General features: G+C 31.6%; 5 protein-coding genes and 1 long non-coding RNA gene across 8 annotated transcripts; 4 read left to right on the top strand and 2 right to left on the bottom strand.

Moving 5' to 3' along the window:
- The first annotated feature begins 346 nt into the window (after positions 1 to 346).
- On the top strand, positions 347 to 1,875 carry LOC114258974 (putative F-box protein At1g32420). Its single transcript, XM_028198970.2, has one exon. It carries the CDS (start codon positions 410 to 412, stop codon positions 1,613 to 1,615), a length of 1,206 nt encoding a protein of 401 aa, XP_028054771.2. The 5' UTR covers positions 347 to 409; the 3' UTR covers positions 1,616 to 1,875.
- Positions 1,876 to 3,037: 1,162 nt separating this feature from the next.
- Positions 3,038 to 11,565, top strand: LOC114258973 (uncharacterized). The gene is made up of 8 exons (XM_028198969.2): positions 3,038 to 3,498; positions 4,443 to 4,567; positions 7,687 to 7,724; positions 8,576 to 8,686; positions 8,776 to 8,855; positions 9,551 to 9,587; positions 9,864 to 9,905; positions 11,096 to 11,565. Exons 1-8 carry the CDS (start codon positions 3,235 to 3,237, stop codon positions 11,179 to 11,181), a joined length of 783 nt encoding a protein of 260 aa, XP_028054770.2. The 5' UTR covers positions 3,038 to 3,234; the 3' UTR covers positions 11,182 to 11,565.
- A 17,939-nt stretch (positions 11,566 to 29,504) lies between these two features.
- On the top strand, positions 29,505 to 38,228 carry LOC114258972 (proline-rich receptor-like protein kinase PERK9). 2 transcript variants are annotated; one of them, XM_082892669.1, is made up of 9 exons: positions 29,730 to 29,988; positions 30,076 to 31,854; positions 32,174 to 32,587; positions 32,667 to 32,753; positions 34,368 to 34,438; positions 34,576 to 34,652; positions 34,742 to 34,889; positions 37,279 to 37,440; positions 37,776 to 38,228. In XM_082892669.1, exons 2-9 carry the CDS (start codon positions 30,591 to 30,593, stop codon positions 37,953 to 37,955), a joined length of 2,403 nt encoding a protein of 800 aa, XP_082748795.1. In that variant the 5' UTR covers positions 29,730 to 29,988; positions 30,076 to 30,590; the 3' UTR covers positions 37,956 to 38,228. The 2 variants fall into 2 exon arrangements, with proteins under 2 accessions (XP_028054769.2, XP_082748795.1); XM_028198968.2 differs by having other exon boundaries at positions 29,505 to 31,854.
- Positions 38,229 to 40,459: 2,231 nt separating this feature from the next.
- On the top strand, positions 40,460 to 50,276 carry LOC114258971 (protein serine/threonine kinase). Of its 2 annotated transcripts, XM_082892666.1 has the most exons (14): positions 40,460 to 40,653; positions 41,036 to 41,246; positions 41,450 to 41,496; positions 41,743 to 41,813; positions 41,923 to 42,036; positions 42,133 to 42,308; positions 42,407 to 42,495; positions 45,662 to 45,779; positions 45,995 to 46,068; positions 46,224 to 46,271; positions 47,132 to 47,297; positions 47,937 to 48,062; positions 48,971 to 49,069; positions 49,725 to 50,276. In XM_082892666.1, exons 2-14 carry the CDS (start codon positions 41,163 to 41,165, stop codon positions 49,917 to 49,919), a joined length of 1,407 nt encoding a protein of 468 aa, XP_082748792.1. In that variant the 5' UTR covers positions 40,460 to 40,653; positions 41,036 to 41,162; the 3' UTR covers positions 49,920 to 50,276. The 2 variants fall into 2 exon arrangements, with proteins under 2 accessions (XP_082748792.1, XP_082748793.1); XM_082892667.1 differs by lacking the exon at positions 41,036 to 41,246 and having other exon boundaries at positions 40,542 to 40,653.
- A 1,041-nt stretch (positions 50,277 to 51,317) lies between these two features.
- On the bottom strand, positions 51,318 to 52,253 carry LOC114258987 (putative calcium-binding protein CML16). The gene has a single exon (XM_028198988.2). It carries the CDS (start codon positions 52,148 to 52,150, stop codon positions 51,668 to 51,670), a length of 483 nt encoding a protein of 160 aa, XP_028054789.1. The 5' UTR covers positions 52,151 to 52,253; the 3' UTR covers positions 51,318 to 51,667.
- Positions 52,254 to 64,650: 12,397 nt separating this feature from the next.
- Positions 64,651 to 65,341, bottom strand: LOC114320331 (uncharacterized). The gene is made up of 2 exons (XR_003649799.2): positions 65,119 to 65,341; positions 64,651 to 65,010 (listed from the first exon to the last, which is right to left on the bottom strand). It is a non-coding gene; the product is annotated as an uncharacterized LOC114320331 (long non-coding RNA).
- Positions 65,342 to 72,089: the final 6,748 nt, after the last annotated feature.

The raw sequence follows: 72,089 nt of genomic DNA, 5'->3' as shown, positions 1-72,089 counted from the left end.
ATTTTAGTCACAAAAAACAAAATAGGCTATTTTAGTCATAACAAACAAAACATCACATCCAATCCATAATCATTACATTCTTCTCTCACAAAAAAATCCAAAAAAGCTAAAAAGCCCTTCCCAAATTAAGCTTTTAAGCCCAGGCTAAAATAGTCAAAAAAATCAAAAAGTCAAAAAGTCAACCCACTTTCCAAACAGAGGCTATGTTTAAATTAAATATTTTAAGAATAGTTTAGAGATAAAAAGTGTAATAAAACCTTAAAAAAAATGAAACCATGCCGCTAGGCTTTTCTCATACAAACCCTAGCAGTATATATACTACTATTTCCCAATCCAAAAAACAAAAAAAACAAAAAAAACTCTAAACTCCAAAGATTCAAAGAAGAAGAAGAAGAAGAAGAAGAAGAAGATGATGGAGGAGAGTACAGAAGAAACAAAGAATTCAATCCCTCAAGATATTATCTTCCAAGTACTGAAAGAACTTCCTGCGAAATCCTTACTCAGATTCAGGTGCGTTTCAAAGCTATGGTGCTCCATCGTGGACAGCCCACTGTTCATCAACTCCCACCGTGGTCGATCCCATACTCGACAAGGCGGTATCACAATCCTTATGCTTGCACAGCCTTATCCTTATGGTCCTGATGGTGAGCATGTCACTCACTTTTTTTCAATAAACCCACAGGGAATAGAACCGCCTTGTCCGGTTCAAACACTGCCCTTCGCCGATAATTTCAGTCTCATACAGTTCGTTAATGGCTTAGTCTGTTACGGCAACAATGTGTGGAACCCTAGCACAAGAGAGATCTTAACCCTTCCACCTGTACCTTGCGAACTAGTTTCCAATTACACCAAATGGACTTTTTTTAGTTATTGCTTTTTAGGGTTTGCTCCCAATAGTAATGAATACAAAGTAGTCAACATATGTCAAAAATATAGAAAAGGACTTAACGGAGACAAGGAAACTGGAGCATCGCAGTGTAAGATTTTGACTCTGGGTCTCGGCACTGGAAGCATGTGGAGAGATATTGATTCTGATTCTGATGATTGTCTCGCAAGTCAGTTGAGCAATTTTTATATGTCAAGAGTGTGTTGTGTTAATGGAACTATATATTGCTGGGGGACGAGTCAGGGTAAGATTTTGGCTTTCGATGTTGAACAAGAGAAGTTCAGATATATTTGTCATCCAGATGATGCAAATTTTTCAATAAAGCTCATACAAGTCAGAGATTGTTTGGCATTGATAAATACCAAACTTGACAAGATTTGGATGTTAGATGAAAGTTTGGGGGTAAATTGGAAGACGGAGAGTTTGCTCATTCCACATATTTACAAGACTCATGGTCCTTGGCGAATGTTGATTCCTGTTGGTTCAATTCATAGAGGTGATGAGATTTTACTACATTGGCGGAGAGAGAGTGATGAAATTTTACATCTACCGGAGGGACGAGTACAAAGGAAGGAATTCTTAGAATTATTTTACTACGAGTTGCAAGGCAAAAGTTTGAGGAAGATTTGTTTTATTAGTCATCTACCGGGTCTACCCAACTCATTTGTCGACACAACATCTCAAATCTCTTTCGCCAAACAAGTGGAATGCTTGTTCCGGTTCAAGTGATGCAGTGTATCTAGTCAAAAATAAAATAAAAAAACATGGTTAGGTAATTTTTCTACAATTTAGCATTTCAGCCTCTTTGTTATTTTAAAGGTTTATTTTCATTTAAAGGCATATTTAGAAGTTTTATGGTAGCGACAATAAGATTTGGTTGTAAATGAACCATTTTATAATAAAAAATGAGAGTACATGTAATTCTACAAAAAGATACATCAAGGAACAGAGCATTTTAATGGAAAAAATCATCGAGTTTTCTGGTTGTATGTTATGATGTCAATGGGGCTTTATTTATGTTCCTTTACTTTTAAGTGACTTTTGTGTAAAGTGCAACTATCTAAAGTCCAAGAAGTGTGTTCCCAACAAGAGTGAGTGACTCTGCAATGGAGACCTCTAGAGTTGGATTTTGTTATCAAACTCGTCTATTCGGTGAATCAACTTTGGATATTTGAAATAAATTTGTATTCAATAGCGCTCAACCAAATTCAAATTGGGAAGAGTTGATTGAGTTAATCAAGTACATTGTTAGCAGAGGTGTTTTTTTTTTTTTTTGTCGAAGACTAATCACCCTGCTTGGTTATTGATTGAGTTTTTAGAGCCGAGGTACTAGTTTCAGTAGTTTTTCATGTCCTCAGGAGATTCAATGATTGGATCTTGGTGTTGTTTTGCTTTAAGTCATTCGCTGAATTTTATAGGTGGTAGTTCTGGTATGTTATTTGGATCTCTGTTTTGGGTTCCGTTCTTATTTTGTTTTTGTTTTTGTTTTGTTTTTTTTGGTTACTGATCTTCTATTTCAAGAAGACAGCAAAGTGTTATTTTGGTAGCCAATAATATTTTGTTATATGATAAAGCGAAATGTTACAATCAAGCAAAGAAAAAAATATTACGATTTACGTTAATTTTAATAGTATTTTTTAAAAAAAATTTATAATCAACTTGAATCTTATTTGATAAATCTTAATAAGATTATTTTAAAAATATTAATTTTATTAAAAAAATTCAAATCTAAAATTATATTATTTTAAAATTTATAATATTAAATTAGTCACTAAAAATATTTTGTTAATAGTAATATGTGATGGATTTGTCAAAAATAATTTTTTGTGTTTATCCTTTTTTTTTTTTTTGAAATTGAGAAAAAGATATTCATTGTAAAATCAATAGTATCATAAGATCTTAAAAGGAGATGACAAATTCCATAAAAGTGAGAATCCAAATAGATTAAGATAAGATGTCAAAAAGTAATGAACAACTTTCATAGAACGCAAAAATAGATAAAGAAAAAATACTTCCACAAAAAAGAGAAAAACATACCTTTACACAAAATAAATTAAAAAAATATTATAAATTTTAAATAATTTATTAAATTTTTTATCAAACCTACACAAACTCAGGCTGTCCATATAAAAATTTAATAAAAAAATTGATAAATTATTTAGAATCCTTGCGTCATTCAAAACGCAACTGTTATGTAACTATCAACTTGAAATCTGAATACTCCACTCCGACTACTTGAAATCTGAATACCCCATCCCTGCAACCAGATGAGCAATTTGATAAAAATTTTGGTTATCTAGCATTTTTGTTTCTCTTAAAAATCAGTCTTAGAAGATGATTGTACAGCAATGGCAGCAGCGAAGCCCTCTTCTCTCTCTTCATCGTCTCAGTGTTCCCTCTCACTGAACCGTTGTGTCCCTGACCGATTTCATCGAACCTCGCTTAACCTTGCCTTCTTCAACGACCCTCTGACTCGCAGGCTCGTCTCAGTTTCTGCCACTGGAAACTTCTCGCCTGTCTCGAGCGTAGATGGCTTTGAATCTGGTTCTGATACACAAGCTTCGTCCTCTTCCTTGGCCATCGATTTCCTCACATTGTGCCATAGCCTTAAGGTACTGTTTATATAAAATATGGAAAATTGTTTTGATTGTATTGAGTGTGTTTTCATGATGGCTTTGGATACTTGATCTATGATTGAGAATTAGTTTTTTTTTTTTTTTTTAAATAGCTTTAGAAAAATTTTATTTTCCCCACAAAAAAAAAAAAAAAAACCACTTTTAAGTTTATATTGTTCTTAGTTCATTGTTAGTTCATTGCTCATTGTTCTTGATTAATTGTAATTCTTTTAAGTTTATATTGCTCAAAATTATCATATAAAAAATTAATTAATAGGTAATATGGAAACACCCCCAATTTTTAATTTCAAAGATTAACCACTTAATCATTTTCAAAAAAAAAAATTGCATTCCATGCATAATCCTAATCAGTTCGCTGCTCATTATTAATTTATATATCATATATTGTACATACATGTGCTTATGTATATGGTTAAAAAACATTATTCACCTTTTGAGCCCTTTGATGACAAAATCATGGTTCCATCGAATTTATTTCTCTTAAGTTTATATTGCTCAAAATTGTCATATAAAAAATAATCAATAGTTATAATTAAGTGCACACTGTGCGTGCGCCACCCTTCTAGTGTTGTATGGTGTTCACTGTTCACTTGAGTGTCCATGTTGTGATAATTGAGAGATTTAATGAGGGGGGTTTCCAGTACTTGCCAAATTTGAGGCACAAAATTGAGCATGTGTGATATGATGAAAAAAGAATTTTGGCTGGTTTTGTGTTTGTATTGAACAATCAAGTCAATGTTGGTTAGGGGATGTTGAGAAAAATATTTAGCACAAACAAAAAAATTTGGCTGAGCTTTGTTTGTGTTAAATGTACTGCCTCCAAAACTGCTATGATTTTTTCCATGAAGCATTTGTTGTTTGGAAGATTTTATTGTTTCTTTTATGGTATTGTTTGATCTCTCTCTTCCCCCATTTTGTAGACCACAAAGCGGAAGGGATGGATCAATCATGGGATAAAGGGTCCTGAGTCTATTGCTGATCATATGTATCGCATGGCATTGATGGCTTTGATTGCTCGTGACCTTCCTGGTGTGAACAGGGAAAGGTTAGCCTTGTAAATTAATCTGAACTTTTGCTTTATTTGGATACTCCTAGCTAGTTACCATAACATTTATATTGGTTTACATGTCAAGTAATTTATTTTTATTTATTTATTTTTTTTTAAAATGTTTTTGACAACTTATCTTGTGAGTTTGTCTGTATTAAAAAAGTGAACAAACATGCTTTATCGTTATTTGTGTGTTAAGGTAAATATTTATTTGCCTAATCAAATTGATGTTTAATTTTACCCCTAAAAGCCTTATCAATGTTGTACAAAAAAGGGAAGATATCTTTCTACTTTTGTCTGACTAAACACCCCCTGTCTCCCCTCTTTTTTACTGATGATATCCACGTCTCTTCTTAATCAAACCCACACCAAAATTTTGAGCTTTATCAAAATCATTACTTTTCTTCCCAAGGACCCCTTTGTTTAACAGTACATGCACATGGGTTATAACATCTTCCTGTATTATTATTTTGAGTAAGAATGTGATTGTGGAAGTTCCATAATCAAGGTTTTGATATTGGTGGATCAGGAGAACTTGCTTTCAAAGAGGAATATAACTTCCTTTGGCTGTTTTAAAAGGTGGGATTACAAAATGTGGTTGTGTACATGAGGGTCCAAGAGTGTCGCCGGAAAAGTTGAAGACTGCCGGAAAAGTCACTGGAATCTTCAAAGGCTTGCCGGGAACTTCGAACGTCCTAGATATGAGTGGTGAGGTTAAGATTCTTCAATGGCCACAACAAATGGAAGTTTGCATAGAGAAGAGATGATGGGAGGAAGAGGTTGGGTGAAGAAGAAGGTAAAGAAGCTAGAGATAGATAATCATTGCATGCTCCCATAGATCCCACTTTCACTCTTAAGGAAGGAAGATGATAACTCTAAAGGCTCTCTCTCTCTCTCTCTACAATCCTCCTCCTTAAGGCTATGGGGAGTGCTCTATTTATAGGCAACTCAAGTGGTGCCTTGCACATGGGGGAATATTCTCTCTAACTATTTTGTCCGAGGATGAGAAAAGTCTCAAAGATGAGATCAATCCCTCGGCAAACTCCTCTTCTTAGCCACACCGAACCAATGCTCCCCAACCATCCCAAAGGGTCGGGGTAGTCCTAGAGGACCCCTCGCTGCTAATATTGTCGAGTCTCATGGACCCCCCAAGGTTGTGCCACCTCGACCCGAGTATAGGCTAAATTAACCAATGAGTGAATTCATCTCCACCCACCGTCCTTGGGATTCAGGCCCTTTGTTCAACCTCTAACCTCACTCGTGTTTTTGGTGGGTTGATCCCGGAATGCTCTAAGTCCGCAAATGTTATGGGATTTATCAATGAAGCAACTTCTAGATTGCGATCGAATCCATTCGAAGCCCGAGTGTCTCAGATCTCTAGGCTTGCTCAATGCCCTTTCGAGTCTGAGCTCGAATGAGTCTCTAGGTTTGTGGATCTGAACCCTCTCGAGACTTAGAGCGATCCAGTCCTGTTTGATGACTATAAATCCGGGCCTACCAATCTTGGACTTTCCGATTGGGCCAAATTAATTTTAATGGGCTCAAATTGACCCCTTCTACAGGTTGTTGATGGAATAGATTATTGGTAGATTAGCAGCAATATTCCTTCTATACTAAGGCTGCCAACATTTTGGATTTGTGGCTGTGTAGCCAGACCCTTACCAGACATTGTACCCTGATTTGGGCTTTGACTGACCTGCCGCAAATATACATCGTGGCCAGTGTTAATTCTATATGCCTCACCCTGTGCCAGTAGACCTTAATTAAACTACGTAAATGTATTCCTAGGCATGCTAAGAAGTATGGATGAGATACGATGCGGACATTCCGATACAGCAAGTTTTAAGGACATGACATCTGGAGGGCACATGCAAAATATATTGTATGTCATATATATGAATATTCCATTCAAAGATAATAAAAGAAATGCAACATAACACTAATTTCTAAAAGTTAAAGGATGTGGTATTAATAGGTAAAAACTACGTTATTTCTCTTTTATCATTGTATCTTATAAGTTAATTTGTTCATAATTGCGATGTGTTTTATGTGTGTCTAAGAGATGGAAATATGTGTCACCCAGGTGTCCAGAGCATGTTTGGGTCAAAAATATTAAAAAATAACTAGTCACATTTGAATGTGTGTTTGACATGTGTAAGGAAATGTTTGATGAGTGTCAATGTCTGACATGTGCATGGACAAGGCACATTATTAGAAGAATTTGTGTTTCTTAGCTAGATAGCTATTTTACCAATTGGAGCATAGAATTGTCAAATTACTGAAGTAAACTAGATTAAAAATAAATTAATAAACAGAGTGTTCCTGTAGTCTGCTTAGTTTTGGGGGATCTGAAATTATGGGTTGGTTAAAGTTTCTAGATAGATTAAATTTAGGTAGATCAAGTTCCTCGATGTAGAAAAAAGAATTTCTACCATCTACTCTCTTGAGTGTGTATCTCTTGCCACTACCAAAGAAATGGGAAAAAATCGGAAACCGAAAAGAACAAAGATACCTGTTGGGCTTGTATGAATGGTTCTGCCAGAACAATATTCCTTGTGTTGCTCTCATGCTTATGTCTCCTTTTGATTTTTGACACTAAGAAGATAGGAAGTAACCTTGAACAACAAAGTTGAGGTATCTGATTCTTTGTGCTTAAAGTACTGTGCATAAAATCATTAACTTCCAACCATTGGTATGTTGATGTAAAAATAGATGACACTGTATTAGCAAAGCTAGTATCTGGAGAAAGTTTTGCTGAGATGCTTTTTGTTCACCTTAAGTTGGAATCTAAGCTGATAGTGAGGAAAAACGCTGGTGTCTAATTCTAGCTGACATAGGTCTCCTGAAGTGCCTATTTGCTTTGTCAGCCACGCCTGCCCTTCTGGATTTTTCTCTCAGCCTTTCAGCATTAAATCTTTCATACATTTGTGTTATGCTTATTTATGTTAGTACTCAGTTTTTCACGTATATGATATTTGTAACTGTCATATTTATCAACAACAACAACAACAAAAAATTAAAGAAAGAAAGAAAGAAAGAGAACCTTTCAACTGTTATTCTTTATTGAAGTGCTTTCCTAGTCAGCTAATTAAATTTGTTGGCCTTAATTCAAACAGGTGTATCAAGATAGCAATAGTGCATGATATTGCAGAAGGTATCTCTTTAAATCTATTTTACTTTCTGATGTTCTTGGTATCTAATCTTGAAAGTTGCCATCTTCAAAGAGAGAATTCATCAAGATGAAGATGGCTAGACTAAGCTCTAAAATGAAGATCAATATTTTATTGCTTGTTTCGAGAGTTCTAGAGGGATTAGGTTTTTGAACATTTGCTGTCATATGTTAAATCAAGAGTGAAGCTTAAGTTTCTATTGATGCTGGGTTTTTTTTTTTTTTTTTTTTTTTCATTCATGTCTTCAGTTTGGAAATGATGCTTCACTTTTGTGATAATCACCCAATCTCAAGAATCGACACTAGCACATCAGTTTTCAAATCACGAGAGCTTTAGAGTTCCAATGTCTTTTATGTGCTGCTATATTGTTGGCTTAAGCTGCAAGAGTCTTAAATGCAATGCAGTGTTTTAATGGTTTCACTGGAAGGATTTAAATTCTTTCAAACTTCGAAGTATGATGCTTATTTTTAATCTAAGATAGAGTGATACCATAAAGACCTGCCAGTGCAGTGCTAGTTGTTATCTTTCTTTTTCTTTTAACAAGATTTCTATTTACTTGTTGTTTACTATAAATCCAGCAAGTATGATAGGTGAACTTCTAACATATGCTTATTTTCTCCCCCAAGTTCAGACACACTTTTTCTTTTAATCCCCTGCACAAAATGTAAGATTAATACAGTGAGCTTATGTTGTTGAAAGGGTAGTAAAGATTGTCAACTGTTTACCGCACCAATTTCATCTGTTAGTGACTTGTGCTCTATCTTATGTTGAAAAGTTAGATGTGCTTTTTTGGTTTTGGGGTTTGGAGTTTGAGACGCTTGTTGGACTTTTGTAGCAATCGTTGGAGATATAACGCCATCTGATGGTGTGCCTAAAGCAGTAAAGAGCAGATTAGAGCAGGCAGCTTTAAATGAAATGTGTGAAGTTCTTGGTGGAGGGCTGAGGGGTATTATTTAACACTTAGTATATTGGATTGCTTACATGTCTATTTCCTTGGTGTTAAATTAATTGTACTTCAGTGTTTGTTATTTGCAGCCGAAGAAATCAAAGAACTATGGGCAGAATATGAAAATAATTCTTCGATTGAGGCTAATCTTGTGAAAGATTTTGACAAAGTAAGTAGCTACTAACATCCATTTGACATTCCAAATATTTGTGCATAACAAATAGGCTTGTGCATTTGGAAACACTCCACCATTGGTATTAGTGTACATGTTAACCCCAATGTTTTTGTAATGATATTTTGCATCAGTGACGTTTCACTTTTTGTTGAATCTCTATTGATATTTGATTACTTTCCAAGTGTTATTAGTTCGATTATTTTTGTTTGTGCAAAAAACATTATGAAAATAAGTGCTTGCTTTGATGATTGATGTGGTTTAGGAGGACCTTTCTATTTGTGACACTTGAAATCAGCAACCCTTCTCCACGTGAACAATGGTGGGTGTAAGTTGAAACTTTAAAGTAAAAATAAAGGTGGGGTCATTTGAAAAGTGAATGTTTCAGTGACAGATTTCTCATAATGCAAATTAGGATGAGATTTGCAGGTTTTGATTTGCATTTCAACGTATGAAGAGATAATTATTTTTCTTTTTACATAAGACTAAATTTTCACTAGATTGAAATTAAGTGATTTATTCAATATTGGACTCTAGCCTTTTCTATGGCCTAGGACTGCTCATGATCATTGCTACTTGTGTGTGCATGTATAAATATCGCTTGTGTTCATGTAAATAGAGTACTCAAATCCTAGGATCTCCTCCCGATGAAGGTTTTGCACGATGTCTAACGAATTTTCATACTACTTCAGGTTGAAATGATTCTGCAAGCATTGGAATATGAAATGGGTACGTTTTTGGTTTGACAAATTGTTATATGAACGTACATCTAATATAACCATTTAGTTGTTTGATCAAAGCTTGAAATGATTCTTCTTATCTAAGACTTTCAAATAGATCAAGTGGTTCTAGTTCTTTTTTCTTTTCTTTTTTTAATAGTAGTACTATTATTCAGCCGCGCTTTGTTTGCTGCATTATGTCAAATAGTTTAAACTACTGATTATTTGAATATATTGTTGATGAACTATCTGATTTCTCTCATTTCATGTTATGCTGAGGTGGCAGAGCATGGCAAAGTGTTGGATGAGTTTTTCCTTTCAACCACAGGTAAACTAAATATAATTTCTTCAAGGGCAAACTTCACTTTATTTCCTTGTGATTTGGGCTATGTGCAGATTACCCCCTTATCGTTTGGAAATTACCACATAACCCCCACGTGGTTTGTGGATTAAAACGCACGCTAACTTCTGTTAATAGAACATGCAAATTGACCTTTATGCACTCGTCTTCTTCCTCTTCTTTCTTTTGAATTAAATCTGCTCATATATATATATATATATATATATTGATATATACACACATATTTTCTTTCTTCTGCCAACTAACAAATTTTAACTTCAAAAAATTTTGACTGATGCAAAACACTAGAAAACCCAGCATTTTTCACATATTACATTATATATATACACGTATATATACTATGTATATGAACAAATAACCGTGTTACCAAAACAAAAATAAAAAATCACCACCATCAATCTATTCAATTCAACCACCATTACCAATTGTAATGGATAAAAAGTGTATATAATTTAATCTTATTAAAAATTAAAAAATATATACGTCTATATATATAACTGTGCAAAGAGATACAAATATATATATACTCTTAAATACATATATATAGACATACACATACAATAACAAAATGGCCAATGGTATTAATGGAGAAGGAATCTGAATTATAAAATGAATTGTTGCATTTGCTTTGGACCAATGGCATGTGTTTTGTGAACTTGTGGCGTTCATGCAAATCAAGGGGCTATGCTCTGTGTAGCGAAGTTGTGCTGCGAATCAGTGAGAGGGAGATGGGACATAGTGGTGAGGGAGGAGAGAGGCGGTGGGGTGGGAGTTGTGGGGGGAGAGTGGCAGTGGCAGGCAAGGTTAGGGAAGTGTGGTACAATGGGTTGAAGTTAAGGAATGGAAAGAGAAATAATAGAGAGAGAATGAGAAAGAAGAATGGCATACTTTTGCAAATTTGAAGATGTGCAAGGGGTATTTTCGTCTTAAAATAAAACCTACTCTCTTCATAGGCGTGTGGACCTCACAGCCAGTTAACTTGGATGGAAAAGTGATCATTTCTAAACGTTAGAGAGGTAAATCGCACATGATCCAAATCACAGGGAGATAAAGTGAAGTTTGCCCTTCAATTATAAGCAAAAATTGCTGACTTATTCTATTCTTACCTCAGTGCCTTCCAAGTAGTGGACGTTGTAATGTTTTACCTCTTTTAACAGGAAAATTTCAAACTGAAATAGGGAAGAGTTGGGCAGCTGAGATCAATTCTAGGAGAAATTCAAGGTTGGCAAACAGGCTTAATTGAGACTCTAGTCCACCTGCGATTCTCACATTTCATGATTGGGCCTTGTCAATTATTTTTATCTGCCCTCTCACGCATTCACATATCACATTTTCATTGGTCACCTTTTTGGCTTGTTCTTGAATATCTGAAAGCAATCATGTAAGCAATGATGTGGAGGATTCGCCATCGTTTACCAAACAGCCAAAGCAGTTAAAATCTTAGAATTCCAGCATAAAGGGTGTTATATCCTATGATTAACATTGTTATAAATTTTATATATTATTCCTATATATTATGTAATGAATCATAAGTCTTGATTGTCATAGCATTAATAGGAGTATTAGGTGCTAAATTATTAGGGATTGATTGTTCAGAATGCTTTCAGTGCAATGTTCTGTTCAGTTCCTTCAATTTCAAATCATAGAGCTTCTAAGATATGCTAAATTATTAGGGATATCATGGGTGTGGTGAATTTGACATTTACAAAATTCTCATTAGTTATTCCCTTGTCAATGTGAGAGCAAGTATCATTCTTTCTAGTTGGAAAAAAAATAAAATTAAAAATATGCCTTCTTGTATTTACCTCATATGTGGTGTGAATTATTTATAATATATATTGATGAGTTAAAAACTGTGACGGTAAGAGTATCTCTATTCAACTAATTACTTTTATTTTTTTAGTTAATAATAAATAAATTTTAAATTTTTAACTCTATCAAATTTGTTATCAAGTTATAGATAATGGGGGTGTTTGCTTCAACTTTTCAGAGTTAATTTATGGCTTTTAATTTTGAAAAAGTTATTTTGGACTGTTTGGTTAAACTTATTTCAAACAGTTTCTGATTCTAACAGTTTATTGATTCTGAGAAGTTGCTCACCCCTTACTTCTGATTATCAGTTTTTGCTGTGGACATGTTAATTTTTTGTTCTACTCTTAAATTTTTATTTTTTTTTTTTTAAAAAATAGAAAAAGACCCAAATGGACTATAGATTATTATTATTATTTTTTATGAGAAATGTAGACAAACAAAAAATAAAAATTAATTGAAAAAGTTATTTCACAGCTTATTTAACAAATACTACTCAGAAACTTAAATCTATAATCCAACAGTTACACCAAACAGATTAACAACTTTTGATTAAAGTCATAATCTATAATCTGTTAAGTTATAATCTATAAGCTGTTTTAACAGATACACCAAACGAGGCCAATGTGTACTGACTCTCTCCCGTGGGTGTACGTTATAGGTTATTAATATTTTGGGTGAATTATGAATACATCCCTTCTTATTTTAAAAATTATAAATATTTTTTAGTTAAACAAATTTTATTTAACAAAAATTAATAAAAAAAGTTAAAATTACTAATTACTCTTACATACAATAACAAAATTATTAAAATTGTTAATTTAAATATATTTTTGATATCATTAAAATTTATTAATTAACTTAATGATCTATAATTTTTAATAAAATGGATAATTTATTATGTAATTAAAAAATTTTAAAATTACAAGTATAATTTATATTGGCAAATGTTAACAATTGTCTCTGGGCATTATTTAATGCGGAGAAGTATGTAAAAAGTGTTTTTTAAATATATATAAATATTAAAAAGTATATTGATTACATTAAATTTGATAAAAGTGTCTTGTATTTAGGGGTGTGCATAATACCGCTGAAACCGCCAAAATCGCACCGAGCCGCACTGCCAAGGCAAATTCGTTATTATTTGCCAATCGAACCACCGATTTTTGGTAAGAAAAATGACAAATTCTAGTGACACTTTTATCAATCTGCCAGTTTCTATTTTTCTTTCAAACCGCACCGACCTGCACCGCTATTAAATCATGTTTTATAAGATTTTAAAAATTCTTTTTTACTTAAGTTTGCTTGTTGTTCTATACCTTAGAATATAGTATTACATTACTGTTCGAGGGGAATTCAAGATGTCAGTAATCCAAAATAATGTTGGATTCCAATTCACTTTTCAATCTTTTTTTTTCTGGCCATGTTGCAAACTTACATCAGCTCACTTTTCAATCTAAATATTTTTCAACAGTAAACATTTTCAATATATTATAAACACTGAATGATATTAATTTTATGTATTGTATTTGATCATTGTAACTTCCACAGATGCTTGTAATGAACTGATGGCATAGTCGTTGATATTATCATATTGTTACTACACTTGCAGCATCAGAAGAAAACTTCGCAAGATGCGGAATATCACGGTATCTCTCGTCTTTTTTTTACTCTTTATTTACGTTTTGTAATTTGAATTATATTTTTTATAAACCCCCAATCCGCCCGAACCGCCAAGGCAAATCTGTCATTATTTGCCAACTGAACCACCGGTTTTTGATAAGAAAAATGGCAAATTCTAGTGACATTTTTATCAATCCGCTACCCGCCATACGGTTTCTATTTTTCTCTCAAACCGCACTGACCCGCACCGCGCACACCCCTACTTATATTTTTTAGAAAAATGCTATGAATTTCAAGTAAATTATCAAATTTTCTATCAAACCTCTCACATGAGTGTGGAATCTGCACAAATCACATGTGTGTAGGTCCCACACTCATGTGAGAGATTTGTTAGAAAATTTAATAATTTATTTGGGATCCTTAACATAACTCGTATTTCTTATCGGGTACTGTTAACATATGCATTAAGGACAGATGTTAAGAAAGTAATAAATGATATTTAACTTCCTCCACTTGCATAGAAAATTTAAATATATAAGAGAAATTAATTATGATATGTTTGAAGAGTTAAGTTTTTTTTCATATGGGCTCAAGTATAGAAAATGTCATGGATCCCAAATAAATTATCAAATTTTTCTACTAAGCAGTGAAATTCACACAAGTCACATGTGTGTGGATCCTATGAGAGATTTAGTAAAAAATTTAGTAATTTATTTAGAATTCCTAACATAACTCCTCAAGTATCCCTATTTCCATAAGACAAAATTTCTTTAATTATTATTACATATGATTAAAAAAAAATTGTTTTTTTGTTTTCTGTTTAGAATGTTTCTAATACAGTGAGAATCCCGCCAACATTAATGAAGGTATTGTTGGAAAATTTTTAATTGCAAAATATTTTTATTTAATTTAATATTTAGAATTTGTATTTAAAATTTATTTTTTAAAAAATTATAAATTGTTTTGAAAAAAATAAATAAATATAAATATTTAAATTTTAAAATATTATTTTATGTTCCAAAAAATATATGAAAATAATTAGTGTTTAATTTTTTTAAAAAAAAATCACCAAATTATATTTTATTTTAATTTTTATTTTTTTAGAAAAATATATTCAAAAAACTCAATCAATATATATGTATACAAGTATAAGTTACTAATAAGGAGAATGTCCAAATTAAAATTAATATAAAACATTAAATTTAGAGGAAAGTGAAGAGGTACACAAAAATAAGGGAGATAAAGGGTGCAAAACAAAAAAAAGGTATTTCAGTCTTATTATAAATATAAAACAATTTAATTAAGATAGTTTTAAAGTTATGTTATTTTCTATACAAATTGATATAAAGATATTTATTTAATTTCTTGTTAACATATATCATTAAGAAAAATACTATGGACCTCAAATTTTTTACCAAACCTCTCACATAAGTGTGGAATCCACATAAATTATATATGTGTAAGTCTCATATCCATGTGAGAGGTTTAATAGAAAATTTAATAATTTATTTAAAATCCCTAATATAACTCATATCATTAGGGCACATGTTAATAAAAACTTTTTTTAAAAATTTTTATCTTTTATATGTGCGGGGCATTTGTTAAGGCATATATTAAGAAAGATATTAAATGAGTGTAATTACTTCTATTTCTATGGAAAGTAGTAAATATTAAATGAGTGTGAGTCTCATATCTATGTAAGAGGTTTGATGGAAAATTTAATAATTTATTTAGAATCCCTAATATAACTCATATCATTAGGGCACATGTTAATAAAACCTTTTTTTAAAAAAAAATTATCTTTTACATGTGCGGCGCATTTGTTAAGGGAATATATTAAGAAAGATATTAAATGAGTGTAATTACTTCTATTTCTGTGGAAAGTAGTAAATTTTTTTAAAGCAATTAAGACTAAAGAGTTCTTTTTACATGGAAATCAAAGTACCCTCTTTGTATTTTGCTCAATTTCACCTATTAATTTTTCTTTTATTATTTTATTTTATTATAATCATAATTTTTCTTAAAATTTGCAACACAACAATTATATAATTTTAGATAAAGTATTTTTATTTATTTGGTTTATTATTTTTAAATTGTTTTTTGTTGTAATATTATAACATCAATGAATTTTTTTTTTTTTATTTTTGGGGGTTCTAATATAGTATTAATGGATAAATATCTAATTGTAAGTTAATTTTATCAATTCATTCGACAGAATTGTTTCAACTTACATGAGCTTCCAAATAAAAAACTACTATTATTTTATATGATTTATAAATTATTTATTTATTTATTCTATTACTATTTTTTTTTATTTTATAAATAAGTGAATTTCAATATTTCAAAAATGAGGGCATTTTTATCCATATAAAAATATATCTAATTTTGAAAATTATCATATTTAATTTTATTTATGTTTTACATTTCCAATAAGCGGAGGTAATTTAAATTCATTAATTCATAAAAACTATTTAATAATTTTAGAGTATCACGTGTTACTAATTATCATACATCATATTTATATTTTTCAATCCTCCATCACAAAATCATATACCTTATATTCTCAATCAATCACAAACATTAAAATGACTATATAACACGTCGTTAACCAGACCCTTAAAATAGAATGTATTAGTAATTTAATCTCTTTTTTTATTATTTTTTTTATGTTTTTTTGGGTTTCTGCACGTGGTTGGTACCTTATATTCTGCAAACGTTACGGCGAGAATGTGGTGTACGTACTCTCTCTCTCTCTCTCTCTCCTGCTTTAACTCCACCGACACCCGCTCCGCTCACGGATATGTTTTTTTATTTTACCAATTTTATTGCGGTGATGGTACATATTAGCCTTATAATATTATTACTGATCACATTTAGGTCAAGTTTGGGGTATGTAAAAAAAGTCAAAAAGTCAAAAAATTATTCAAAAAGTTAAAAAGTTAACACTATTCATCAAAATTCAACAATTATGGCTGCACAACTCCTAATCCTAATTTTCCTCTACAAACTAATTTTTACAATTTTTTATTACACATTTTTTCATGAAAAGTCAAAAAGTTAACTCACACATCCATATTTTGTCCCTTAACTTTTTAGTTCAAAAAGACAAAAAGTACACTTATTTAGAACACCCCAAACAACCCCTATTATACATATTATAAATTTTTAAAATTTTTAAAATAATATCACATTATCTATTAATACATTAATTAATACATATTACATTATTCATTTCATTAAGATCTCGTTTGTCAATTATACATTTTATTTAAAATTTTAAAAAATTATTATAAGTTATCATATTATTTTTTTCTTTTTTTACATATTTTTTCTTAAAAAATCAAAAAATTACTAAAATAGCCTACCTTCAATTGGGTTGAATTTGATTTTTTTTATTTATTATTATTTGACTATTTTAATTTGATTAAAAAAATTATATTGGGATGATGATATTTTTTATAATTGATTTGATAGTTGTGAGAGAAAAAATAAAATAATTATAATTTAAATATGACATTTTACTTTATTGACTAAATTAGTTTATTTTGTCATTATTGACTAATTTAATCCCAAACTTACATTCTAAGAGTATCTTTCAACGTTGAATTAAAAATTTCATCAAGTTCGAATAAAAATTTGATAAAAATTTTGATTTGCTATTGTTTACTCTAATGTTGAACCAAAATTTTTATTAGATTTTTTCATATTTCCAATTGTTCGGGAAGGCGTTCGAGCAGATGTCTTGAAAGTCGTCCAAACGAATGTCTTAAAGATCGTTCGAACATGATAAAAAAAATACTATAAAAGTTACTCTTTAGTGGACATCTAAGAAGATGTCTAACTCAACGATAATAATGTAAATTTAATGAGAGATGAAAGTATTCTTTCATTTGATGAAATTTTTATTTTTTTTTCTTATTCGATATGAATTTGATGCCAATATTGAAGAAAAAAATAATTTTATTTTATCAAATTTAAATGATAAAATAGCTTTTTTGTATTGAAATGATAAAATTGTCCTCTACTTAAAAATGATGCTTTTTTGACTTTTTATTTATATATAAGTGAGTTAGATAATTTTACATCTCAACTCAAATATTTTGACATTTTATGATTTTATAGTTTTTTTTCATTTTTTTTTATTTATCATTACGTGATTATTTAGTCCAAAATATTTACCACACCACTGCTAAATGTAGCGCTGCAGTATGTCTCATGAGACTTCCCATGTATTGATGTTGGACCATTTTTTATTTATTTTTTTATTTTTTTATTTTTTGAATGTGATTGGGACTCTAATAAAGAAGTTTTAACGGGCTTTAATTAGAGTGGATTCCACTCTCATATAATATTTTGACTTTGGTTTTATTTTTTTATTTTTTATTTTCTATCATATTATTAGAATTCTAAAATTAAAAAGATGTATTATTACTCTCTTTTTTTAAATCTTTTTTATCATTATTATTCTAAAAAATTTGTTAAATTATGGATGAAACATCAATAAATTTTAAAATATGATATTGTGAACTATTTATTCCTTCTTATTTTTTTCTTATGAATCCAGAAGTGTCATTAAAGTGAAAATTACACAAAAGAGTAGTTATTTATATGTTTGGGTTTAATTTTTCAGGAATAAAAGTGAATTTCTTAAAATGTAAAATTACATTTAGGCAATTTGTACTATAGAAGTTTTGGATTTTCCCTCATTCTAGAACAAATCCCACGTAGCAAACAAAAACTTAACAGTTTAATATAACACTCCAATAATGTAACACTTCAATGTAACACATTAAAAAACTCATTGGTGTACTTTTTCCTAACGTGACACTAAAAAAAAAAACTCTTTGGTGTATACTTTTCCCAAATGCAATGTTCCAATATAACCAAAAAAATTCTTAATGTATTTTTCCCAAATATAATACTCACAATTTGAAATTATATATTTGTTCAAAACTTACGAAGGAATATTTGTACTCATTTTAAATGACTTGAAGAATCTCACATTCTTTGTTTTTTTTTTTTTAGTGTTACATTGGAGTGTTACATTTAAGAAAAGTACAATAATAATTTTTTTTTTGTTACATTGAAGGATTACGTTTCAAAAAAGTACATAATCAAAGAGTTTTTTTTTTTTTGTTACATTAATGTGTTACACAGAGAAATTTTTTTAGAGTGTTATATTGAAGTGTTATGTTTGAAAAAAGTACACTAAAGAGTTTTTGTGTGTTACATTAGAATGTTATATTAAAAAAAAAAAATTTAGTATTATATTAAAGTGTTACATAGTGTTATGCTAAGGAGTTTTTGTGTGTGTTATATTAGAGTGTTACACTAAGGAATTTTTTAGAGTGTTATATTAGAGTGTTACATTTGGGGAAAATGCACTAAGGAGTTTTTTTTGTGTGTTACATTAGAGTGTTACAATAAGAAATTTTTTTGTGTTACATTAGAATGTTACACTAAGGAGTTTTTTTGAAGTGTTATATTAGAGTTTTATGTTTTGAAAAAGTACAGTACATAGTTTTTTATGTGTTACATTAGGGTATTACACTAAAATGTTTTATTTTTATTTTTTTAGTGTTACGTTTGAGTGCTACATTGGAATATTACAGTTTGAAATTATACATTTGGCAAAAACTTACTAAGTAGTTTTTGTACTCATTTTGAAATGTTTGAAAAATCATACATACTTTTAAAATGTTTGAAAAATCTTATATTTTAACTTATTTTTGTATTCCTTTTGAAATGTTTTTCAAATAAAAAATATTTTTTATATAAAAATTCATTCCAAATTTGATTATCATATATTGTGTATCTTACCTTTACAGTACAAAAGAAAAAATATATATATAATAAAAAGGGGGATTTTTTTAGGGCCCCTGATGTTAAGATTTTATAACATAAAGAACATTCAATATTTTCATAATATCTAAGGTTTGTTCAATTTTTTTTATTTTCTATGTTTTGAAATTTCTCTAGGGTTGAATTTTCTCTAATTTACTCACAAATAACTCTGTGATTTGTTTACAATTTTCTTTGTGTATTTGACTAATATTCTCTGATTTACTCATAATTTTCTCTATGTTTTAACCAAACCAGAGAAAATTGTGTCTGTTACTTTTCTGTGTTAATTTTCTCTGTGTGATAGCCAAAGAAATTTGTTGATTTTCTCTAGCCAAATCACATTCTCCTACTGTGGTCAAATCACACATTCAATTTCAATCCACAATTTCAAGTAACCAAACTTGGAAATTTCTCTAGTCTTCCCTTCTTTCCAGAGAAATTTTTCTTCTCTAGCCTTCAGAGAAATTTCCCTCCCACGAGAAAATTTCTCTGGCCATCCCTTCTCTCCAGAGAATTCCTCTTCTCCAAACCCAGAGAAACTCACTCAAACCAGAGAGAAGAACAAAATTACCTATGAAGAACACCATGGCTATGGCAATGAGCAACTTCAGAGAGTGATGGAGATGATGATTCAGATTCTGAAGACGAGAACACTACTAGAGTTCTCATTGCTTCCAATGGCAGTGTGTACTCACTTGGTGTTCCCTTCCTGTTTGACTATGACGACACAAACAAACCCATCTTAGAAACAAGCACTTCAGGGGAGGTAAAGCCAAAGCCACCCACAGATCCAATGGGTTCTGACGCAGAGCAGAGTTTTGAGAAAGAGCTAGTCACGGCGACATTAGGGCAAGAAAGGATTCATGGTTCCTTAAGAAGCTAGTCATAAATTACTTCTATGCTTTCTTGAGAAAGAATTGCCGGAAAGGGATTGTGAATTTAAGTGTTCCTCATTCACGTCTGATACAAGTGGGCATGACTTACATGGTTTGAATGACGGAGCAGACAAAAGAGTTGGAGTCACTGCCTGCGAAGCTAGGAGGCCATGGACGACCTTGAACCTCGCTGTAAACAGAGGCAACACGGCTAGTTAACGGCCGAAGACTTTGCAACGAAGAAATCGCCGTTAGATACCAACCCAGCTGCCATTGATGTAGGAGAGAGAGAGAGAGAGAGAGAGAGAGAGAGAGAGAGAGAGCAGAGAGTGAGAAGAGAGAGACTAAATTTAGTTTTTGAAGCCTTTCGTTTCTTTTTAAATTTCTCTGTGATATATGGGTTTGGGGTTGAAGGACCTTAGACATCATAAAATAACATTGTGGATCTCTTCCATTATTAATAGTGGAAGAGGGACCTTAAACTAATTTTTCCTAATAAAAATAAGAGTATAACCGTAAATTTAATTTTTAAATAATATATTAAATTTACTCTTCCAAAATCAATGAGATTAATTGATCTATAAAAAAAATTTTAGGACTAAATGGATTACCATTCCTCAAGATGAGATTTATAAATAAATTTTCTTAAATTATTTGGTATAATTTTTATTTATAATTTATTTAGTAGAAATAATTTAAATAAATAAATTATTTAAAAGTTGGAGGGAGCCGTGTTTTTTAGTTTCTAATTTATAATTATTAACTTTTAATTTATAATGTGTTGCACTAAACAAAACCCTCCGTATGTAGATTATAAATAAGTTTAGGTGTATAAAATGTTTTAAACACAGCATTCCCAAATGTGACACCAAGTTTGAGAAGATTAAATAAGTATAATTTTTGACTTTTTATGAAATATGAGTTGGATTTGGGTTAAGTTTGAAGTGATGTGTTAGAGAGGTGATGTGACTTAAATAAGATAATGTGACTTAAATAGGATAGTGATTTTTTGACTTTTTAAATTTTTTTAAGGATGCCAAACTTAACCTTATTAATGTAAATATTTTTTATGTCACATCTGTGCATTAACCTTCCATTCATGTAGTACAGTACAGCCCCGTAGATTATTCATGATAATGAACTATCTTAAGTTTGTAAAAAAAAAAAGAAAAAAGAAAAAAAAAGAAGACTAATAAGCAACTCCTCCCTTAGGCATCATATGATGCGGCACTCTGTTTATTACTAAAAGTTCATTTGACAATATCATAAATAAATTATTTATTAGTTTATTTGAGTCATATTACTTTCTTACTTTTTATACGTTTTTTTATAATAATAAAAAAAAAGAATATCAACTTATAAATCATATAAAAAAAACCAGCATCGGCCCTGGACATGAGCTAACCAGACCATGGCCTAAGATCCCTCAAAATAGACCAAAAAAAAAAACTCCTCCGAGTGAAAAATTAAAGACTTATTCAAAAAAACTAACATTATTATCCATTAAAAATAGACCCAAAAAAAAGGGTCCCCTCCCATTATAGTTTATTGTAATATATTAGGTATGTGTTAGAAATTGGGCGCGCCATGTGGCATGACCCTTTGAACCTTTTGAACCTGAATTTTTTGAACCTTATCCATGTAAGTTTGAATTTGAATTCAAAACTTATTTGGATAATCATTCAGGATATCTATATCTATCATATCAATAGATATGGATAGATGGATAGATAGATATTGGTTGATATATATTTAATAATATACATCTGATATGATGGGAGATACGTATATCAGATACGTTATGTGGTTTTTACCCATAACCTTTTTTCCCAGACTCTCTCTCTAACTCTCTCCCAACCTTTTTTCCCAGACTCTCTCTCTAACTCTCTCCCATATGAGAACGATCAAACTTGTGCACTGTGACTTGTGTGGGTGATACTCATTTTGTAGTATCACTCCACTGCTGGATTAGTTGTTCATATCTTGGAAGCACGTGATTTACCCACGAGATTCTTCACTTCAGACTCTACTAAAAGGTATGACTATGAAATTTTTCATCCGCTGCGTTTTATACTTTGATTTACAGTATGTTTTAAATTCAAAAAAAAAATTGAGGAATATCCAACCTTACTTAAAATAAATTGACTCATTAAAAAATTAAAAGGCCCATTTAAAATAATTAGCATTGTTATCCATTAAAAATGATTTTGAAAAAAAATTAGATTATGCAAGTATGATTGATTTATTTGCTTCTAAAAATTGTAAAAAGAGCAAGGATCAAGCGACACTTATTAGTTGTTGTAATATAATACTAAGTATTTTTTGTGATTTTGACACAAATTTTTTATCTTTTACCTTCATTTTTTTTTTCATTCAATGAAAAAAAAATATAAAGAATCTCAAAAATTTATTAGTTAATTATTGATTTGGATCTCGAAAATCCGAGGGCCAGGCCTGAACAAAACAAACTAGTTGTATCATTTCAAGATTTCACATTTTACTTAAAAAAGAGAAGAGGTTCACTCCCGTTCACAATTGTCTACTTCTGTAGGTTTACTACATACTCGATTGTGATTTGAGTAATTTGTCTAATAGGGCTTTTATTTTTTCATTTTTTTTTTGGTATAAATCGTGCATCAATAAAATGAAATGGATCTGATGATTATAATCACTTGATTCATCATATTTTTGTTTGGAAAAAAATAAAAAATAAAAAATAATAATAATTATTTATTTTTAAACTCATATTTAACATTTATTTTTTACATACAAATGTAATATAATGAAATGATATTTTTATAATAATTAGATCAATCTAATGTATTTTCATACATAATTTATGCACAAAGCCTATAAAATAAGCCATTTGAATCATGAAATGGAACTCGTAATAAGTCCACATAGTTAGACTTTGGATTGAAGAGAATACTTCTCTTTATTTAAAAACTAATTGTGATGTTAAAATATGATTATTATAACATTACTCTTTTAACCAATTAGTAAAAAAGTGATTACTGTTTAACTAAAGCAAAGCAAAGTGAAAGTAATAGAAAAAAGAGAAACAAAGAGAGACTTATAAAAAAAGAAGAAGAAAAAGAGAAGAGATGCAACATAACTTTGCAAGTTCAGGTTTACTTCAATGGATTCCTTCCTTCCCAAACCATCATCTACTTTTGAAAACAAAATATGCCTACTGATCTTGGATTTTGGATTTGTAAAAGAAAAAAAAAGTACATGCAATATCTTAAATGATGACCAAATCAATGCGGCTAATTCGATTGGTCAAAATTTCTACACTTCAGTAGAATTTAATAGTTCGAATATACTTACCAACATGTGAATTTTATTTCTCATATATTTATTGGAGCTTCTCTCTCTATATCGTATTTAATTTTTGTCATTATGATTATACTTCATTGAACTTTATAATAATATCATGGATGAATGAAATAAAATAGGACCCGATTAATATTGGGCAGTCCCATTGCTAATGCAACATACCTACACTTATGCTATATTGTAAAATTTCTATATGATTGGTATCGCTTTCATCTTATATTTTATATAAAGTATTTATTATTTTATATAAAGTATTGGTTAGATTGATGAACTGTTTTGAAAAATAACTCAGGCTATGTTTGGGATTTTGGTTTTAAACTATTTTAATTACAAAAAAACTAAAATAAATTAAAAAGTTAATACGATAAAATGTCACATCTAAATTATAATCATTTCATTTTTTTTTTCACAAAAGTCAAAAATTCTATCCCAAATGAGATTTTTTAATCCCAAGTTAAAATAGTAAAAAAATCAACCGACATCTCAAACGAAGACTCAGGGCTCTTTTTGGATTAGAGCAAAACACCACGTTTTGTGGCTGAGCAAAACGCAAAGTTGCGTTTTTTGCTCATTTGGGAAGTGGCAAAAAGTAGGTTGAAAAATTACATAAGTACCCTCAATGTTTATATCTTGTGAGTTTGGGTAAAATGTAATTTTTTAAAGTTTTGTGAGGTTATTTTAGTCATTTTAATGTAATGTGACACCATAAATAAATATTAATTTTAAAAAAAAGTAACTTTTTACCAACTTCCCAAATCACTTTAAAAAAAACTTGATTAAAAGCAAAAAAGTTACTTTTTACCATCTTTCTAAAATATCACTCAATTTTTAGAAAGTACAACAAAGTTTTTCTCAAATTCTCAAAACTATTTTTACTTAAAAATGAAAACAAAATGTGTCTTTAAACTTCTTAATATTTTTATTTTCAAAAACACCAAAACCAAAAACAATACCAAACTTCAGCCAAGCTGGCCAGACAAGCCAACCCTTTAAATGATTTTTATTATTATTTTTTTTTATGTGAGTCAACAGAATGTATTTTGTCTACATACTTTTTTGTTTTTGGCATGTTTTTAGGAGTCATTGGTGGCCATAAATTATTTACTAGTGCATTTTTTTTTTCTTCTTTTTTGAATTTTAAGTGGTGGACCCGGCTTCTCAATTATTGTCAAGATTTTGTTGCCGTCGAGCCCGTGATAATTATTCTCCTCATTTGCTAGGACCCCCCACCCCACCCCCACACCCAATTTGGCTGTACATGCTTGTGATTGCTGTACCAGTCTTTCTTCCTCAACAAATTTGTCAACAAAATTAAAATAATAAAATAATCACTCTGTTGTTTCTAATTTTTAGAATTTATTTTTCAAAAAAAATTATTTTTTCTTTTTCTATATATATATTTTTTATTTTTATTGAATTTTTTCAAATATTTTAAGTAATTTTTTTAATTTTTAAACACACCTAACATAAATACACTTAGAAAGTATAATATTTGTAAAAAAAAATCTTTAAAAAATTCACTAAATATTAAAAATATAAAAAAGCTAGTAAAATTAAGTACATTTTTCATTTTTTTGGTATATTTATTAATTTTTTAAAATATTTTTTTACAAATAATTTATTATTTACATACATTTAAGTAAGGTACATCTAAAAAAAGTTAAAAAAAAAATTTGCTTAAAAGTTAAAAATTATTCATTAAAAACAAAAAAATACGAAAAAAAAAATTTTAATTTTCAGAAAATTAAAACCAAATACACTGAATAATTGCCCATTTCTGAAACATTATAGATTAGGGAAATGCTATAGAGTGTAAATTATTTGATAGAAAATTAGGTACACATAGGGCTGCAAATGAATCGAGCTGTTCATGAATAAGCTCGGCTCGGCTCGTTAAGGGCTCGGCTCGGCTCGACTCGTCTCGAGCTCGAATATTAGGCTCGTTTAGTAAACGAGCCGAGCTCAAGCTCGTATAAGCTCGGCTCGTTTATCTTTATTTAAATTATATAATAAATATATTATTTATATATTAAAAATATATAAATATATATAAAAATAATAATATAAATACATTTTTTATATATTAAATAATATAAATAATATTTTTTATTTAAATATTTATATTTAAATAATATAAATAATATTAAAAAAAATTTATCGAGCCGAGCTCGAGTTTCATTAAAGTTAACGAGCCGAGCCGAGCTCGAGCCCAGTTCCTTATCGAGCCAAGCTCGAGCTCAATAAACGAGCTCGATAAGTAAACGAAGCTCGAGCTCGGCTCGGTTCGTTTGCAACATATCATTTCTTTATAAATTGAGGAAAATACAACTAGGATATTTATGGGCTTCATTTTTGACACCGAGTGTTATAGTCACATTTTAGGGGGTGATCAGGAGAAGATAAAGAGTTCGAACTGGTAGAGAATTGTAATTTTATAATACTTAAGATAATTATTTTTGCATGTTTATGGTATTTAGGATTCATAATTAGATAAAATTCAAAAATTAGAATTTTAATTATGAGATAATTACTTTCTTTAAGATAAGAAGGACAACTTTGTAGATAAGAATTTTTTTGATAGTATTTATCTGACTCTCTTTTCCCTTCTGATATATATTATATTTTCTATCAATAAAATTATTCTGATCATCTTAATTAAAAGAAATTGATGGAAGAATGTGAGTTAAGCAAGTTCTTAAGTTTGGCTAAAAAAGAAAATGTGGGAAATTTAGTCAAATTTTTTTTATTGGACCCTTATTTGATGAAAAGAACTGCTCCATTTTTTTTTTCCATAAACCCCCTAGGGAGAAAATACATAATTGAGTAGGGATAAAATAAAAAAAAAATATATATATATATATATTCCTTTCTTGGACAATATTGCAAGGATAACATGTTACTGTCAAACAGAATAATATATTCCTACGAGACAGAGTAACATGTTACTGTTAAATAGAGTAACATGTTACTGAGACAAAATAACATGTTACTATCAAACAGAATAACATGTTATTGTTATTGTTTATATCATTTCAACGATAATAAATTTTTTTTAAAAAGAATTTCATAGTCAAGATAGATCTTATTTGATATATTTTGATCAGAGAATTATAAAAATGTTAATTTTATTAAAAATTTACATTTACATCAAAAGTTTTATTATTTTAAAATTTAATATTTTTATAATAGTGATATTTGTTAATTTTTTTTTTATCTTTATTAAAATTTTATTATAAGAGGATTACTAAATCTCCATTAATTGTCATGGATTAATTGTCAACATCATAAATGACTCTCATTAATTGTTCTTGAAAGATTATAGTCATTAATAGTGTGAATTCGGTTTGAGCATCTCCAATTCAGCATTGGATGCTTCATCAAAAATTTGAAATTTGATGAATAGTGTTAAATGAGGCGTTTTAACTCTTTCATTAAATTCATATCAAATAGAGACAAAATTAAAATTTTTATCAAATGAAAGGATCTTTTTATTTTTCATCAAATTTAAATTTACAATTTTAATAATTTTTTTTTTGTTCATGTTCGACATTCGTTAAAACGTTTTCCTAGACAATTGGAAATATGAAAAAATTTGATAAAAGTTTTGATTTGAGTATTAGAGTGAACGGTATTAAATCAAAATTTTCACCAAAATTTTATTCAAATTTGATAAATTTTTTGATTCACCTTTAGAGATGGTCTAAGAGTCCGTTGGAAGTTGAATTTCAATGTAAAAAGTTAGTGTGTAAAAATAGTATAACAAAAACCAAACATTGTTAAAAATTTACTTTTAAATTACAACTTTGAAAACACAAACAAAACATTAGAGCATTTACAATGGAGTGGTTAAAAATATGTGTTAAATATGTTATATGATAAAAAGTGAGACCCAAAAGTGTGTGTCAAGAGTTTATTAATTTAGTGAGTGAATGGTGATATAATGGATGTATTAAGATGTGTGTTAAGGTGTGTATTAAATAAATATATATATATATATATATATAAACAATAAATAAAATAAATAAATAAATAATTTAAAAGTGTAGTGGGCCCACCCCACTGCACTGTTTCAGCTTCCCTCCCCCTCTCTCTCGGCCGGCCAAACCACTTGTTAACTGTGGCCAACCCATCAGCATCTGACCCTAAATGTTGCACTCGCCAGCCCATTAATAGTTCCATTGGAGCTCAAAATAATAGTTTTTAACTAGTTAAATTTTTAACAGCTTACACTTATCTACTAAGGTTGGGAGATTTGGAAAAAAAAATTTGAAAAAGAAAAGAGAAACTATGTAAAACATTAGAACATCTACAATGTAGTGGCTAAAAATATGTGTTAAAGTATGTTATATGATAAAAAGTGAGACCCAAAAATGTGTGTTAAGAATTTGTTAATTTAGTGAGTGAATGATAATATAATGGATGTGTTAAAATGTGTATTAAGAATATATATATATATATATATATATAAACAATAAATAAAATAAATAAATAAATAATTTAAAAGTGTAACACTGCACTGTTTCAGCTTCCCTTCCTCTCTCTCTCGGCCAGCCAAACCACTTGTTAACTGTGGCCAACCCATTAGCATCTGACACTAATGTGTTGCATTGGCCAGCCCATTAACAGTTCCATTAGAGCTTAAAATAATAGTTTTTAACTAGTTAAATTTTTAACAGCTTACACTAACACATTCACTAAGGTTGGGAGATTTAGAGAAAAAAAAATTTGAAAAAAAAAAGAAAAATTATATAAAATATATAGGCATATTTTATTCATATTTTATTTATCTTTTTCTTTTTTCTTTTTAAATTTTTCTCAAATTCTTCAAACAAATACAACGTAAGAGAATCCACAATGAACACACTAAATGGTGTGTTACTGTTAGCTGCCAATTTTTTGGCTAGTTGTGGATTGAAATTGTGCTGCAATAGAAGTGTTAATGGGCTGACCAGTGCAAAAAATTGGTGTCAGATGTTAATAGGCTTGCCACAATTAACAACTGGTTTGCCCAACCGAGAAAGAGAAGAGAGAGAGAGAGAGAGGGGGGAGCCGATGCAGTGTAGTGGGGTGGAGGCCATTACACTTTTTAATTATTATTTATTTTATTTATTGTATATATATATATATATTCTTAACACATCTTAACATACACTTTAACATATTCATTGCACTACCACTCTCTCTCTAAAATTAACAAATTCTTAACACATATTTTTATCATATAACACATCATTTTTTAGTGACTCCACTATGAAAGTTCTAAGGCCCCGTTTGTTTTCAGAGATAGAATAGAACGAATTGATAATGAGGGGATTAATAGTGAGGGAGGGGATTGATAATGAGAGGATTAAGTAAAATTGTGTTTGTTTTGATGATAATTGTTAGTGTAGAGATTGTTAAATTATTTTTATATAAAATAAATATAAAATAATAAAACAAATAAAAAAAATACAAAAACATTAAACATTAATGTTTTTAAAAAAATTCCCAACATGTAAATTTTTTAAAAAAAATAAAAATAAAATAAAAAATTTCTAAAAAAAAAATAAAACAAATAAAATAATGATTTTTACTTAACAAAAAATACTATAAAAAATTAAACATTAATATTCAAAAAAAAATACCCGACATGTAAAAAAATAAAATAAAAAATTTCTAATCCGACGGACTATTTTTCTAATACGAAGTCCTGGAGGCTCATCCGAATCCCCTTAGAGAGGCCATCTTAATCCTGAACTCACTCTCAATTCCCTCTCCATCTCTCAAAACAAACACAATTTTAATAAATCTCGCTTTATTATCAATCTTAATCTCCATCTAATTATCCAAATAAACGGAGCCTAAGAGTAACAGCAATGATCCATTAGTGGTGAAATAGTTTTGTTCTTATAATATTATTAAATTATTGTTAAGAGCTGTCTATCAGGAGCAAGGATCCTCTAGAGTGATTTTTTCTTAAAGTTTCCTGAAGTGCTACAGTGTATGGTTGAGATTTATTGGCAAGTTACATCAATTTTTTTGATGTGACTTGCCAGTAAATCTCAACCACACAATATAGTACTCTAGGAAACTTTAGAAGAATTTCACTCTAGAGGATCCTTGGTGGTCTATCAGAGCATATCTTCTACGTTGCGTGCCGCTAATTGAAGCTAAAAAATTGAAGCAAAATCAATCAAATTTATTACTATTTCTTTTTTTTCTTTTTTCTTTCCTTTTCTTTTTGCATGTTAAAATGGAAAAGGAAAAGAAAAAAAAAAATTGAGGTCGCTATAACTTGGGTTTGGATTTGATACAACTGTTTGTTTTACCCTTGTATTTGGGCTTCAGCTTCTGAGCCTTTATTCACCCAAAAAAAAAAAAAGCTTCTGAGCCTGAAGTGTAGCTTCTTCTGGGTATATGAAAAAAAGAAAAAGAAAAAGAAAAAAAAGAAAAAGAAAATTTGAGAGAAAGGTAAAGGATTGTGGAAATTTTGGCATTTGGGTTGTTGTCTTATATGTGCATTTGCATGATGAATTTGTTGGTTTTTTTTTGCCTTCGGAGTGTCTCTACAAGAATTTTGAGTGAGTTCTTTTTCAACATTCTTGCCAAATTTTGGAGTTTTGGTATATTTGCTCAAAGCGTGGCTTGTTGATTTTGGGTTCTTGCAGCAAACCTGTTCAGTGAACGTGATTAGCGATTTGGGTTCTTCTCTAGAAGCGTTTGGGGGATCTGGGTTTTGCTCAAAATTGTGTTTGGTGGACTGGGTTTTGCTCTGGAAAGTGTTTTGTGATTGCAGTTGGAGTGTTCGATAAATTGGGCCAGTGGTTTTACTTTAGACAGAAATTGATCGTTGAACTTGTTTGGGTTCTGTAACTCCATAAAATCTTGAAAATTTCTATAGTTGCTCATGTACCGGCTCATTTACTTGACTGTGGATAGTGATCTTTTTGTGGAATTCGATGAAATTCAGAATTTGGGCAGTGAATCAGCTAAGTGATTGTTTAGAGATTTTGATTTGCCTAAAATTTGATATGGGTCATTGTGAATTTCGTTTTTGCACAATAACAATGGGAATCTTGTAAAGTAATCATGAATGGTTAGAGATTTTCTTTATTTTTTTCTTTGGTAGTCTGAGAATTTCGTGATGTTGTATTGCAATTGATATTTTGTATACAATTTTGAGATGGCAACTACTTCGCCATCTCCAAATTCTTCCCCCTCTGCGATCTCACCTGAGTCCACCCCTCCACCACCTCAGCCTTCCTCTCCTCCACCACCTCAGCCTTCTTCTCCTCAACTAGCTCCTCTTACTACTCCATCTTCTGATCCCAATGCGAATCCACCAGACCTTGTAACTCCTTCTCCTCCATCCCCACCACCTCAATCACCTCCCACCCCTAACCTCACATCTCCTCCTCCTTCCTCCCTATCTCCACCACCACTACTCACGGTGTCTTCACCGACACCCGCTGCCAGTTTGCCGTCGTCTACAACATCACCTCCTCCTCAATCCGTTTCTCCTCCCCCAGCTAATGTTCCACCTCCATCCTCAAATTCTCCACCTCCACCACCACCACCACCACTTTCAAATCCACCAGCAATTTCACCTCCTCCTCCATCATCAAATGCTACTTCACCTCCACCTCCATCGGCTGACCCACCAGCCATTTCACCTCCACCACCATCATCTAATCCACCAACAGGTTCTCCTCCACCTCCATTATCAGAAACCCCAAAGAATTCACCTCCTCCACCCCAATCAAAGCCACCAACAAGTTCACCTACCCCTCCGTCATCACTGCCTCCTGAAAATTCTCCACCCCCACCATCGTCAAAGCCACCAGAAAGTTCACCCCCACCACCAGCATCTAAACAACCACCTCCTTCACCGGCATCAATGCCACCCATTGCATCACCACCTCCACCTCCTTCACCGGCATCGATGCCACCCATTTCATCACCACCACCACCTCCTGGGCTTAATTCTTCATCCAGTACTCCGTCAGCTTCTCCACCCATTGCATCACCACCACCACCACCACCTCCTGGGCTTAATTCTTCATCCAGTACTCCATCAGCTTCTCCGCCTTCCTCAAATTCTCCTCCAAAATTACTACCACCACCACCACCACCACCCATAATGCATCAATCACCGCCTCCTCCCTTACTTCTGTCTCCACCCTCTCCTCCTCCTCCTTCTCAAGTTCCAGATCCACCATCAAGTAATCTAACGACCAACAATTCTAGTGCCAATGCACCAGAAATATCAGTCACCACAGGTAACGGGGGCCTTAGTACAGGAGGTACAGTGGCTATTGGTCTAGCACTAAGTTTCTTACTGCTTAGTCTCATTGGAATTGCTGCCTGGTGCATAAGAAGGCAAAAGAAAAAGGTTTCCGGCATCAATGGTGGCTACATTTTGCCAACCTCATCTTCCTACAAATCAGGTAATTTTTAAAACAAAATTGGCTAACGTAAAAAGGTTCCTTCAAGATGTTATATTTTTCCCTTCCTATCTCCCTTAAAAATTTTCAATTCATGTCTTCATGTGTATGTGTCTGTATTTTGTTCTTACCTTCAACTTGTTCAGAATTATTGACGCACCAAATGTTCAGTCTTGCCATATTATTTATTAAAAATTGTCTTGTTTTTTAAGAACAAGATTTTTTAATTCATTTCCTTGCAACGTTTGCTTTGCACACAATGCAATTGCATATATGTTTACATGAGACTTTGGCAATATGATGGTTCATGATTTTTGTCCAGATTCTGCCTTGTTAAAGGCACAGTCATTGGCAACCCATTTTGGAAGTAGTTCTGGCAGTGATATTGTATATTCACCATCAGAGCCAGGTGGTTTAGGCAGTTCATCAAGATCGTGGTTTACATACGAAGAACTAGTGGAGGCCACAAATGGGTTTTCAGTGCAGAATCTTTTGGGTGAAGGTGGATTTGGTTGTGTATACAAAGGGTACCTAGCGGATGGGAGAGAGGTTGCAGTAAAGCAGTTAAACATTGGTGGGGGACAAGGGGAGCGAGAATTTAAAGCTGAGGTTGAAATTATTAGTCGCATACACCATCGTTATTTGGTTTCACTAGTGGGTTATTGCATTTCTGAGAAACAAAGACTACTTGTCTACGACTATGTCCCTAACAACACCCTTTACTTCCATCTTCATGGTAAAGTTTCATTTTTGTGACTTGAAGGGTTGGTTTGTCATGGTGGCTAACTAATGTTGGGGGTTTTGCACTTTTGTAGGAGAAGGTAGGCCAGTTATGGATTGGGCAACACGTGTGAAAATTGCTTCTGGTGCTGCTCGTGGAATTGCTTATCTCCATGAAGACTGTAATTATCTATATTCCTCATTTTTTTATTTGATGATTATGACTTCCCTTAATTCTTTAAAATTCTACTATTATTGCTCTATTTTGTAAGTTCTTACAATCTATATGGAATGACCGCCTTGAGTTTTTGAAAATTCTTCTATTGAATTGGACCCTCTATTTCATGAGTATTATTACAAATGCATATGAGATGGCCCCTATGTTACATGGACTCGGGTACGGGTGTCGGGTGCGGGTATGTATCTAGAGGTCGGACTCATCAAATCATAAATTTAAGGATACGCGGACTCGGCAAAAAAATGTCATATTTTTATATTTTTAATCTAATATGTGAGATAAAATGGTATTATATTTAACTTATAGTGTCAAAATGACATTTATAGCAATTATACAACAATATGTACATATAATAATAGTGTTATATATAATTATATAAGAAGTATCCGTTGAAAAGTATCCGACACATATCTCATACCCTTGTCCGAGTGTCGGGTGTCCGACACGGGTATTTGATTTATTTTGAAGAGTCCATGTAACATAGGATGGCCCTTAAGTTTTTGAAAAAAAATTCTTCTGAGTATTCTTACAATGTATATGTGATGAACCCCAACTATTCCACACAACATGTAAATGTCATTTGTTGTTGTTTGTATTATATAAATCACCAAAGTAGATTTATGTTTTTATTTAAATTATATCAACCAGTAAAATGCCTTAAAATGGCAATATAATCGAAGTTCCTAATTTATAGCTCAAAAAATTGTATGAAATAATTGAAATAACTATTAGGAAACAACTAATATAGATCAATTCCTTCGTATTAATTTTAATAAACTCTTTTTTTTTTTGGAAAAAGATTCGGACCCCCTTTTGGGGTCACCCCCATGACCCCCTTTGCTTTTAATTGGTCAATTTTTTTTTTTTTTTTCCAATCACCAGCCCCCATGTGTGTGTGGGAGTGGTGGGGGTGGAAGTTTGAGGGGATCTCAATCATATCCCTTTTTTTTTTTTTCTTTTTCTTTTTTTGTGGGCAAAATACTGTGCACAGGGTAACATAGTGCATTTGATGCATAATATGGAGCCTTTATGTATAGTTTTATAGTAAACTCGAATTATTAAATATATTTGCTAGCTAACTATCCAACTACACATGGCAGACAAAATATCCAAGTGTCAAGTGCCCGACACATGTGCTTCATACATTTAGTATAATTCATTTAACATAGCTCACATCTAAAATATTACAACTATACGTTGATTGTAGGGAACAAAGCTAGGTTCCCATAAAGGAAATTCCAGTATATGAGATGAGAGGAGGGATGAAATAACCAATGTTATTATTATTTCAAAAATAAATATAATTTGTTTTGACAGAAAAAAGGTGGGTTATTTGCAATGCCATTTTATTTCTAAAGATGTCACGACCTTGCATCTGATCTTAAAATCTTTGTGTCCTCTACATCAGTCACCTCTCATTTTTTTAAATTTTGTCTTGACTATGACTATGTATCTTGATCAATAATGAATCTTATTGTTAACTATTAGAGTGACTGTTTCCATTGAAGATGTTGCTTTGTTTGTTGATGTTTTCATATTGATTCTATATGCATGACAGGCCATCCTCGGATTATTCACAGGGATATTAAGTCAGCAAATATTCTTTTAGATAACAACTTTGAAGCTCGGGTATGTGTAGTTTTCACAAATGTCTTTTTTTTTTTTCTTTTTTTTTTTTTCTTTTTTTTTTGTGTGTATTTCTCTTGTTAGTCGTTAATGTTATGTCTAGAATGTAGTTTCACAATTCCTGTTTTTTCACTTTACAGGTTTCTGATTTTGGGCTCGCTAAATTAGCTCTCGATGCAAATACACATATAACCACACGTGTTATTGGAACCTTTGGGTAGGCAACCCCATCCTTGGTTGGTGTGGATAATCACCAAGAATTTTAAGAGACGTGTTTTTTAAATATTTTGATTGGTTTGATTTCAGATACATGGCTCCTGAATATGCATCAAGTGGCAAACTGACCGAGAAATCTGATGTATTCTCATTTGGAGTTGTTCTTCTGGAGCTAATTACTGGACGCAAGTCTGTGGATCCATCTCAACCCTTGGGAGAGGAGAGTCTAGTTGAATGGGTAGGTTTTGTGAATATGAACCTGGTCCTACGTTTTCTTTTACTATGGCATATAACTATAATCAAGTTTTAAATTGCTACTTTTATGTTTAGGCATGCATGAACTAGTGATACATTTAGCAGATCTATTTGGCCACACTTGTCACTACTTAAGATAGTGGCCATGGTTGCAACTGGCTTGCCACAAGACAATGCAATAGTTGATGATTCACAAATGCCCCTTTACTGCTTACACATTCAACACCAATCAATAATCAACTTGTGTCTCTTCCTAAGGTGGTTGCCAAAGAGAAAAAGACGACCTTAGGAGGCTCCTTATTTCCTCCATATGTCTTTTCAAGCCTCATAGGTCGAATCTCCACCACAAAAGTCTTGGTAGAAAGAATTAACCGAAAATACTCTGTACTTGAGATCTCCCAATCCAAGGAATCATGACCCCTCATAGCCCCTTTCCACAAACCTACACCATGTGGCACCATCCCTGTGGATGAACTGCCCCAATCCTTCCCATAATGCCTTTCTATCACCTATGTTACATGGACTCGGGTACGGGTGTCGGGTGCGGGTATGTATCTAGAGGTCGGACTCATCAAATCATAAATTTAAGGATACGCGGACTCGGCAAAAAAATGTCATATTTTTATATTTTTAATCTAATATGTGAGATAAAATGGTATTATATTTAACTTATAGTGTCAAAATGACATTTATAGCAATTATACAACAATATGTACATATAATAATAGTGTTATATATAATTATATAAGAAGTATCCGTTGAAAAGTATCCGACACATATCTCATACCCTTGTCCGAGTGTCGGGTGTCCGACACGGGTATTTGATTTATTTTGAAGAGTCCATGTAACATAGTCTATCACCTACATTTGTGGTTTAAAATTTAAACTCAACAAGTAATCTCAATTTGCCAAAATATCAATGTCAAACAACCAAACTATAATTCAATAGCAACCACTCAAATCGCTAGAGATCAAGACACAATGATTTGTATGTAAGACATTGAAGAAACTTATTCCCAAAGAAAAACCATAGGCACCCTGGTGGTGTAAATAATCCAATATATCAAGATTACAATTACAAGACTCAAGAAAAACGATTTACGACCCAAGCCAGATACACTTTAACCTTGACATCTTGATCCGCAAAAATCCCTGTTCAATTTCCACTCACTGGTGGCTCTGTTAGCCTCCTCTTGATACTAGACTGCAACCACAGAATCCTCCATCCTACACTATGCAGCACTCCATTTGCAATCAACCAGTGGCAAGGATGTAGTGCGAGTGTGTGGGTTTTTAAGAAAACACTTGATCCATTTGCAATTGACCAGTGGCAAGGATTTAGTGCGAGTGTGGTTTTTTAAGAAAACACTAAATCCAGAGAAGTGTTCTTAATGCTATCAAAAGCATTTAGTATACTTTTCAAGGATAGATTATAGTTAGGTTTTCTGTGTAAGCTTAGGTCTCCAGAGAGGCTAGGAAAACCAAATTTACTTTCAAGTTTCAATGTAATTAGCATAGAAAACTATTGCCCTATATATATAATAAAGGAGTTGCATGATTTCCAGAAATTTATGTGCTGCTTCAGTGCCCTTTAGGTGAGCTTCGAGCAGGGTTTTCTAGTCTACCTAGATCAAGCTGCTTTGTGCTCTCTTCGAGTGGGGCTCTCAGTTTTCGCCAATTAGCCCTGTTTTTCTAACAGTAACAGATCCAGAAAATATATAGGATTGAACACAGGTCAAGTCAGGAGAATTTGGCAAATAAAAACATGTTCAAATGTAGTTATAAGCTCGAAACCATGATTGTATACCTGGTGTTGATCTTCAAACTGCAACACCAAGAGAGACAGACCTGTAATAATCCACCCAGACAACCCTAGCCCACATTTTGTGCACAGAACTTGCATGTAACAACAATCAAATGGTGGATATACAAAGAAATCATCTACCGAAAATAAGGATATATAAAGAAATCTACTAATTCTAAATAAGGATTTCTTAATAACAAAGTTTTGGGTAATTCAGATGTGAATTATTTTAGAACAATTCAGATGCTAATTACTACCATTTAGTTCTTCAAATCTAGAAATGCACACCCCATATTAGTCTTTATGATTGAATAAAGGACAACTTATTTCAGATAATTTTGTTTTCCCATTTTTGTAGAAGCTGTGAGATTTTTCATACATGCACTTGTACAAATGGACCCTTGAACATTATAAGGTTTATAAGAACTTCATTAGTTAAATGTAGGGAAAACACAGAATAACTCGCGTAAGTACAAATAGGATTGAGCCAATTGTTGCATGACAATATCTGTGAGGATGGGATACCTATACCTGTGCACTTAGTTAAAAATTCAAATTTATCTTTCAGGCTCGACCATTGCTTAGCCAAGCTCTTGATACTGAGGAATTTGAAGGCTTAGCAGATCCAAGGCTTGATAAGAACTACGTTGATAATGAAATGTTTCGAATGATCGAGGCTGCTGCAGCTTGTGTGCGACATTCAGCTGCCAAGAGACCACGAATGGGACAGGTAGTTAACTTTGGATTCACAATTGATTAAGGGTTGGTTTGGCAAGGGTTCATTGGGCTTTTTGGCTCAATGAGCCATAAAAGACAGAATAGGCTCATGAGCCACAACAGACAAAACATCCCATCCAACCCCATAATCATTACACTCTTCTCTCACAAAAAAATCAAAAAAGCCAAAAAGCCAAAAGCCCTTCCCAAACCAAGCTTTTGAGCCCAGGCTCATATAGTCAAAAAAGCCAAAAAGCCAACCCACTTCCCAAACGGAGGCTAAAAAATTTTCCTAAATTTCTTCTTAGGATATGGTGTTCTTATTCTAAAAATGCTTATGCTTCTCAGGTTGTGAGAGCTTTCGATAGCATGGCTATCTCAGATCTAACCAATGGAATGAGGGTTGGTGAAAGTGAAGTATTTAACTCTGCAGAACAATCTGAAGAAATTAGATTGTTTCAGAGGATGGCATTTGGGAGTCAAGATCACAGTACATATTTTTTTAGTCAAGCTAGCTTGGATAGTTAAGAGTATGCCAGTCGATATTAGACAAGATGAGTGCATTTTTACTTAACCGAGAAATATTGAGGTTTTGTCAGTCTTGAACCTGGCTGCATCAGATGTAGGTACCGAGGTCAAGCTCTTTGATTAAATTTTGTGAGTAGGTTTATTCGCAGCTTATACATATTAGATTATGATTTTTTTTTTCCTAGCAATTTTTTCCCTTGTAAGTAAACAGATGGAAGTTCTTGTTATCACCAATATGTTTTATTCAAAGGTTATTGTCATCCTTTTTTCAAATTCCCAAGCTTTTTGTTTTTAGCAGCTATAAGAAAAAACTGAATGCTTTTGTGTTGTAATTGTGTAAATCCGCATAGGAAGTGAGAAAAATAATAAAAATTTTAACAGCTCTCTATGCTCGTGGATGGAATAATGATAACAGATAATAATACAAAGGGTTAAAAGATAAACAAAGAAACTATGGGGCACTTGATTCGTGTAAATGCACTATAGTCTAGAAGAATGAATGTTTCAGAGAAGATTAGAAAGGTGTTATTGAAAAGCATTTTAACAGAAAAAGCAAGGAACATGTTCATGGCAAACATGGCCAGTAAGTACCATCTCTGCAACATCTAATACTTGTGGAAGACAATGCTTATTTATTTCCTTTTAAAGAGTTCTTTCTTTTGAGATTTTTTTTTTTTTGTTTTTATATATATATTTATTTAACCAAAGGCAAGCTTTTAAGTTGTTGAAACCCCTTGCCTCCCCACACCTGCATTTGCAGTTCCTCTGTTCACGAATCCCCGACTAGCAACATCTACTCTTCTCTTATTCATCAATCCCCGACTAACTAGCACAACCTCTACTCTTTTCCATCGCTATTGTCATTATCTGTCATCTCCTACCCCCACCGTTGCATGACTGACTAGCACAACCTCTACTCTTTTCCAGCGCAATTGTCATAATCCGTCACCTCCTACCCCCACCATTGCATGCATTCCCCACTCCCACTGCTGTAGTCACAGGCCCTCCCCTCCCTACCACCGTCTTGTAATCTCCTATTCTCCATTCATGTGCAGACAACGGTTAGAAAAAGGGACAACAATTTACAACCAAAAAGAAAAAAAAAAAAGACAAAATTGCATGAGAGTAAAATTGTCATTTTAAAATATAAACAAATCAAATTTAAATAAAAAATAAACTTTGCGCGTTGGTATTAATCCCATAGAGATTTATTTTTTTAGCTTAACCTTGTGAGTGTAATATATCATTAATTTTTTTAAAAGTTTTGTTTGGAGTGAGTGATTTATTCGTTTTTGACATATTTGGAATTAGCTTTTTGGAAAAAAGTCAAGAAGCCAACAAAAAAAAAAAAAAAACCTTTAAAAAGTCAACAACAACAAAAAAAAAAGGTCATTGAAAAAACAAGTTATGCACATCAATTATTCACTTTTTCATATAACTAAATCACATTTGTTTGGTTTTGAGTTTTCAAATATAATTTTTGAGTTATTTTTTATTTTCTGTGTTTTGTGGTTTTTAATGAACTTTTTTAATAATTTAGTTATTTTTTAAAAAATATTTTTTAGAAGCACATAATGCATCTAAAAATAAAATATTTATGAAAAAATCTATTTTTTTAAATAAATAAAAAATATACAAAGATATACTAAATTTTAATATTTTTTTTTTGTATTCAGTAATTTTAAAAATTTTATTTTTATGTACAAATTTTTTTTAGAGTGGGATATTTGTAAGTACATTTTAAAAGTACAAAAAATTGATTATATTTTACAAAAATACAACAAAAAAAAAATTAAAAAACTCTACTGAATTTGAAAATTCAAAATCAAGTCCTCTCATAAAGATAAAAAATAAAGTCAAAAAAATCAAAACTCACTAAAAAATAAATCAACAATGATTCATATTACTAAAAAAAAAGACCACTAATAGCACTAATATATTGAAAATGTCAAAAACAAAAAATAAGACATCATTAGAAGTGCTATTAAAGTACCACTTTTAGTTCTCTCAATTATTTTTCAAAATAAATAAAACTCCAAAAGTTAAAATCTTGTTTGCCATCAATTAAAAAATAAAAAATAAAATAAAAAGCACGCAACTTTTTCACTCACCAAAAGAGTAAAAAGTCACTCCACTTCACAAACACATATCAGCTTTTATAAAGTTTATAGAAAAAAAAGTTCAAAAAAAAAAAAAAAAACAAAAAATCACTAAAATCAACCTTCGTATCTCTATCGCACGAGTTGTTTGGAAAATTAGATTGGAGGTTAAAATAATAATAAAAAAATAAAATAGATTAAAATATTTAATAAAATAAAATATTATATTTAAATTATAATTATTTTATTTTTTTTCTTACAATTATTAAATTAATTATAAAAAACATCAAATTAACTTTTTAAACATAATTTTTTTTAATTAGATTAAAATAATTAAAAAATTAAAATAACCAACTTCGCAAACGAGACCTATATATATATATATATATATATTTGGTTTTATAATTATTGATATGTTTATGATGTCATAAATACATCACAAACTCGACGTTGAACCGGTGACTCGGTGATCCGTTCCTTTTAACGTTCTTTTAGGGTTTCAGAGCATTCCTCCAAAACCCTAGTCCAGTCGTTCACCCTCAGCTACTACAGGGTTTCATCCATTCACAACCTACAGGGCATCAATTTCTCGTTAATCGGTTGGCTTTCTCTCTCTATCTTCTCATTAGATTTTGGTGCTGTTTAGTTGATTTTTTGAATGCGACGCATAAAAAACTAGCTTTTTATATCGTTCTTGTTAGATTTTTTTTTTTATTTTTTTTTATATTGAACTTTAATTTGTGCATTAATGTTTTGAAGGATGTTTCTCATTTGATCAGATTTAGTTCAATCGGAGTTTTTGATTTCTAATAATTGTTAGGTTAGGGTTTGGAGTGAGTTGTTGATCCATGTCTTTGATTGTATTGTAGCCAATATTTATTCTTTTTATTGAATTTGCAGTTTTCTTTTTCCCTTCAGATTTTTACTTCTGATATTCGATTGTTGTAGTGCTAAAGTCAGAATTCTGTTTGCACGATATAGGTAATTCAGAGTTAGGCTCCAGGACATTCAATTTGGCTAGTACTGGCTCTTATTTGTCTTTGTCTGTGTTTTGGCTGCAAAATTTTGAATTCACTTGAAATTTTGGCCGGCTTTTCGAACATTGACCATGAAGCTGGATGTCAATGTTCTGCGGTATCTATCCAAAGATGATTTCAGGGTTCTCACTGCTGTCGAGATGGGCATGAGAAATGTCTGTCATTCGCTCTTTTTCTTGTAATTAATTACTTGTTTTCAATTTCCAACCATTTTAATTCTTCACCTTATTTATATTTCAATGTGGATATGTTTACATTCCATTATTTATTTTGAAATAGTAGAAAGAAATCATTTGTGACCGGGATCATATGTGGGGCCAAGAGTGTCTGATTCTTCATCTCCGTGTTTTACTTTCAGCATGAAATCGTACCTTCGGAGCTCATTGACCGCATTGCTGGTCTCAGGTATGCTTCTCTTTCTTTTACTCTGTATCTGTATCTATTATTGTTGATTTAATTCTTTCGAATATAAATTGCTATATATATATATATATATTCAAGCATGCCCAGTGATTAGCTGAATCGATGACTTATCTTTTCTATTTCATTTCTTGTTATATTTTTATTTTATTTTTCGTTTCACATTTCCTATTTTAAAAACTGTGTTCCATATGAACTTGTCTTTGTGTGTGTGTGTATATGTCTATACAGGCATGGAGGCAGTTACAAGGTGATGAAGAACTTGCTCAAGCATAAGCTATTACACCATGATGCTTCCAAATGTGAGTAATTGTGTGGCCATTGCCCATATGTACTGTTTTAAAATAGTAATATCTCAAGACCTTGCACATCCACCTGATTATCATTTTTTAAAAATTTTCTGTTATCTAGATGATGGGTTCCGGCTCACCTACCTTGGTTATGATTTTCTTGCAATTAAGACAATGGTTAACCGTGGAGTTTTTTCTGCTGTTGGTCGTCAAATTGGCGTTGGGAAAGAGTCTGGTAATATAGAAATTATTTTTCATTTGTATTATTTTTCTATTCTATAAATTCACATGTTAATGTTACACAATGATTCCAACATTTATTGTTTTTAAGATATATTTGAGGTTGCCACGGAAGATGGTAAAGTTCTTGCAATCAAGCTGCATAGGCTGGGTAGAATTTCCTTTAGAGCTGTCAAATCTAAGCGTGATTACTTGAGGCATCGGAGTAGTTATAACTGGCTCTATTTATCCCGTCTTGCTGCTCTCAAGGAGTTTGCTTTTATGAAGGTTCTTTCATAGTCATCATCTGCCTTTTTGATTACTTTATGTTAAGCGAGTGTATTGTTAGGCAGCATCAGTTTGAGACTTATGTGTTGCTTGGGCAGGCTTTGGAGGAACATGGTTTCCCTGTTCCAAATGCTGTGGACTGTAATCGGCATTGCGTGGTTATGTCACTTGTCCAAGGTTATCCACTGTAAGAGTTCTCTTTCAAGTGCCTTCATACCATATATATTAATACATCTTGCTTGTCATGCTTTTCTAAAATTCTATGGAAAATATTTCTTACCATTTATTTTTTGTTTCTAGGTTTTATCTAAAGCCCATTGTTTGGTTATGTTATGGTTGGAGAATTCTTATGTTTTATTTTTAATTGTTAAAGCGTGACAAACACCCAAATGATTGGAAGACTATTGCCAATTTGGCAAAGGCATAGGCAGTCAGTTATTATTTGTAGGTCATATACGAGGTAAACATAATTGATTGTTGTTGCAAATTGAGAGAGAGCAATTTTCTTTATGTTTGTTGTTGGCTGTGGGAGAGAGCAATTTTCTAAAAAGAATGCTTCCATGAGGCTTCTATTATAGCAGCCATGTTTGAAAGGAGGCTAACATATGAGAGATGAGGAAGAAATCTCTATACCATAAGACCAAATGATAATAAAAAGTATTCAAACCAACTTCATAGGGGCAAACTCTACTCTTGAAATTACTGCAAATGCAGTCCATATACTAAAATTGGAGGGAACACCAAGGAAAGATAATTGTAAATTTCTGAAAATGATATTGAAAATATATGGTTGCGTTTGGTAGAGTTTTGTAAATATGATTTGAGAGTATAAGTTGTATTTTGAGTTTGTGAGTTGTGGAATTATGATTTGAGTGTAGAAAATTTGTTTGGTTATGATTTTTGAATAGAGTGTTGAATTGAGTATGGAATTGAGTTTTGAAAGTTTGATTTAACATGTGAAGTAAGAAAATTTGTTTGGTTATGAGTTTTGGAAATAGTTTTCAAAACTTAATTCAAATTATTATAACTCATAACAAAACACACTACTTTCACACTATTGAAAATTCTAATCAATACTCATAATCAAACTCTTTTTAAAATTCAATTAAAAAAAATTATTATTAACAGAAAATAACATTAATCAATTTTTTAATTGAAAATACTACAAAGGAAATAATTTTTTTTCAAAATAAATATTCAAAAAATTTAAATCATAAAAATTTAAATAATTTAAATAATCTAAAAAATTTAATAAGTAAAAAATTAAAATAAATATTCAAAAAATTTAAATTGTAAAACTTTAAATAATTTAAATATTCAAAAAATTTAAATAATTTAAAATGTTAATATTTTAAATTTAAAAATAACTCTACACTCAAATCGTAACCAAACACATAAAACAAAACTCAATTAAGAAATTATTTTTAAAATTCATAACCAAACACATAACTCAAAACTCCATATTACTTTCACAAATCTATACTCAAATCGTAACCAAATACATAACCAAAAAAATTAAAATATTTAAAAATATTTTTGTAAAATAGAGTTTGAATTTATTTTTATAAAATATTTTAAAATTTAAAAAATTAAATCCGTAATATTTTGAAATTAAAATATTTAAAAATATTCAAAAAATTAAAAATTAAAAAAATCTTAACATATTTAAATATTAAAATATTTAAAATCTTAACACAATTAAAATATTTTTAAAATATTTAAATATTTAAAATATTTAAAAAATTAAAATATTGATTTGAATTGAGTTTTGAATTATGTGTTGGGTAATTGGTTATAAGTTTTGAAAAGTAATGATTATGTTTTGAATTGAGTTTTGAGAAATGGGTGTAGAATTATGATTTGAAAGCTCCAAACAAACAACACACTCAAATCAATCAATAGAATTATATTTTGAGAGGCTTACAAAACGGAGCCTATATTTTTTAAACAGTCAGAATTTTTTTGGTAGAATTTTAAGTACTACTAGCAATCCCTTGCCTCACTTTTCTAGCTCTACCCACATTTTACTTTTAGGTTAATAAATTAATGTGGGTAAACAAATACAAATGTTTCTTAATTCTATTAGAGATGATGGCTTGGAGTGTTAACTACGAAGATGGCAGAGTTCAAGATTAGCACTATAGAGCTGATGCTGAGCAAGTTTGGGAGATTTACTGATAACTATGGTTAAAATTGTGTCTTTGCCACCACTAAATTCAACAAGATCCAATAAAAAAAGGTTCAAACTCTTTGCATACTTTTAACATCAATACTGGAGTGTGGTTATAAATAAGAGCCAATTAAAAACTACTAATTTTATCATTGATGTTTGTGAGCTAAGTTCTAAAATAATCCTGTATTGTATAAAAGTTCAAGAGTTAACCCACTAATGTAGGTTTTGAGATTTACATTTGTAGGAACTATGTTGCGCTAGTTTGGGAGATGTGTCTTTATTGATAAATGTCTCAAATTCCTAATTTGATATATTTCCTTTTATGGAGTATTATTGTGTGACAAGAATTCCCTATTCCTTTCCAAAGAAGGAATTTTGGTCTAGGGCTCTATGAAAAAAGGGTCTAGGATTTAGATTGTGGTGTTCAGGAAACCAAATGACTCAAAAATATAGCAGCAAGTTGTGCTGAGCAAGTTTGGGAAATTTATTGCAATTCTGGTAAATTATGTGTTTGCTACCACAAAATTTGATAAGATTTCAAGACAGTCTGAACTCTCATTGCGTACTTCTTAATTCAATACCATACTGTTTAATTTTCAACTTTTTATTATGTCCTGGCCTAGAAACTAGTTATCTAGAAGAGCCAATTAAAGTCTAATACCCAATAATAATGTAGGGTTGTTTTTTGATAGTCAACAAGGGGTGAGAATTAGCCAACATTCTTTGATCATGCTACTTTACCCAACTTTTCAATCTCTCTCTCTCTTGCGTGGTCATACGCACAGTGAAGAAGACTGAAGATCAAATTTGGTGTAAAATAGGCTTCTTAGGAAAATTTTCGTAGTCTCTTTGTGTTACCTTTGAAAAAGAAAAGTGAAATGTTGATATAAAAGTTCATGGAGAGGTCATTAAATTGAGCCTTTTCTCTAGAAATTTGCAGATCTGTTGAATTGAGTCTTTCTCTAGAAATTTGGAGAAATGTTGCTACTGCTAATCTGAAAATGAGTAATGACAGTAGATTGACTACAAGAGACCTGTTTTTTCTATGTTTGTTTACGTTAGGTGAAGTTTGACCCTCAACTTTTTTATATGAACCATAACACTTGTCTGTTGTTCGACGAATAAGCAGCTTCGATGAGTAACAATTTTCATGGTATCAATCAAATTGCATTCAATGTAGTGTGCAGGTGAAGCAATTGCAAAATCCAGACACAGTTTTTGAAACAATCGTTGGTCTTGTTGTTCGACTGGCAGAGCATGGCCTCATTCACTGTGACTTCAATGAATTCAACATTATGGTATGCCATCATTTTTCATTTCGACGCATCTTATGTATCAATTTGAAGTCTATGATTTTGTAATTTTTAATTTAATTTAATTTTTGGGGGTCATTATTTAAGTTTTTCTTTGATATAGTTATAGAGCTTTCTTTGCTCATTGCAATTGTTGGACTTTCACTGCATATTTTTCTGTGTACTCTTTTTCATTTATTTTTTGATTTCTTTTGTTCTAGATTGATGATGATGAGAAGGTCACAATGATTGATTTTCCGCAAATGGTATCAGTATCTCATCGTAATGCACAGATGTATGAAGTATTTCCCGTGTGATGCTTTGTCAATCTTTAATCTTACACATCTAATTCTAGTCATGAATTTTATCCTGAAAATTTCTGCTTCAATTCAATATCTGAACCAGTTATCAGTTATCATATTTACTTTATTGATAAGTTCCATTTTTTAGGTACTTTGACCGTGATGTTGAATGCATCTTCAAGTTTTTCAGGAGGAGGTCAGTGGTTAATTTTTCTTAGGCTTTTGATTTGAATCCTTGAGAATAACCTGAAAATTAGCATCGTAACGTCTCTGAGATTGAGCTTATGATATTCTGGGTGATGAAGGTCTTGGTTTTTGTGCAACCATTAATAGCATGTTGATCATAGTTAATTATCTATTTTATTGAATAGTATTTTCATATAATTATTGATGCATTGTTTATCATTTTTCTTTTTATGGTTCTTTAGAAGTCTAATTGGTATTTACAAAGTAGAAGTGTTTTCGGAAAAAGTCTACATTTTGTCTAAGCCCATATAAATTGTTGAAGGTTGGTCTCCTCCTCTCCTTTTGATTCTTCTGTTGTTAAAGGTTCTTCTCTCCCTCCTTGTTGAATGTTTGACTAGATTGAAGTTGCCTTCTATTTACTGCTCCTGACAAATTTGTAATTCATAGTTAGCCCACTAACTCCGATTCCAAAAGATGGGCAAGGACAAGAAGAAATTAGTTTCCCTAAACTAAGTAGGGTTTCTTTCTCTATGTCCCATAATCTCTCTATGCCCAAGGGTTAAATGTTCCATTGGAATCTCATCATACAATCGCAAGAGAGCTTTGGCCGCTTTTAAATAATTCACTAAATTGCTCTCTAATCCAATGAGTTAAATTGCTATATATAGACTTGATATAATTATAACTCTAAATACTAGTTGGATTCCATAATTAGAAACTAAGAGAGTTTGACTAGCAAAGTAGTTGGATTCCATGTTTACAAACTAAGAGGTTTTGATGATTAAACTCATGTCTATTAGTATTCACATGTACAAACCAATATCATAGCTTGATGTATGTTCATACTTCTATTTTTTGCCGTTTCTTCAGGTTCAACCTGTCTGTTGAAGAACAGACTGCAGAATCTGATGGTTCAGATGTGGATTCAGATGAAATTAGGCCTTGCTTTTCATCAATAACGAAAGTTACTGATTCCCTCGACAAGGAACTTGCTGCCAGTGGGTTTACTAGAAAGGATCAGGATGACATTGAAAAGGTATGATGAGTTGATGTCTTTACTTCATTCTGTGGAGGCTAGATATTTTGTCCCTTAATATAGAACAGAAGGAGAAAATCTTTAATTTTTATCTTGTTTGTTCTCATTGTACAATGCATACGAGAGTGAATGGCATTATTATAGTATTATCAAAAATTTGCCTTATTCTATTGGCGTGTGTTAATCAAATAATAGTTTCATGGTTTCAAAAAAAAAAAAACAAAGAACACGAAAAAGTTTCATGTGATTTTTCTTGCTTTCTCTACCCTGAAACCTCCTCGACCTTGAAGCATTTCTTTGTAGTTTTTAGTCTGCCTCTTCTGCTATTTGGTCTCATCACTTGTAGCGGTGTTGTAACCACCGCAACAGACATGCCATGGTGCCCTTCTGGTTTATGTTAATCAGTTTGGAGGGTGCATCTGCCCTACGCTTTATGTCATTCAAAAGATTTTTAATGACTCTTTTGCTTGTTCCATGTCGACCCATGCAGTAACACTAGTTGCTGTTCTTAAGGATTAAATTTCTTTGAGTTTGGCAAGATTTTTTCTCCTCTCTTCTTAAAACATATAGTTGTGAAATCAGATACATTTATTGTATTCTATGTTCTAATAAAGCTTCTGCTTTTGCTATTTTTTGCAGTTCATTGAAGGAGATCTTGAGGACTTGGGTTCTGATGATGAAGGAACTGCAGAGGAAGGACATACTTTTGATGCAACAAATGACGCCGACATCAGGCATCTTGATTCTTTGCACTTGGTGGAGCAGGTAGGTTTTTAACAATTATCGTTCTGACTGGCTGTCCTGTTACTGTTGTGTTTCATCAAATGTCAACTATTTATTTTTCTTTTTCCAGTAAATGACTCAGAGTAATAAAAAATCTAGTGCATGTTTCTTTTATTTGTTAGCATGGGATGAGCATGTTAAGCTAGTGGTCTCATTTTATTTAACCTGACTTTGAAATGGGTCCTGAATTGGTGGGAAGAAAGTGAATTTGGTGAAACGAATGGATTGCCACGAGCCTTGAACTGCAATTTTCAGATTCAAGCTCTTGCTGTTTCAGTTTTTGTTTTTGAAACTAATGAAGTCCAATTCTTAAATTCCACCTTTTATTCTTGGAATCTGGATCTGTTTTTCTGCGACTGATGCATGGGTCTTGTTAAAAGATAAACAAAAAGGTAAATGGGTTTACATGCGAACATTGGATGTCACTTTTCTGTTTCCAAGAACTTTTCTTATCCTTGCAGGTATGAGTCATGAGAGTGAGAGGTGTTGCATGGAATCTTCACATTTTTATGTTAAGCCTTCCTCTTCTGCGTTTTTCATGAAATGTTATTTATTTATTGTTCACATTACATAAAAGAAGTATCTTGTTATCTCTTCTAGTCACACACAGCCACATCAACCGGAATGGCTTGGATTGCACTACAGCTGTGAGGAAAAAAGCACTGGATAGATGTTGGTTTAATTTGTCAATTTGTTTGTGTTTTTGGTTAGATTTGTTCAGAGTTTATGCTTCTGTTCTTGCATTTGACGACTTGCACAAGGACTTGTCTAAATTTCAACTTCATTATCTTTTAACCTAAACCTAAAATAGTCATACATGATTATGTATCTATCTCTTCATTGCATTGAGCATGATATATTCCATTTTTAATGGACTTCTACATGAGCAGATTGGGAATTGTGATGAAAAAGGTGAGTCAGAGAAGAATCAACAGTTTGCTGAGGCAGAGCCGAGTACTGAAACTGAGACTCAGAATGCTAGTGGCAAGGTACATTTGCTGGCATTAATAATATTTTTGCTAGTGTACTGTGCTATCTATATCTTTCTTTTTCAGAAAGCTTGCTATCTGGCTGCAGAAGATGTAAATGTCAATTTGTTGTGTCGTGATTTCTTTCTTGCACATCATTAACCAACCGCCTACTATGTGGGCTTTGATTTCTATTGAGGTTTGAACCATTTCTGAAATGCACTCCATGCTAGATAGTCAGAAAACTCGCTATCTGGCATCGGAAGATTTAAATGTCAAAAGACTCTATTTGTTGTGTTGTGATTTCTTTCTTGCACACATGAAGTTTGAACCATCACACCATCTATGATATGCAATCCTCACTATAGTAGTCAGTAAACTATCTATCTGGCTGGGGGAGATATAAATGCCAATTTGTTGTATTGTGATTTCTTTCTTGCACATCACTAACCAACCACTTACTAATGTTTTTGAAGTTCGAACCATCACACCATCTGTGGGATGCAATCCCCATTATAACTGTCAGTAAGCTAACTATCTGGCTGGGGAAGATCTAAGTGTGTCAGATCTGTTTATGTTTGTCATTTCACTGTTGAACATTTGATATCTGGTTCTTTGTTTCTCCAGAACTATTATTTAGATTTCCTTTTTAAATATGTATATTGTTCTTTTCCAGGAGGAAGAGGAAGAGGAAGAAATTGAACAGGAAGATAATCCAGACTTGACAAAGCAGCTAAACAAACAGAGACGGCGAGCCATAGCTGCAGCCCATGGTGGACGGAGGACTTTTGCCTCAAGAAATTCATACAAGGACAAGGGTGGTCGGTCTGGTCATAATTCCAAAATCCAGAAGCAATTGAGCAACTGGTGAGATGTTTAAAAAAATCATCAAGAAAAATGCAAGACGAAGAAGCTAATGTTCATTTTTTGGAGAGGTCAAAGAAACAGGACAAGAAAGCTGGAAAACCTACTAGGATTTCTGGTTCATTTTTATTAGATAATGTGTGGATGAAACTGATACAGAAGCTTGTGATTCAATATAGAGAAGGGTTTGTTAGGCTGCAAAGATATGATTTTGTCTTATGTATTATATATTATGTTGATACTCCTATTGGAGCACAGTTTGAATATTTTTTTACCTTAAGATCTGTCTAATTTTGAACCGGACTCGACTAGTAATTATCTAATAATTGATAATTTTGATAAATAAAAAAAGGACCTTTTTTTATCTTACGATTTCTTGGTGGTCTCTATATGTGCATGCATGAGCTACTTAGCTAGGGTCAAGTTTTGTCCAAATCTACATGATAATGCATGATTCATGTTAATCTTTCTTCTTTTTTCTTTTTCTTGGGTGGCATACGCTATTTTCACTCCCTCAAAAGTTTTGGAGATTTTTTTTCTTGAAGTTCTCTCTCTCCTCTTTTCTTGTTCTTCTTCTCTCTCTAAAATACAGGTATGATGCAAGATGAGTCAAAGTGGAAGACAACTCTACATACTACACGCAGGAGGGGACATGTGCCCCCTCCTAGAAAATTATTACACAAAATAGTTGTCTAAGCCTCATAATTACCCTCTAAAAAACTAAGCTTGATAATTAAAAATTTGGTAATTACATTTAAAACAAATCTAATATTTGTATGCTCTGTTGTGATATTTGTATACTATCATAATGTACTCGTTACATAAAATATTACTTCCATTAATTTTCAGTTCATTGTACAAAGGATTAATTAATACTTTGGAATGAATGTGATTCACCAAATCTTAGACAAACATTTGACAAATGAAACGCCCAATGAGGGATAAATCAAGTGTGTCTCAAGTTGATTGATATTTCACAAAGAGAAGAAGAAATCAGTCTCTCAGAACTCCGAAAAATTGGGTGCATTTGGAAGATAGGGCATGAATAACACACTGGAAAATTTTCAAGCAAATGTAAAGAAAAAGAAATGGTGACGGATCGTTTGTCGTCAAAATCATTTTCTCAATGCAATCTCAGTCGCACGATCGTATTTTAAGATTCCTGTGTTTTGAAATTTTGTCACATCGGCGGTAGGCAAGCATTAGAGACAGAAGAATAGAGATTTTGAAAACAAAAGATCATGTGGTAAAGGCAACTATGCTCATTTCAATGCTACTTGCATCAAAATGTATCAAGTTCCATTAAAATCCAAATGCTTTGTAAGAAAATGGGTGAAATTGTATTTTCAAGAACCAAGATATAAGCCAAACCCACAATATAAAGAGATTAATAAACTACAAGATGTGTTTATAAATATTTCTATTATTGAGAGGAGTTGAGGTATCACAATTTCTTGTTACAATATACTTCCCTTTTAGTACAACTCTCCATCTCCTTCAATCATGTGCACTTGAGGTCCTATATGAGCACAAAAACACAAGAAACAAACTAAAAATACAAAAGAAAATATAAAAAACAAAAGGAAAATGTCAATGAGATCTCAAAGTCAAGTAATCACCCATGACCACCATCTATCAAATTTTAATCAGAAATCATAACAACAACAACGATGACGATGATAATGACGATATCGTGAATGAAAAAAGACATGATGTGCACACCATTAACAACATATATACCACAAAAAACACCGGCTAGGACACGGTGAGGCCAAGAAAATCAGCTGCTGATTTTCCTAAAATGCCTGCAAACTCATTAAAACTAATGACACCATCTCCATTGGTATCGGCCTCAGTCATCATCTCTGACAACTCACGATAAGATAAAGGGTGGCCCATCTTGGCCATTTGGCCAGCTAGCTCGGCTGCAGTGATGTATCCATTGCCATCACGATCAAACGATCTAAAAACCTCCATGAGTTGCTCTTGATTGATCAAAACCTCCTCGCTCATATCGGGTAAAATTGCTTTGACCAATTCATCAAACTCAATAGACCCATTTCCATTTGAATCCATGTTAGCCAATAGAACATGGAGTTGGTCACCATTGGGCTTGAGTCCAATAGAACGAAGGAGTGCCGCGAGCTCAAGATGTGTTAGGCTTCCATCGGAGTCCATGTCGAAGCGCTTGAAAATGTCTTTGAGTTGTTTGACTTGATCGGATTGAAGCATAGTCATGTCAATGGAGGAGGAGGAGGAGAAGATGATAGAAGAAGAAGAAGAAGAATTTTTTTTGGGGACAAGAATGGTTTGATAGGTTTGTTAAAGACGTGGGGTTGGGGTTTTCTTGATTTGAAAATTCAAACAAAAAAAAAAGCAAGAAGCAAAATGAAAGCGCGTTGTCCTACTGTGGAAAATGATTTGTCAAAACACTGCTTTTTGTCTGTACAACAACCAAAAATAAAAAAATAAAAAATTAAAGCATAAATTTGGGTATATGGGCATTATGGTTGTTCATGCGAGGGCTATTTTTAGTCAAAGTCTTGAGTTTTGAATTGGAGGATAAGGTTTTTTCAAAATTAGATAGAGTAATGTTTTTTTTTTTTTGGGGGGGGGGGGGGGGGGGGGGGGGGGGGGTTGTGTACACCTTTTCCAAGCATGGTTTTCCAAAGATTCCATCATGGTTGAATTATAATGATCACTTTTCCTTTTTCGTTTTTTTTTTTATTTTTTATTTTTTTTTTATACTTTAAACACTCATGTTTAATTTTTTTTAAATTTATTTTAAAAGTTAACTTATATCTAAATTAGATAAACAAATGATATATTAACAGTCACGTGATATAAAAATATTATATTATATATAATTAGGATTATAAAATGGCCCGCAGCTTGGAGTGGGTCCGGCTTGTTTGGACCTGGGCCATAATTTTGACGCCTGGTTCGATCCCGTCCGGCCCGCCTAGCCCGGCCTGTGGCCCGGTCCATTGGTCAGCTTAAGGCCCACTCAAGGCCTTGTGTTTTTTTTAGTGGAAAATAATAAAATTTTAGTAGAAAAATTTAAAAAAACAAAAAAAAAATGTTTAGGCCAGCCCAAACTCGGCCCACCCAACGCCCGAATACCCCCTGGGCCTGGGTCTGGACTTAGGCTTGATTTTCTAACTAGTGAGCCGGCCTGGCCCGGCTCGAATTTTGGCGAGAGCTCCTGAAGCCCGACATGGGTTGAACTGGGCTAGGCCGGGTCCAGCCAAATTTACACCCTTATATATAACTTAAAGGGAAAATTGGTCTAAGACCCCTACCCAACTTTTGGTACGAGGAGAGATCCACAATAATACTTTTTGATGCATAAGGTCCCTCAATGTAATTTTAGGTTGTAAAGTATTTATTTTACCCTTCTTTATAATATACATGGTTTTGGATTTTGGCAAATGAAGATTATATTGCTATTTTGTAGGAGATTACGTGGGGATGAACTTGACGATGGAGATTTTCTTGGAGAACTTGATGATGCAGATTTTCGTGAAGATTTTCTAGGAATTTTGTAGGTGTTGATCGTGTAGGAGTTGAAATCGTGTTGATTGTTTTTTATTTGATTTCCAGTAGAGTTGAATCAGGTAAGTTTTCGATTTTTGTTTTGATTTGTATGTAAGGATTCCGATTTCATATTAGTTTTTCGAGTGTATTTTGAATTAGGTTTTTGTTTTCAGTTTTGATCAATGTGAGAGGGAGGCCAGCTTAGTGTAATTGTTTTTTATTTTTGAAGTTGATTTTTCATTTTCTGCTATTGATCAATTTTAGGAAGAGGCTAGCTCAATTGAGTTGATTTTGATTTTTGGAGTTCATTTTTCGTTCTCTATTTTTCATCAACATGCTTATCAATAATAAGTTTTGTTCTCTGTTTTTGGAGATCGGCTCTATTTTTCTGCACTTGTCTAAGTTTTGTGCTCTGTTTTTTTTGCACTTTTCTTTGTAGTCCAGAGAAAATTATAGGTTTGTTATTATAATCCAACGAAAATCACGGAGAAAATTGTAAACTTGTAGTGTAGTGAAAATTAAAGAGAAAATTATAATTTCATATACACATGTTATTATAAGCTTGTTATTTATTTATTTATTTTCTTAATTGAATGCTTTGTAAACATAACAGATCTTCTCTATGATTTTTGTTTGTGATTATGTTTAATAGTTAGCATTTTTGTCTTTTGATGTTAATGTGTTTTTGTTTTTGTTATCTTGAAAGTGAATATAAGTTCGTAAATTTCTCTGAACTTTTATTTGAGTTCAGAGAAAATTACAAGCTTGTTATTATAAATTTCTTTGGACTTTTGTGTTGTGCTTTTTATGTATTTTTATATTGAACAAGTTATTTTTCATGTTTTTTCTTTCAGTTTAGATGGACAGTGCAGTATTGTTGCTGTGCAAATATGGGAATGATACTATTGTCATTAATGTTTCATGCGAATTGAATTTTGAGGAATTAGTTGGCATTTTTGTGTAAAACATGGGAGAATTTGAAACCTGAGACGATCTGTATTTCATATTCTATTGTGGGCGATCCAAATTGTATGGTTTGAAATAATATTGATTTTCTGAATATGTTGAGGGCTGTTTGTATACGTGCTGTTGATATAGTTGATGTTTCCGTTGTTAGGTGTAGTACTTCTGATCAATAGGATAAAGTGTGGTCTAATTGGGTAGATGTTGTGCATGGTGAATGTGATAGGCTCGTGGATATTGAAAGGAATTCACTTTCTAAGTTTTGTTCTCACTAAAAGAAGATGCTATTGTCAGCTGGTTGGCGAAATAATATTAGAAGTGTTGGACAAAAGTTTGAGGGTAGCGTGGTTGAGTTCCATACTGTTTTGTGCAAGTATGCTATTGAGGTTGGTTTTGAGTTTACGTATGTTCAAAATGACAAGTTGAGGGTTACAGTAAAATGTGCATATAAGGAATCAAGGGAATAACCAACTAGGCCTAGCCTAGTTGGCCACCATGCCTTTTTTAGGGCTTAATTCCAAGGAGGTCATTGGTTCAGTTCCTCTTAGGGGAGTTGAATTAAGGGAGTGCAAGTACTTAGGTGCTTTGCCAAGGGTGGGGAGATTTTCTCCCATAGGTGCTAAAATAACATCTAACAACTAACATTGCTGATCAAAAAAAAAAAAAAGGAATCAAGGGGACATATGTGGCGTATACATGCTTCAGTTGAAAAAACAAATAAGTTATTTACATAAGAACTTTAAACAATAAACATACGTGTGGTGTGGCGGTTGGTACTAGGAATCATGGTAGGATGACTTCCAGCTTAGTTTCTGGGCTGATACTTGAAGAGGTAAGTGCAAAGCCTTTAACTCGTCCAGTGGATGTTATCAAAGAAATGAAAGACAAGTATGAGGTCTCAATCAGTTATAACTGTGGTTGGTTAGGGGTTCAAAAAGCAAAAGGTGGTACGTATGGGCGATTCTTGTTTATCATTCGATCAATTACGGTGGTATTTTGATGAGGCATGGAAAAACAATCCAGGTAGTTGTTTTGAGTTAGATTTTGAAGATAACAAGCATTTCAAAAGAGTGTTTGTGGCTTTTCATGCATGCATTGCTGGTTTCAACTATTGTCGGCCATTGTTGTTCCTTGATGGAACTTTTTTGACAGGACAATACAAAGAAGTTATGCTTGTTGCGATAGGGAAAGATGGAAATGAAGGTAATTGTAAATATATCTAATTTTCTCTAAGTATGTGAATTTTCTATAGATGTGGGAATTAAGCGAATTTTCTATTTTTGCGGTTATGTTTTCTGAATTTTCTCTAACACTGTGAATTTTCTCTGGAGATTGCCACTATATGAAATTTCTCTGGATTTGGCCACTTGTGAATTTTCTTTGGATTTGACAATGTGTGAATTTTCTCTGAATTTTGGCACTGTGTGAATTTTCCCTAGTCGTTTATTGTGCGAATTTTCTCTGCATGTGTATATCTAATATTAGGGCTGAGCAAGTAATCCGTGAAATCCGTAATCCGATCCAGTCCAGTCCAATCCGATAGGTTTGGATTGGTTTTTTGAATCCGCGGTTCGGTTTCGGATTGAATAATTAAAAATCCGTAGTCTACGGATTGGTTCCGGATTGAACCCCACGGTTCCGGATTGGAACCGATCCGGACCGTATATAAATAGTCTATATTTTTATTATACATCCTCCCCCATAGTATCTTCTCTTAATTCTATATAAAATCTAAACTCAAACCTAAAACCGTATAATATATTCTTTTATTACTTTTGTTTGTTGTTTTTTAGTTTTAATTTGTAATGGTTTAAATACTTATAGTGAAACCAGTTTTCTTATGGTTATTTAAATTTTAGAACAGTATGTCGCTATTATAGAAAAATATGTTGTTATTGTGGAACTAACATAGCGCTATGTTTAAATTTTTATAAAATTAAAGTGTTATATATATATATTTTTGTTATTTAATTATGTGAATCCGTGGTCCTAAACCGATCCAATCCATATTTAAATGGATTGGTTCGGATTGGTTCCATGATTTAAACGGATTGGATTGGTTCCAATTTTTTAGGAACCGTAGATAACGGATTGGTCCTGGTTTTATCCTAATCCGGTCCAATCCGGACCATGCTCACCCCTATCTAATATGCTTGTTCCTATTTGTTTTGTAGGATTTTTTCCTCTAGCTTTTGCCATTGCTGACGCTGAGAATAAAGACAATTAGTGTTAGTTCCTTGGACATTTGTGTCAATTATTGGGATCGAAGAGGGTGATAAGTTTCATATCAAATTGACATTGTGGTATTGTGGAAGGAATTGCAAGGTTTTTCCCTAATTGCTATCATGCATTTTGTCTTGAACATCTAAAGAGAAATTTGGGAAACGCAAATTTGGTTGGGGAGACGATCGTGTCCAATTTTTCAAAATGTGCATATGCACCAACAAAGGCATCATTCCATTTAAAGTTAAATGAATTAAAATGTGAGAGATGAGACATTGTGAGTGTTTTCTTGAGAAGTTTACCATATAAAAATTGGAGTGATGCATATTTCGAGGGAAAACGTTATGGAAAAGTGTATTTAAATGTTGTTGAGTCATTCAATTTATGGATACGAGAAGCTCGGCACTTGCCAATAACAAATTTAATGGATATGATACGGTTGCAAATCATGAATATAAGGTCTGATAGGAGGCCACTTTCTAGTAAATGGAATAAAGTTTTTTGTCCTCGCATGGATAGTGTGTTGGAGAAGGCTTTCATAGATGGGAGGACATGAAATGTGAGTTTATCATCTGATAATGTGTTTGAAGTGCATTATTTTCGTTCGGTTATGGTTGATCTTGGGTTGAAAACTTGTTCATGTCGGAAATGGGAAATAAATGGGTATCCATGTCAATGTGTTGTTACTGCAATTTTTAGGAGTGGAAAGAATTTGAATTCATTTGTTGAACCATTTTTTCTTGCTGATATGTATCGTCAAGCATACTTGTTTTTGATTAGTCCAGTTCTAACTATTGAAAAACCTATGTATAGCATTGATGATGCTATGATTTTACCTCCATTGAGTAAAAGACCAGCTGGGAGGCCGAAGAAGAACATAATTGCTTTTACTGGAGAGTTTAAAAGGGTGATAAAGTGCAATCGATGTTGGAGTATTGTCGCCATAATAAGATGACATGCAAGGAACCTTTATTAAATAGTTGAGAATATCCATCTGTTTTAATTATTTATATTACATTTTATTGATTGAATAATACATTTGAGAATATTAGAAGAATTTATGTTATATTTTTCAATGTTGGTTAATAGAGAGAAATTTGTATGGGTATGGATCTTATTACAAAAATAATATGTCTGTTGTGTGTTGTGTTTAGTAATTTTCTCTGATTTTTTCTAATTTTTTTTTTTGTAATTTCTAAATCAATGCACTTGTGGTACTATCCACAATGTCAATCTGATATGAAACTTATCACAATGTCAATCTGATACATTTGGATAATATCAGATTGACATTGTGGTACTATCCAAAAGTACGTTTCAAGAAATTTTTCAATAGTAGAGAAAATTACTTTGTGTATTGTGTTTTTTGAAACGTACTTTTGGATAGTGTGTATATAATACCAGTTAAATTCATTTAGAGAAATTTTCCAATAGCAGAGAAAATTACTTTGTGTATTGTGTTTTTTGAAATATATTTTGGGCAGTGTATTTATAAGACTAGTTAAATTCATCCAGAGAAATTTGTCAATAGTAGAGAAAATTACTTTGTGTATTGTGTTTTTTGAAACATACTTTGGGCAGTGTGTTTATAATACCAGTTAAATTTATTCAGAGAAATTTGCCAATAGTAGAGAAAATTACTCTGGTTTACAAAAACGACGGAACAGTTCAAGACATTACGTTCACTGGTTAGCCGGTAAATCCGATAGGCTTTCACTACGAAAAATTCAAGGCCAACAACTATCTTTTCTGATGCAAGGTTATTCTGTGCTCTCTCTCTGAGTCTTTATTGTTAAGCGTTGTCCATTTTTCTGTATTCGACTAATTTTATTCATATGGGGAATTATTGGCAAATAATGGTTTTTTGGCAACTTTAATTCGAAATTAAAGTGGAACCCAACCGCCGATTGAGGTGAGTTTGAGTGGTTTTGTATTCTCTCAAGTAAGAAGATTATAATATAAAATCATGGGCTAAAACCATTGAGTTCTGAATGAAAATTGTCTTATAAAGTGGGTATCAATTAAAGTTAGGCTTAGATTTGGACTTAATCTTAGTTTGAATTAGGCTTAGGCTTGTACTTGTGCATGTGCTGGATTTGGTCTTGGTCTTGGTCTTGGTCTTGGACTTAATCTTGAGCATGGGCTAAACTATGTTGTGTTGAGTTTAGCCTGTACATGTGTTTGACGATTGGGCTTGGATCGGGTTGTGACCTAACATTAGTATCCATTTTGTGACACATCTAGTTGGTTTATTTAAACATCATTATATACATATTTATTTGTATAAGCACATGAGAAACGTAAGGTTTTGTAACTTTAATATTTTGATGATGGAGTTGATAACCATATTAGTGGCCATAAGTTTTCAACCTTTGTAAGATGGCATTGGTTAATGAAATTTGATGGCCCTATTGATGTATAGCCTTTGTGGTTAGGGATTCCCCTACTTGTATAAATAGAGGCATTTCCTCTCTAACTTGGTAGGATAATTTTTGGAGAGGTTTTTGTTGGAAAATGGAGATGGTGTTTTAAAATAAAAAGTTAGAGATATTTTTTTCTACCAAAGAATTTGTTTCCTATCTTGTTTTGCTAGCCCTTTCTTTGGTTCTTGTTAGAGAGAGGGCAACCATTGTCAAGTTGACCGAAGCTATTCAAAAAGTGCTTCTGCATTAGCTGGTTTTGACCGTCGTATCTTGGGAGACAGATGCCGACGTACCTCCAGCATCCATCGGGAGGCGGTGAATCTGTTTTAAAGAAACTGTCTAGTGTAGGTTTCGGTTTGTTTCTTTTCTTATCATTTGTTCTTATTTTTTCAAAAATTTAGTTTACAAAGATGAGTTCTAATCTTTAGTTATTCATGTTAATAATTTGTTCCATTAGTAATGTAATCTAATTTAGTTCTATATTTTTAGTTGTGTATTTTATTATGTATTTCATTCTTTAAATAAAATAAAAAAAATTTGTCATTTCTATTTAATTTATTTTATATATTTTTCTTGTATTATTATGAAAAAATATCAATAGACCGATGTGAACTTTCGCAGAGCTGTGTCTTCAAATCGTCGACAATGACCAAACGACAGTGGGTCGGCAATAAACGAATGATGGTTGGATGGTGGGATGTTGTGAGATCAAATCGATGTAAACTCTGTAGCGATGAATTGTCACTTTGGCCTTCAATTCCAGTCGCCAGCAATGACACAGCGGCAGTGGAATGACGATAGGTTGGTGGACGGCGTGATGTGAAACCTAGTGTTTGGAAAGGGCGACTAAACCTAGGGCTTGGAAGAGACGATAGTGAGGGTTTTGGGAAGGAGAGATTTTTTTGCGTGAAATCTATTTATTATATAAACAAAAAGGGCTTTTTAGTGAGAAGAGTTAAAAGAGCTCTGGGTGGTCAGTCTAAATTTCTTGATTTTTTAATTTAAAAAAATAATTACTAAATCACACACTCAAACACTTTTCTTTTTAAACTAATAATGCTTTTTTTTTATTCCTAAAATCATTCAATCCTTACAATCAACACAAGGAGTTTTCCAATTAAAAAAAAAAATTAATAAATCACACTAAAAAAAAAGGAGTTTTCGTATCTCCAAAAAAAAAAAAAAAAGTTTTCAAATTTAAATTTTTTTAATAAATCACACACTCAACACTAAAAAACGAAGGAGTTTTCCAATTAAAAATAATAATAAATCACACGATTAAGTCATAAAATATTTTCTATTAAAATATTTTAAATTCTTCACCATAAAATATAAAATGATTCATATAATTAAAATTTCATAAAATGTTTGTTTTTTTTCACCATAGTCATTACTGCTTAATGTATATATTAAACCTCATTATTTTCGTACGCACTAAACATTAATAGGATTTCTTTATGGTTCAAACTCTCAACTCAATTGTGAGAGTTCTAAAGGCTAAAACTAAATTTGTTGACTTCTAATTTTTTTTTTTTTTTAAAAAGAGAAGCATCCATTGGTTACTATAAAATTTAAAATTTTAGTAACATTTAATATACACAAATGATTTAGGGATTTAAAATTTAAAATTTAAACGTGTAGTCGAGAAGATAATTATAGTATATATCTATGATTTAAGGAATTTTTTTCTTAAAATAAAAAAACCTACTTATTTAAAAGGGAGACTTATTTATAAGTTCTTTTTCAGACACTTATGCTGGGGTAAGTCCTGTGTAATTTTTTATAGAGTCTCAAATCCTATTTAAATAGAAATGTATTCCACAAGATCTTATATAAACGTAACGTGACGTGACACTTACATAAACGTAACGTGACACCTATATAAACATAACGTAACGTGACACCTATATAAACGTAATGTGACATCTACATAAACGTAACGTAACGTGTCACGTTACATTTCGCAAACTTAATGAGTTTTTATTTTTTAAAATTGAATGTGAAAATGTTGCTGGCTTATGTTGGTGTCACGTTACGCTTCACATAAATATGATTTATGGTAACATTCAATTTCCTATATAGGAAATTGAATGTTGCCATAGAACATAGGTGTTAGGTTATGTTTATGTAGGTGTCACGTTACGTTACGCTACGTTTATGTAGATATGATCTATGGTAACATTCAATTTCCTATATAGGAAATTGAATATTGCCATATATCATAGGTGTCACGTTACGTTTATGTAAGTGTCACGTTATGTTTATGTAGGTGTCACGTTACGTTTATATAGGTGTCACGTTACGTTACATTTATATAGATATGATTTATGGTACCATTCAATTTCCTATATATGGTTTTACTATTATTTATGATATTAACAACTAATATTGAGGGTAAATATGTCAACAAACTTCCCACAGGACTTATAGGAATATAAATTTTTTAGTAAGACCATATATAGCGTAAGTCTCCCTAATAGGACTTATAAATAATTTTCCCTACTTAAAAAACCTCTATAAACATGTCTCACTACTTTTATATAAATTAGGAAGATCTCTTTAACATATTTTTCATTGCTTCCTTTTTACGTGAAAAGGTATCTTCCCTACAATTTCATTTAATTTTTCTATCTCGGTTTTGCCTTCTTTCGAGGCTTAGTCTTTAGATAAAAGGGTCTCAAAGCTTTTAAATTGGCAAAAAATTGAATCAAATTAAATTTTCTACGCGCATTTTTAATATTTAATTTAATATTGAAATCTCTAAATTAACTCATACTAGCCATGAATCAATAAACTATAATGTAATTTATACATAATGTTTAAATTTATTATTATCAAATATTTTTACAAATTAACTGTTAATTTTTTAGATCAAGTATAAGATTAAAGCTAAAATATGACATATAATTTAAGACAGCTTTATCGTAGATATATATTTTTTTATATATGAATATATGTAATTATTTATTTCATAGTGTTAACATAAATATATAATTTTTTTAACCTAAGTTCAATTTTTTTAATAGATATGCATAAATATGTTCATATTTCTTATTTTTATTATAAAAAATACTTATAGATATTTATTTACTAATTTATAAAATAAATAGGTAAAATTATTCAAAAGTTTGCATAGACCAAGACAAATTTTAATAATTAGATGAATGTCACGTTGGCATAAATATACAAGTCATTTATGTGTAACTCTAATAAAAAGAAATAAAATTTAATTGATTATAAATCATTTTTACTATACATTTTAGATAAATTTTATATTATTATTTAATTTTAAAACTAATTTTTGATTATTTATTTATACATGTGCATAACACGGGTAATATATATACTAGTATAGAATAATGAAAGAGGAGTGTTTTGATCAGGTTTGATTTCAGGAATGGAAATACGCATGGGAGGGCGGCTTGGGGCTATTTGCCCTTATAACATCAAATAAGACATAATAGAATACTCAAAATTATTTTAAGTTAGATGGAATAAAATTCTTAAAAATGAGATTTACTAAAATATTTTTAATCTATTGGCCAGTATATACACAACTTAATGATTTTTCATTTTTAGACTTCACCTTAAGGATTAAATGAGCAATTTTTAAAATAATAATAGTGATCTCATCAAATGGTTGAATATAAATGTTTGTGTTATTATGCCCTTTTAATAAATTTATTGTTTTTTAAATTTCATTGGTCAATACAACCACATATTTCAAAATTGACACAATTAGAATTTACAGTGGGAGGATTAAATCAACAATTTGTTAACGTGAAAATGATAATTAAAGTGGACAATTAAACATATAGTTAGACTAACTATTTTCTTTGTATTTTCTTTGTATTTTCTTTGCATATTTTTATCTTTTACATGGTTAAGGAATTTTTCAAAAATGTTTTTTATTTTGTTTTATGTGTTTTGTACATAATTTTAGGATCTTTGATCCTCGCTTTTGCTATTTTCTACTCGATTTTCTTTTGTGGTTTCTTATCTCCCAAGCTATACATTTAGAATTTTCTTACAAAATTTACTGTGCATTTTTATATTTTTTTTTAAAGATTTGTACAGTGCATCTTAATCACATGTAAAAAGTGTTCTAAACTATTTTCATAATGACAAATGCTAACAAGGGCTCCCAAGTCATTGTTTAATATTGGAAAGTGTGTAAAAAATATCTTAAAAACATGTGAAAATGTTAAAAAATGTGTTGATTTCAATAAAAATACATTAAATTTAATAAAAAAATATTTTGTGTCCTTCAATTTTTGTGTCTTTTATTTGTGCCTTAGGGGCATTAGTAAGATCTTTTCATAATTTCTAAAGTCATTTGGTTTCATTGTCTAGTTTTATTTTTATTTTTTTTAAGTCTAACTAAATAATGAAATCTAACTAGATAGTGAAATTTAATTGTTTTGTTTTGTTTTTTCAGATTCATATTGATATCAGAAAGATCAATTAAAAATTTCAATTTTGTTAAAAACAAACATGTACCTATGAAGTTATGAGAATTTAAAATTTTTAATATTAAATACATATGAGGGTATTATTGTCTCACAACAATAACTTATGAACTTCAAAGTTTAGAGCTTGGACTGATCCCCTTAAAAGTTAAAAAGTTGAGACATCTGAATAGATAGTTAGACATTTGAATAAAAAGTTACACACATAAGTGACATGTGTACACAGGGCCAGCCTTGTACACAGGCCCACAAGGCCATGGCTTAAGACCCCTCAAAATAAATCCAAAAAAAGAGCTCCTCCTATTATAGTTTAGTGTAATATATTATGTGTGTTTTAAGTCCAAAAAAATAAAAGAATGCCCAAACTAACTTAAAATAAATTGACCCATGAAAAAATTGAAATGCCCATTCAAAAAAATTAGCATTGTTATCCATTAAAAATAGACCCAAAAAAAGGGTCTCTCCTATTATAGTTTAATGTATTATATTAAATATATTTTAAGTCCAAAAAAAATTAAGGAATACTCAAATTAACTTAAAATAAATTGATCCATTAAAAAATTGAAAGACCCATTTAAAATAATTAGTATTGTTATCAATTGAAAATAATTTTGCAAAAAAACTAGATTATGCAAGTATTATTGATTTATTTGCTTCTAAAAATACAAGAAGAACGAGGATCAAGCAATACTTATTAATTGTTATAATGTAATGTTAAGTATTTTTTGTGATTTTGACATAAATCTTTTGTCCTTTACTTTCAATTTTTTTTTATTCAATGAAAAAAACAAATGTGAAGGGCCCTAGAAATTTATTAGTTGATTATCGGCTTTAGGCCGCGAAAATCTTAGGGTCGGGCCTGCATGTACAGATAGTGAGACATTTAAACAGATAAGTGACATTTGAACAGATAAATGTCCTTTTGAGTAAATAATATCATTTTGGCCTAAAAAGATTTAAGATTGGACATATTAGTCCCAGAGTTTTAAAAATAGACACAAGTGTAAAGTGCCCTTATTAAATGTCAACCCCAAACAAACTCATCTAACCCAAAATAAAAAATTTAAATTTTAAAAACAAAAAATAAAAAATAAAAAGTAAAAATAAAAAAAAAACAGATACATTGTATTAATATAAATTCTATTTATTATGAAATAGGGACTTGAAATTGAATCCAAACACAGTTACACAAAGCACAAAGGGCAATATAATTTTGGCAACATAGACATATATGAAACCATGCCGTGACTCTTCCTTATAATAAGAACTGAAAAAAGAAAAAAAGTGAACAAAAAAGTAAGGGATAGCAAATTTAAGGTCCACTCTAAGTCCCTTAGAAGTAATATAACATGGCTTGCTTCACTTCACTTCTCTTCTCTTCTCTCTTTTTAGGGGTTTGTTTCAGATTTTGCTCTGCAGCCATGGGCTGTAGGTGGCCTACTTGGATTGGGGTCGATAGGACAAGCGCTTAAACGGAATGCTGCTGCAACAATAATACAAGAATAAAATAGGAGAATGTGTAAACATAACTACTAGGATATGTACTAATATGAGAGAGAGAGAGAGAGAGAGAGAGAGAGAGAGTGCAAACCGGTTTGAGAAACAGTGGGTAATTGTCTTGCAGCCATAGCACTCGAAATGAAGAGGAACCAAATGAAGAGGGAGCAACAATAAGTGATAAGAACTAAAGCCCTGTTGTTCACCATCTTACTAGAGAGAGAGGAGGGATGGTTATACTATCCTTGCATATGTACATGGTAACATATATATATATATATATATATAATAGCGAGAAGCAACAAGAAGTCATCATCAATGTTATTTTTAGTTCTACAAAACGTACTAACATTAGCTTTCACATGATACTTGTAAATTATATTTATTTTTAATTATATTGACAAAAATAATTCAAATTAATGAAATTAAAAATAAAAACAAAATATTGGGAGATTTATATTTAAACAAAAATAAGCAAATATTCACATTTTATGAGAATAAACACAACAATGGTTGTTAGAGAATTGATTGTCGAGAGAGAACTAAAAGTTAAAATTATTTGAGGCATCCAATTTAAAATGAATTGGTTACGATAAGCGTTGTGAAATAAGTCTCAACCAAATAAATTAAAAAATAAGGGACACAAAGACAAATAAAATAGAGTGTACGATAATGCTAATTAGCCATAGATAGCGTAGCAGCTAGATTATATGAATCTAACTTAAGTGGTTTAAAGAAAGGGTACTGTTATGGTGTGCAATCCCTTAAGGTTGCACACCATATGCAACTAACACAAAAGGTGTAAGTGGAAGGTGTAAACATAAAACAGGACAGCAAATAAAAAGGCGTAAGTGTAAGGTGTAAGTTACACACTTAAGAAAAGTCCTTAAAGAAATGATATGGGATAAGTTTCTAATACGAATAAACTTTGAATTTATTTATAGAAGACTAGAAATTCGAAATAAAGTTTGCTTCTTCTCTCTCTTTTTTTTTTTTTTTAAACTCCACCAAAGTTAATTAGTAAGCTTTTAAAACTCTATATTTTATTTCTAGACTCATTACATTTAATTTGTAAAAACTCAAACAATTTATATAAAATTTAAATATACTCTTTAACAAAATTTTAAAGTTCAGTGTAGCTACACCGTGGCACAACAGCACCCGTACTATTGAAATGGTTCGTTAGTTGGTAGAGATGTTCCCACAGGTGCCCCTTCTTCCAATGGCATGATGGCGAGGCGAGTAATGGTTCTTGTAAAAATTATGTGATGGTTTTGGGAAAAGTTCACCTCACGCCTTAATTTGATTTTTATTTTTTAAAATAGTGTGATCCTCCCATACGTTGAGTTGATTTTTATTAAGGGTTGAATTGAATTAGAATGTGTTGTTCGAGTTTGTGAGATTTATCGCGAATCTCTTATCAATAATTTGAACTGTTTATTTTGTAAAATATTTTGTGTATATCATCATTGAAAAGAATTAGGATGATTCAATGATTGTTACATGTTCAATTTATCAAGTTTGTTATCCAAAAAATGAAGTTTTTTTTTTTTCAAAAAAACGCACTTCTCATTTATTTTTATTTTTTTAAAGATAAACCTGATAAATTAAAAAAAAAATTATGATTGTTAGATAGCACTAATTTTTTAAAAAAATAAAATATATAAAATACACTCTACAAAATAAATAATTTAAATATTAAAATAAAATTCATGACAAGACAACATACTCCCGTCTATATTTTGAATTGAAGACAAATTATTTCCTGCTAATAAATATCATGACACTTATCATGGAATAAATGGTGCAGAATAACTTCTTAGAAAATATTATTGACTCCAAATGAATTATTAAATATTCTATTAAATCTCTTACATGTATGAGTTCCACACTTGAGAAATTTATGTAGAGTATTTGGTAATTCATTTGGCATGCTAGCATAACTCTAACCCGTCCATGGATTTCGTGGTCTTGGGGCCCAGTGCCCTTGGAAGAGGGGCCCAATAGTTGGTGAACTTGGACCAAATTGAATGGATTGAATGGATTGCATTGACTTTTGTATACACCCTTTGCGTTCAGGGAAGAGCCCACCTTTTTTCCACAAGTATTAGGGCTGAACAAGGAATTCGTGAAATTCGTAATCCGATCCAGTCCAGTCCAATCTGATAGGTTTGGATTAGTTTTTTGAATCCATGGTTCGGTTTCGGATTGAAGAATTAAAAATTCGTAGTCCACGGATTGGTTCCGGATTGAACTCCACGGTTCCGGATTGGAACCGATCCGGACCGTATGCAAATAGTCTATATTTTTATTATACATCCTCCTTCATAGTATCTTCTCTTAATCTATATAAATCCTAAACTCAAACTTAAACCCGTATAATATCTTCTTTTATTACTTTTGTTCGTTAGTTTATAGTTTTAATTTATAATGGCTTAAATTTTTATGGTGAAACCAGTTTTCTTATTGTTGTTTAAATTTTAGAACATTATTTTGCTATTATAGAAAAACATGTTGCTATTGTGGAACTAATATAGCACTATGTTTATGTTTTTATGAAATTAAAGTGTTATATATATATTTTTTTGTTGTTTAATTATGTGAATCCGTGGTCCTAAACCGATCCAATCCGTGTTTAAATGGATTGGTTCGGATTGGTTCCATGATTTAAACGGATTGGATTGGTTTCAATTTTTCAAGAACCGTAGATAACGGATTGGTCCTGGTTTTATCCCAATCCGGTCCAATCCGGACCATGCTCACCCCTAACAAGTATAGTAAACTTGACCACAATTAGCAATTTGGATGACCTATGATTTGTTGAGATTTTTGTTTGAAGATCAACCTAATTTAAGACCATCTCCAACCCTGAATTAAATTTGGCATCAAATTTAAAATTTGGTGAAAAAAATACTTTTTCATGTTCCAACGGTTTCACCAAATTGATATCAAATCGAGATTTCACCAAACGTTTCACCAAAATGAGGATAGGCTCCGCATTTCATCAAAACACTATGCATGTTGGGGGAGACCAACCGGTCGACCAGCCAATTGACCGGCCGGTTGACCATCAAAAGGTTCAAACAGTTCCAAAAAAAAGGTCAAACAATTGAAAAGAAAAAAAAAAAAAAATTTGCCTTACCGGTCGACCGGCCGGTGACCACTAAAAGGTTCAAAAAGTTCAAAAAAAAAAAATCAAAAAAAAATTTTTTTTTGGCTTAACAGGTCGACCAACCGGTTATCCCGGCACAGATTTGATGAAAATTTGATGAAAATCAACTGTTGGAGCACTCGGTATCAGATTGAGAAAAAATTCATTTTTTTACTCAGATTTGATGAAAATTTTGGTTCAGGGTTGGAGATGCTCTAAGTTCCTTCAACATTACACTACTATTCATTAATTCTAAAATTATTTTGATTTTGAAGATGAAAATGCCCCTTATTTCAAGATTAATTTTACAATGGAGATGGGATGATCTCCCTAAGTTTTTAATTTTTTTTTTCTACTACTATATTTCGATGGAAAAATTATAAAAAAGTAGGGAATATAGAATTTATTTATCAAAAGATGGGGTACAATAAAATGGCAGTCTAATTTAAGATATTAACTACATAGTTAAAAAATTATACAAAATAATTAAATAACTATTAGAAAATAACTGATACAAATTAATTTATTATTTTTAAAAATTGCTTATGTAAGAAATTTATTTTAGAAGAAATATCATTTTGTACTCCAAATTATTACATGAAAATCAATTTGGCACTCAAATTTTGCATTATTTTAATTTGACCCCTAAATTTTTTAAAATTTGACCAATTAATCTTTGTGTCTGTTTCTGTCTACAATCAAACAAAACTTGCTGATATGGCATCAAATTTTATTTGAAATTTCATTTTACCTTCGAAACTATATCTAAAAAATCAATTAACCCTCCAAATATAAAAAAATTAAATTTAAATATTTAATAAATAATAAATAATTTTTTATCTCAATAATGAAAAATTAAATTTTAATTTGGATGTATAATGGTGAAATTGGACTGGCTGCGGATGTGAATTAAAGCCTTGTTTGTCATCTACTATATAATCCATCTTTTTATCTTTTTATCTTTTTTCCATCACATCACCTCTCTACTTTTCTGCACATCTTTTCGTAAAAAGACAAAAAATGCACTTTTTTAGTATACCCCAAACCAACCCTAAATTTTTTATCTGCCCAATGCGGTTGCGTGTTTCAGGGTAAATTCCGAGTGTTTGCCATTGGAAAGGGCATGGGACTGACTCACAACTGCCGTGCATAAATTTTAATTTGGTTGTGAATTATGGTGGAATTGGACCAAATGGATTGTGGACCTTTTGGGTCTGTAAAATAACCAACGACAATGCTACGTAACTCAAATTTTGTGGCTCAAAAGTGGCTAAAATGGCCAAAACGACGTCGTTTTGAGTACAGAACAACATAAAAATGGCCAAAACGACGTCGTTTTGGCCATTTGAGCCACTTTTGAGCCACAAAATTTGAGGTACGAGACATTTTCTAATAACCAAATATAAAAGGTATAAATTGTAATTAATACACCAAAAGCTAACTTATTATATTGAGATTTAAGTTTGTATTAAATATGTAAGTTATATATAATAAAATATTTTTATACTTTATGGTTGTTGATCTAATTTGGAAAATAAGTTAACTTTTGGAGTAAAATAAAAAAATAAATTAAAACATGTAAGTCAAAGTGATTTTTAAAACACAAAAATTTAAAACATAAAGGATCAAAGTTATTTTATTTTTTTGGGTCTTTAAAATAATCAAACATAAAAGGAAAAAAATGTAATTAATACATAAGCTGTTTTGTGAATCTCGAGAAAATGGACAACCAAATTCATGGACAATGTGACAACCTTCACCACTAATTAGTCCTAATCTATGATTAAGCATGTTAAGTGACTGATTGACTGAAATTCTGACTGATTGATTGAGTGTATTAGTTTGAATGCATGTCTATCTGTTTGACTGTTAATTGATCTGTTCATGTTTTATGTTTTAAACTACAAATTGAAGGTCTTATCGGCGATCGAATCTGAAATCGATTAGTGTTTTATGCTAAATAGAATTTATGGGATTTTATTGTATGTTTAATTGAAATTTGATTTGGTATGATTAAATTAGATTAAATAATGTTGAATTACATTAGTTGGCTTATTTACCCTTTTGCCATTAGTGGGCCACTACCTACAACATTGTTTGAAGCCTTTGATACATCATTCTTGTTCAATCTTTAGAGACAAAACCATAGGAGAGAGTGAGAGGAGAGTTTGGTTTCATCTAAGAGAATTACTTGGAGAACTCGAAGAATTAAAGAGTTGATTGCATAATTGAGCTTCCATTCTTGAAATTGAGGACCTAAGGTAGGAGAATCATCTTCTTGAACTTGAATTCTAGTTGTATCTTGCATGGTCCATGAGCCATTAGTGATTTAAGGCATGAATTAGCTTAATATGTTGAATTGAGTAGTAATCCATGCATGCATGTTTACATTCTTAGATTTTGAGGTTGTTTTCATAGAATCCTCATTTGCATGTCCATATTTGGGTTATAGTCCATGAATTCATCATGTTTTGGAAGGATTGGCTCATTTGATCAAGTATTTGAAGCTTTGATTTCAATTAAATTCATGCATGTTGCATGTTCATCATGTTCTTGAAGTTTTGTTTGGAAATGAGTTCAATTGAACTACCTTTGTGCTTTAATTTTGTAAGTTAATCTTTGAAACATGTCATATTATGAGTTTTAAAATGTTTTCCAGAAAATTAGCCTAAAAGGATTGAATTTGATGTTTTAAATGTTGAGTTTCATGTTTGGAGACAAATCTGGAAATTCCAGATTTTGGATCCACGCTCGAGCAAGGAACTTCACGCTCGAGCGTACACTCTGAGTTCATGCAGTCCGCTCGAGCGAGTAAAGTGACGCTCGAGCGTGAAATGCGTGTATCCAGTACTTTGCATGTGTTTACAGTCCGCTCGAGCGAGGACTTGTGTCTCACGCTCGAGCGAGGGTCGAGCGCCCGTCGAGCATGAATTTCATGCATCCAGTACTTTTGCAGTCCGCTCGAGCAAGGAAAGTCACGCTCGAGCGGAGATCCTTTGTCTGCATGTCCGCTCGAGCGAGACCCCTGTTTTTTGAAAATTTTGAAAAATGTTTTAAAGTGCATCTTTGCATCCTCATTCTATCCTAGGCATTCCTAGGCCTAGTTTAAGGCATCTTAATGAGGATAATGCTATAGAACCACACTGAGTCAAGATAGGGGCTAAGTTATTTTTTCCCAAACGTGCAACTTAGTGTGTGTTCATCCTGTAACTGTGTAGGGTTGGCATCCGAGGACGCTCACTAGCCTATCTGTAACCCAGAACTCTGTGAGTAATAATGTTGTAAAGATATATTCAATCATGAATAATTTCTGAATGATCAACTGTACGGCTTTCTGAAATGATATTTTTTACTGAATGAATGCTTGTCCTATTTGCGAACTATATTCGTGTCATCCATAGCAATATACTGTTACTGTACTGTACTACTACTGTCACAGATCTCTATTGGTTTCCATGTTTAGAACCATTACTGTTTACTGATATGATGGCCATCGACTGACTGTTCGGTTTGTTAAGACCTACTGTACTGTTTGCTATTGGATGTACCACTTATGGCTGCTATAATCGAATAACTGATATATTGTTCAAATGACTGTTTTAAATACTGAAAAGACATTTATTCCTAACCTCTTTACGCATACGTTATTCACTGTGTTTTAGCTCACTGTTTATATATATATGTAGGTGTCCAGGCACCAGATCAAAGCTAAGAGCGTTGGGTTAAACTCCCTTTTTGTCAAGCCAACCAACGTGCCTCACTGCGAGGTTCCAAGTGCTGCCAAGCTAAGACTGCTTTGGGGTGTTTTAGATTCTCCCTTTTTGTTTCTGTTTTGTATAGACTGTATGAGACTTGTACTGTACTGTTATGGTAGGGATTTGGTCCCTAACCTGAATGCCTGTATATGATGTATG

Source organism: Camellia sinensis, chromosome 10 (genome assembly GCF_055761805.1).
Source record: "Camellia sinensis isolate YWXY chromosome 10, ASM5576180v1, whole genome shotgun sequence".
NCBI lineage: Eukaryota > Viridiplantae > Streptophyta > Magnoliopsida > Ericales > Theaceae > Camellia > Camellia sinensis.
This window is presented reverse-complemented; position numbering and strand designations above follow the sequence as displayed.

Bases quoted from the DNA above. Each gene is read 5' to 3' on its own strand.
- LOC114258974 (XM_028198970.2), top strand. From the start codon at position 410: ATGATGGAGGAGAGTACAGAAGAAACAAAGAATTCAATCCCTCAAGAT.
- LOC114258973 (XM_028198969.2), top strand. From the start codon at position 3,235: ATGGCAGCAGCGAAGCCCTCTTCTCTCTCTTCATCGTCTCAGTGTTCC. The intron at 4,568-7,686 runs GTTAGCCTTGTA...TAATTCAAACAG, and splicing joins CCTGGTGTGAACAGGGAAAG to GTGTATCAAGATAGCAATAG. The intron at 8,687-8,775 runs GTATTATTTAAC...TGTTATTTGCAG, and splicing joins TCTTGGTGGAGGGCTGAGGG to CCGAAGAAATCAAAGAACTA.
- LOC114258972 (XM_028198968.2), top strand. From the start codon at position 30,591: ATGGCAACTACTTCGCCATCTCCAAATTCTTCCCCCTCTGCGATCTCA. The intron at 31,855-32,173 runs GTAATTTTTAAA...ATTTTTGTCCAG, and splicing joins CTCATCTTCCTACAAATCAG to ATTCTGCCTTGTTAAAGGCA. The intron at 37,441-37,775 runs GTAGTTAACTTT...TATGCTTCTCAG, and splicing joins AGAGACCACGAATGGGACAG to GTTGTGAGAGCTTTCGATAG.
- LOC114258971 (XM_082892666.1), top strand. From the start codon at position 41,163: ATGAAGCTGGATGTCAATGTTCTGCGGTATCTATCCAAAGATGATTTC. The intron at 41,247-41,449 runs GTCTGTCATTCG...TTTTACTTTCAG, and splicing joins TCGAGATGGGCATGAGAAAT to CATGAAATCGTACCTTCGGA. The intron at 41,497-41,742 runs GTATGCTTCTCT...ATGTCTATACAG, and splicing joins GACCGCATTGCTGGTCTCAG to GCATGGAGGCAGTTACAAGG.
- LOC114258987 (XM_028198988.2), bottom strand. From the start codon at position 52,150: ATGACTATGCTTCAATCCGATCAAGTCAAACAACTCAAAGACATTTTC.